Source organism: Nyctereutes procyonoides, unplaced genomic scaffold, assembly GCF_905146905.1.
Source record: "Nyctereutes procyonoides isolate TBG_1078 unplaced genomic scaffold, NYPRO_anot_genome, whole genome shotgun sequence".
Taxonomy (NCBI): domain Eukaryota; kingdom Metazoa; phylum Chordata; class Mammalia; order Carnivora; family Canidae; genus Nyctereutes; species Nyctereutes procyonoides.
In genome coordinates this window covers 926,314-998,402 of record NW_026575143.1, presented here as the reverse complement: position 1 = coordinate 998,402, position 72,089 = coordinate 926,314, and the positions used below count along the sequence as shown (strand labels likewise).

General features: G+C 34.8%; 1 protein-coding gene across 1 annotated transcript; it reads right to left on the bottom strand.

Annotated features, from left to right (window-relative positions):
• Positions 1-39,469: 39,469 nt before the first annotated feature.
• LOC129499056 (NADH dehydrogenase [ubiquinone] 1 alpha subcomplex subunit 5-like) lies at positions 39,470-39,826 on the bottom strand. The gene has a single exon (XM_055308654.1). It carries the CDS (start codon positions 39,824-39,826, stop codon positions 39,470-39,472), a length of 357 nt encoding a protein of 118 aa, XP_055164629.1.
• Between the last annotated feature and the right edge of the window lie 32,263 nt (positions 39,827-72,089).

Sequence of the window (72,089 nt, the reverse complement as noted above, 5' to 3'; positions counted from 1 at the left end):
GCCCCAGGAGGAACAGCCGCAGTGGCGGGGCCAGCTCTGCAGCCCTGGAGTCAGCTCCCGCAGTAACTCCAGAGCTCTCCGTCTACAGGGCCTGGAGGCTCCGGGGCGGGGCCGCTGATCTGCTCAGCTCGGGGCAGGAGCGTCCTCGCTGTCCTGGGCCCTCCCGGCCTCTGCCTGTCCCGGGGGAGGCCGGATCCTGGGCTGTGTCCCGGCGCCCTGTGCTTCGGGGCCTGCGCTGTAGATTCGCGCTCTCGCCCCGCAGCCCCCTCCGCGGAGCCGCCGCCCGAGCCCCTCCGAGCTGCTCCGGCCGCGTCGTGCACGCTGCAGCCCTTAGGGAGCTCGGCGCACTCTCCTGCGCTCGCAGGTGTCTGTTAGTGTCCCCGGGAGCCCGAGGGCATCCCCGCCCTCCTGGGTCCTGCTCTAACTCCCTGCGGGCCCCTTTCCGCCCGGGAAGGTTGGTGCAGCTCCTGCTCCTCCGGGACGGGGCTCTCCTGTCCTGGGGACACTCGCCCCGGCGTCAGCCCGGCTCCTCGCGGGGTCCCTCCCCCTCGGAGGCCTTTTGTGTCTTTATTTCTCTTTCCCCGTCTTCCTACCTGATAGAAGCGCGGACTCTTCTCACTGTAGCGTTTCAGCTGGTCTCTCTTTACATCTCAGGCGGAATTCGTAGATTTTCAGGATGATTTGAAGGTTATCTAGGTAATTTGGTGGGGACAGGTGACTTGGGGACCCTACTCTTCCGCCGTCTTGCCCCTCCTCCCCAAATTTCTTCTTGTGACTGAGTTCCAGTTTCAAAGCATCATGATCTGAAAATATGCAGGGGACAATCCCAATCTTTTGGTATTGGTTAAGACCTGATTTGTGACCCAGTATGTGGATTATTCTGGAGAAAGTTCCATGTTCACTTGAGAAGAATGTGTATTAAGTTGTGTTTGGATGTAAAGTTCTGTAGATATCTGTGAAATCCATCTGGTCCAGTGTATCATGTAAAGCTCTTCTTTTGGGGCATCCCAGGTTGCTCAGCCGTTTAGCACTGCTTTCAGCCCAGGGCCTGATACTGGAGACCCGGGATCGGGTTCCACGTCGGGCTCCCTGCATGGAGCCTGCTTCTCCCTCTGCCTGTGTCTCTGCCTCTCTCTCTCTCTCCCTCTCTGTGTCTCTCATGAATAAATAAATAAAATCTTTTTTTTTAATTTTTTTTTATTTATGATAGTCACAGAGATAGAGAGAGAGGCAGAGACATAGGCAGAGGGAGAAGCAGGTTCCATGCACCGGGAGCCTGACGTGGGATTCGATCCCGGGTCTCCAGGATTGCGCCCTGGGCCAAAGGCAAGCGCCAAACCGCTGCGCCACCCAGGGATCCCCAAATAAATAAAATCTTAAAAAAAAATAAAGCTCTTGTTTCTTTGGAGATGTTGTGCTTAGAATATCTGTCATTTGCAGAAAGCACTGTGTTGAACTCTCCCAGTATTAGTGTTATTATCTAAGTATTTCTTTACTTTTGTTATTAATTTATTTATATACTTGGCAGCTCCCACATTTGGGGCATAAATATTCATGATTGTTACGTCCTCTTGTTGGATAGATCCTTTGTTGGATAGTGTCCCTCTTCATCTCTTACTACAGTCTTTGGGGATAAACTTTAATTTGTGTGATATGATGATAGCTACCCCTTCTTTCTTTTGAGGACCATTTGAATGGTAAATTGTTCTCCACCCTGTAATTTTCAGGCTGTAGGTGTCCTTATGTCTCAAATGAGTCTCTTGTAGACAGCAAATAGATGGGTCTTGCTTTTTGATCCAGTCTGAAACTCTGTGCCTTTTGATGGGTTCATTAAGCCCGTTCACGTCAGAGTTACTATGGAAAGATATGAATTTAGTGTCATAATACCCGTTCAGTCCCTGTTTTTGTGGATTATTTCTTTGGACATCCTCTTTTACAGGGTCCCCCTTAATATTCTTGCAGAGCTGGTTTGTGGTCACATATTCTTTCATTTACTGCCTATCTTGGAAGCTCTTTATCTCTCCTTCTATTCTGAATGAGAGCCTTGCTGGGTAAAGTATTCTTGGTTGCATGTTCTTCTCATTTAGGACCCTGGATATATCCTGCCAGTGCTTTCTGGCCTGCCAGGTCTCTGTGGAGAGGTCTGCTGTTAATCTAATATTTCTCCCCATAAAAGCTAGGGATCTCTTGTCTCTTGCTCCTTTAAGGATTTTCTCTTTATCTTTGGAATTTACAAGTTTCACTATTGTTGAGGTGTTGAATGGTTTTTATTGATTTTTTTTGGGGGGGGCAGGCTTTCTCCTGGATCTGAATGCCTGTTTCACTCCCCATGTTAGGGATGTTCTCAGCTATGATTTGTTCAAATACATTTTCTGGTCCTCTGCCCTTTCTGGCGCCCTCTGGAACCCCAATTAAGCATAGATGTTTCCTTCTGAGGCTGTCAATTTATTTCCCTTAACCTTTCCTCATGGTCTTTTAATTGTTTTACTCCTTTTTCCTCAGCTTCCTTCCTTGCCATCAACTTGTCTTCTATGTCACTCACTCCTTCTACCTCATTAATCCTCATCGTTAGGACCTCCAGTTTGGATTGCATCTCATTTAATTGATTTTTAGTTTTGGCCTGATTAGATCTAAATTCTGCAGTCATGAAGTCTCTTGAATCCTTTATGCTTTTTTCTGTAGCCACCAGTGGCTTTATCATTGTGCTTCTGAATTGGCTTTCTGAGATCGAATTGTAATCTAAATTCTGTAACTCTGTGGCAGAGAGTACTGTTTCTGATTCTTTCTTTCGTGGTGAGTTCTTCTTTCTAGTCATTTTGCTAAGTGCAGAGTGGCTAAAAATGAGTTGTCCTTGTTAGAAGCAGAAACTATTCTCTCTGTAGCTTTCCAGCTGTTCTCTTTTTAAATCTCAGGTCGAATTCATAGGTTTTCGGGATGATTTGAAAGTTATCTAGGTACATTGGTGGGGACAGGTGACTTGGGGACCCTACTCCTCCACCATCTTGCCCCACCCCCCAGATTGTACGTTTAAAGAGAATTTAGAGATGGAAATACATATTTTAAAGTAATACATACATAGGAGATGTTTAAAGACTTGGTTCAGAGCTTACAAAGGAAGAAGAGAAGAGTATGGAGAATAGAACCCTAGTGATCATATACATTTTGGGATGAATCTGGTGGCAGATGGCTTCTCTTGCCACTTATCCAGGATGTGCCCCTTAATTTAAGGCACAATTCCATCAAAAGAAAATATTTATATTTAAGCACAGACAGTGTTTAGTATTCATAAGGGACTGGGTGGGGGTGGGTGGGGGTTATGGCTTCTATTCCTTATCTCTTTTTGTGCCAGATGAATGAAAATTTTTATCAGCATATATATAGGGACTATCAGTCCTTCATTACTAATGAAAGATTTAGTTAACTCTTTTATCCTTCTCAGGGTTGAAATTACAAATACAACCCACTGAAAAGTATACATGGAATTTTTAAATCTAGGAAGTTTAGGGTACATGAACAGAGCAAAGGGAATGTTGTCAGTGTTGAAAGTAAATATACTCTGTATCAAAATGCAGCATGGAGCCAGTGGGGTATGATAAGATAGAGAAGCTTGCTTTGGAATTCTCCTTGTAAGTGCTAGGGTTGAGGGTTTAGTAACATAACAATTCTTTGGGCTTTCTGACAAGGAATGCTTGAAAGCATGCAGCACTGCAGCAGGCTTATCAACTTCCAGGATAAATACAGAAAGAATTTTTCTATATTAATCTTCAGGCAATGCATTTGCCTCAGCTGTCAGTTACATTTGCTGGGAAAAAGTAACCTTAGTGATCTTTGCAACATTCAGTAATTTTAAGAGCACACTGGAATTGAAAGAAACCCATAATTTGAATAAAAAGTATTGAATTAAGTTGGGTCTTTCTGTAATTTTTCGGAGGTCTCTGACTGGCATTGTTAATTAATTTTTTTTGGAAAAAATATGATAAAACAATGGAGAAATATGTACTTGAAATGTACTTGTACATTGTGACTTCTATCCCTGGACTGTAAATATAAATATATATGTCTCTATAAAATTTTAATCCCTTGATAAGAGCATAGATTTGTGGCTGTTCAACTTTAACAGTTGTGTTCACAAAACGCAGCCAAAGTTCATAAGCCTGCTATATTTGAAGATATAGTTCAGACTTAAAAAAAAAAAAAAGGTCCTCATCTTTCTATTTCTCACCCCATCATCATTAGCAGTGTATATTCTTATAAATTCCAAAGCTGGAAGGAGCAATAGCAACCAAATTTTCTGCTCACCTAAATGACATCTCAAATAGAAGTGTTAGTCACCTCTTTATCTTTTGTTTCTGTGATCACAGGTTGGTGGATCGGTAGGTTGGAACCATCTAGAGCAGTGATTCTAATGATAGCAGCATATCGGTATCACTGAGGAGCTTAAAGAGGTACAGATCCCTGGGCCCCACCCAGACATTCTGGTTTAATTGGTTTGAGCTGCAGCTTGGACACAGAGATTTTTAAAACACCCCAGATAGTTATAAAATGCAACCTAGAAGAAAAGTCAGGCAATTCAATTCCCTAAAGTAACTCATAACAAACTTTTTAGAAAACTGCCTGGATTTTCCTCTCATAAATAGAACTTAATCTTTGGGGTTCTATACATAGGTATTGGCTATACTGACTCAAATAAAATTCAGTGTGCTTTTGGGGGTGAGAGTATAAAAAAACACATACTCTATTTTATATGTATTACAAGTGAATTTGCCAGGTTTAACAAATAAGAATCGAGAATGTACAGTTATATTTGAATTTTAGATAAACAACAAATGACTGATAGAAGTATGTTGCATGCAATATTTAGGACATGCTTATACAAAAAATTATTCGTTGTTTATCTGAAATTCAAATGTAGCCAGTGTCCTCCATTTTTATTTGGTAGGCCCAATTATAGGACATGCAGAAAATGTTTAGCCATTCTGTTTTAATCAAAACATTTTTGTTGACTTGTAACCAATCACCCATGAAACCATTTTATATAGGTCCAGTCAGTTAAGTCACACAGAACAAGCAATCTAGCCAATGTGGCTGAGCCATTTAATTCAATTCACTGAACCTCTTGGCCTACTTATTAATTTAAAAAAAATCACTTTCTCTAAGATATTTATAGAAGAGATCAATTTTAATTTCCTTTACCTCTTGAGTACACAGTTTATAATTCCTCCAACAGAGATTTATCAGCTTTCTAATACAGTTCAGAGGTAAAACCTGGGTGCCAAAGGGGTTCACTTCTACTCCACCATAAATTGTCTGAACTGTCTTAATCTATAGACCAATTTTCTCTACAGCCCCCTAAGGAAGGAACTTGTTGATGCTAGCGGTGTTTACCTTTCCTACAAACAAATTCAACATTTTCCAGACCGGCTGGCCCTTAAAAATCACATGAGAGCTGCGGAAAAACTGCCTTCAGTCTGCTTAGGAATTTCCCCTCCCCCCATATTCTAGGAAAAGCTTTCTGTTCTTCAGCTTCCAGAGCCTGGAAGATAATCTATGGAGTCATGATTATTTAGAATCTGTGGAGAAGGCTGCATAGTTCCCAGTTAAGTTCTTTTTTTATAGCATAGTAGAAGAAACTGTCAGATAAAAAGATGAAATATTCTAGCCTTAATTAATAGTAACTGGGGCTTCTACATGGAGAATAGGGGAAAGGAACTGATTTTTGTTTTTTCCTAAAAGTGAAATGTTTAACAATGTCATTTTAAAGATAGTAACATTTAGCATATCATATGCTTGCATGTAATTTGCTTTCACTTAGCATTGTTATTCATCTATTTAGAAAACTTGAATTGCTAGAATCCTGTTTTTGTATCCCTTTCATTCATTAAGATCACCACCTCCAGCTACCTCTCCCTGACTTTTAGACCAAAATCTATTTAGCATCATGTAGCAGCATTAGTAAACCTTCTAAACTGAAAGAATCTTCCTTTGCAGACACTAAGTGGAGGCTGGTGTCACTATTAATCACGACATCTCAATTTATGTTTTGAAAAAAGAAAGTGTAATGCATTTGCTTATTAGAATTTCATCACTTCTGGGTGTTATACTATATGTTGGCAAATTGAACTTAAATTTTAAAAAAGTAAAAAAAGAAAGAATTTCCTCACATCTGCCTTTTGTTTACAAAAAAAAATCAGATTTAATTGAATATTCTCCAAGTTCTAGGAGTTGATGTGCTAGAAATTGTAATTTTGTTTATCAAAATGGTCTTGATTGGGAAAGTATAACTGGCATTTATACTCACTTGATATATATCAATGTTATCTCTGGTTAATTAAAAAACAATTTATCTATTTAACAAAAAAGTTTTTTTCTTCAACTAATAACATCATTGTTTTCAGTGTTTAGAAACCAAGGAATTAATCTCTTAAGCTTTCAGACATCCTTTCTGGTTCTTGCCACAGCCAGCCTCTCCCACCTTCCTCATAGATCTCTTCCTGGAAGCTTCTATATCGTTGGGGAAACACACATTTGCTCCAATTTGCTTCTTGTCTTTTCTGTATTCTCTCCTTCCATTAAATTATTTTCAAGTTCAGGCCATTCTACCAACTGTCTCTTACAATTTAGTCTAACTTTGGGGTGTGTTAAGATATTTTCCCTTGTTTTCTATTCCTGCTCTTTCTCTCCAATTCTCCACGAAATGATTTTCCTTTCTCTTCCAGGTGTCTCCTTTGTTAGATTACTTCCTTTCCTTTTCAGTCCTTCCTCTTTCCTCAGAAGACCTGTTAACAATGAAATTTACTGTGCTAATTCTTTGGCTTATTTTTGCCATTCAGACCAGGTTCTGGCACTACTTTGCTTCTGTCACCTAGATTAGATTGATTACAGGGGAAGGAAGGTGACTGATTTATAATTCACTACTATAAGCATTCTGAAATGTTGAAACCAAACTTGTAACACTTTGATTTAGTACTTTGAAATGAACTTGAATATTGGCCAAACTCACCAATTATTTGGCTTATATGCATAAACCTGAGCTGCATTTAGGCTGACACTCCTCCTGTCCCATGAGTCCTGGCATAGAATTCTCTTTGCAGGTGAAAGCCAGAGGTCGTTTGTGGTTGGGACTCAGTATAACTACTTTATATGGTTTGTGATAAAAAAAAAAAAAAAACAAGGGCTGGGAATGGGGAAAAGGAGAGGGGTAGATTCTTCTCCTTTCTGCTTTCACAAAATTCATCATTCTGTTTTTCTTTTTAAAAAATGCCTATCCATACTGAAATTTTTGGATATTTGTTTTTAAATTATTCATAGTTGAAGTCAGGTAAGCTCTTTAGTTTGCTCCATATTTTTGACCCTTTTTTGAGACATAGTACTTGATGCAGCTTTGAGCTTTTGTGTTTGTTTGATAAAATATGCTTCAATAGCACATAGATCAAAATGAAAGTAATGTTTCCCTAACAGCTCAAGTAATTGACTCTTGAAAACTTTAGTGGGGACCTCTTCCATATATAATTAGGTAATAATGTAGAATATGGAATCAATATTCAAGCCCATAGCGCTGATATTGTCAAATATTGTCATATTGTTTTCCATAACACTTTTCCACCCATGGAAAATGTACTGTAATGACCCGAATTGTCAAAGTGGTTCAGAAGGCACATATCAGGTTGGTGCAGACTCAATGAGTTGGCCCATTCATTGGTTTATGTCTGAGGCCACAACAACTACTTGCTGCCAAATAAGTCATCAGTGATATTCTGGTAACTTGGATGTGATTTTTCATGTGGGATGATAAGAGCTTCCCAGACACAATCAAATCAGACCAGGAACTATATTAGACAATTCCTTCAAATTTTCATTAAATAAACTAGGTCATCATTCATTCCAACATTATTTTATTTTATTTATTTTATTTTTAAAATATTTTATTTATTTATGAGAGAGAGAGAGAGAGAAAGAGAGAGAGAGAGAGAGAGAGAGAGAGAGAGAGAGACAGGCAGAGGGAGAAGCAGGCTCCATGCAGGGAGCCCGATGTGGGACTTGATCCCAGGACACCAGGATCACGCCCTGAGTCAAAGGCAGACGCTCAACCACTGAGCCACCCAGGCACCCCTCCTCAACATTATTTTAGTAAAACTTGATTTAAATTAAAAGTTTAAGAAAAAAAGTCTTTTCTTCCCTTCCTTCTACCTTTATTGCCTTTGTTCTTAGGAAATGACATTGATTTTAGACCTACCAGGTTAACAAGTTGTTTCTTAGTCAAACTGAAAATATTCCTGAGCTGATTTTACAATCTATTTATTGATTTCCAAAACAAGTTTGACAAAACCCAGGAACTTCCATAGAGAAATCCAACTCCTTTATTTAGATACTTTGAACCATGTACAGAAACTGGCTATTTGTAACAAATAACCTTGTGTTTTGAAGGTTTAAACAATCTGTCTAAATGTGTAAAAAGCTTAAGCATCAATAATAAAAAATGGCTAAAATATTGAACTTATTTTGAAAAATATTTATTTGATTCCAAGGTAAAGAAACATTTGTATATAACATGCGCAATATGCAAAATACTGAAACATTACAAAAGCTATGATTGACACATGTAAGTTTCAAGAATTTTGATTTATTTGTTAGAAAATGCAAGATGAGGAAAATGTTTCTATATCTGTTCTAAGGATGGTAAGGTATAGTTGGTGCAGCCATAGAAGACATGAGAACTAGGCTTAGAAGGAGGAGGTTTATCATAGTCACAGGCCCTAGAAAAAGAGTCGGTGCATGCCACCTAGGGCCACCTGGACAGAAAAGGTGCCAAGCTTGGGTCAGGTGGCAGAAGACAAGAAACAGGAGGAAGTCCAGGGCAGAGCTCTTACTGGGGTTTCTGTGGGAAAAAACAAGGCAAGTTGAGTAAAGAGCTTCAGATTAAATAATTCTTGGGAACTTTGGGCTATAGGGATCTGTGGCTGGTGGTACTTGGTTCAAAGATGACTTAGAAATTGATGTGTAGAGTTAGATAACCAGGTGGTTGGAGTATAGATTTGGATGGGTTGGTTTGTATTTGAAAGGTGTGCTCTAGGAAATAGCCCTTGTAGGGGTTTATCTCTCTGGCTAGGAAGCTTTTTAAGATGTCAAATCATAAAATGCAGAAAATTTTAAAAATAGGTGCTATGAGTATTAAAATATGTAGAAGACTTAGTTTCTGTATTTCACAATCCCATACTATATGGAACAAGGACATTTATAAGAGAAATGATTACATAAGAGAAAAAAGAGAATATCTTATGATGTATTTCTTGATAAAGTAGGAGGAAGTAGGATCCAATGCATGAGAATAAGGGTCTCAAGTCCAACAAAATGCTGCTTCACTGTTGTATATGTTATTCAAATTAATAAAATTACAGATAGTTTTAAAACCTACCTACATCTCCAACCTTAATAAATTCTTACCCCTACTCTCAGAGCTAACTTTGTGTTTATCTTTCCTAGCTTTTTTTTTCACTTTCCAAAGTCTGAATTTTTATTCATTTTTATTTATTTTTTTTTTACATTACAGGTTTCTCATTTAAATTCAATTTGCTAACATAACAGCCAGTGCTCATCCCATCAAATATCCTCCTCAGTAGATGAATAGTTTTTTTAAGACTTTATTTCTTCCCAGAAGTTTTATGCTTAGGCTAATCTACAACAAAATTTATTTATTTATTTTAAAAGATTTTATTTATTTATTCATGACACACACACACACACACACACACACACACACACACACAGAGGCAGAGACACAGGCAGAGGGAGAAGCAGGCTTCATGCAAGGAGCCTGATACGGGACTCAATGCCAGGTCTCCAGGATCACACCCTGGGCTGCAGGCAGCACTAAACCGCTGCACCACCGGTGCTGCCCTTTACAACAAAATTTAAAAGGGACAGAGATTTCAGTTTTGTTGTTTCCTTTACTGTGCAGTCTTTATTCTGATACAGTCCCAATAGTTTTGCTTTTATTTTCCTAGCCTCAGAAGACATATATAGAAAAATGTTGCTTATGGCTGATGTCAGAGACATTATTGCTTGTCCTCTCTTCTAGGATTTTTATGGTTTCAGGTATCACATTTAGGTTTTTCATCTAATTTGGGCTTATTTAGGTTTGGTGTAAGAAAGTGGTCCAGTTTCAATCTTCTGCATGTTGCTAGCCAGTTTTCCCAACACCATTTGTTGAAGAGACTGTCTTTTTCCTATTGGGTATTCTTTCCTTCTTTATTGAAGATTAATTTGCCATATAATTGTAGTTTTATTTCTGGGTATTCTGTTATGTCCACTGATCTGTGTGTCTATTTTTGTGCCAGTACCACACTATCTTGATCAGTACAGCTCTGTACTGTAGCTTAAAATCTGGAATTGTGATGCCTCCTGTTTTGCTTTTCCAAGATTGTTTTGTTATTTGGAGTCTTTTGTGCCTGCATACAAACTTCAGGATTGTTGATTCCAAAAACTAAAAAGCAATCTACTGAATGGGAAAAGATATTTGCAAATTACATATCTAATAAAGGATTAACACCCTAAATATATAAAACATTTATACAAATCAACACACAAAGAACTAATAATCCAATTAAAAATGGGCAAAACACATGAACAGACATTTCTCCAAAGAAGACATCCAGATGACCAAAAGACACATGAAAAGACGCTCAACACCACTATTACCAGGGAAAAGCAAATTAAAACTATAATGAGATATCACCTCATATAATCAAAATGGCTAAAAAAAAAAAGAATACAAAAAAGAAGTCTTAACAAGGATGCAAAGAAAAAGGAACCCTCTTGCACTATTTGTGGGAATGCAAACTGGTAAAGTCACTGTGAAAAAAAGTATGGAGTTTCCTTAGAATGTAAAAATAGAACTACCCTGCAATCCAGTAATTGCATTACTAGATATTTACCCCAAAAAACCACTAATTCAATAAATACACTCATATACTTATAGCAGCATTATTTACAGTAGCCAAATTATGGAAGGAAGCAGCCCAAATTTCCATTGATAAGTGAATGGATAAAAAGCTGTGGTATATATAGAAAGGAACATTATTCAGCCATAAAAAGAATGAAATCTTGCTATTTACAGTGACATAGATGGATCTAGAGAGTATAATCTTAAGTGAAATAAATCAGTCAGAGAAAAGACAAATACTATATGATTTTACTCATATATAAAACTTAATAAATAAACCAGCAAAGGAAAAAAAAAAGAAGAGAGAGACAAGCCAAGAAATAGACTTTTAACCATAGAGAACACACTGCTGGTTACCAGAGGGTTGGTCAAAGGTAGTAGTGGGAGGGGGGTGGGTGGAGAATGAGTAAAACAAGAGTTAGGGATTAAGGAGTGCACTTGTCGTAATGAGCATTGGGTGATGTATGGAATTGTTGAATCACTATCTCATACACCTGAAATTAATGTAACATTGAATATTAACTATACCAGAATTAAACAAAAAAACTAAATTCAAATCACACACAAAAAAGGTACAGAGATTTCCCATATATTCCATGTTCCTACAATTCCTTAGTCTCCTCCATTATCAACATCCTATACTTGACTGGTATAATTATTATAATTAATGAATCAACATTAACACATCATAATTACTCAAAGTCCATAGTTTACCTTTACTCTTGTTGTTGTCTATATTATAGGTTAAGACAAATATATAATGACATATATACATAATTATAGTATTATACAGATTATTTTCATTGTCTTAAAAATCCTCTATGCTCCATTTATCTCTCACCCTGTCCCAACTCCTGGAAATCACTGTTTTTTTAACTGTCTATAGTTTTTTTTCTTTTTGAGAATGTCAGATAGTTGTAATCATGCAGCATATAGCCTTTTCATATTGTCTTCTTTCACTAAATAACACACACTCAATATCCGACCATGTCTTTTCATGGCTTCATAGCTCATTCCTTTTCAGAGCTGAATAATATTCCATTGTGTGGCTATAACTTAGTTATTAATCCATTTACCTGTTGGAAAACATCTTGGTTCCTTCCAACTTTTGGTATTATGAATAAAGCTATTGTAAATATCTATGTGCAGATTTTTGCCCCCTAGGAGGTGTGTAGAGGTATCTCATTGTTTTAATTAATGCTTTCCTGATGACCTATGATGTGGAGGATCTTATATGCTTACTTGCTGTTTGTATGTTCTTTGGTGAGATATCTGTGAAGGTTTTTGGCTCATTTGTAATTTAATTGTTTATTTTTTTTAATCTTTGAGTTTAAAGAGTTCTTTATGTATTTCAGACAATAGTATTTTATCAGATGTATCTTTTGCAAAGATTTTCTCCTATCTGTATGTTATCTTCTCATTCTCTTGATATAATCTTTCACAGAAGTTTTTAGTTTTAATGAAGCCAGCTGGTCAATTATTTTTTTCATGGATCATACCTTTGGTATTGTCTCTAAAAAGACATCACCATACCCAAAGTCATCTAGGTTTTCTCCTATGTTGTCTTCTAGGAGTTTTATAATTTTATACTTTACATTTAGTTATAGATTCATTTTGAATTATTTTTAAGTGATGTATGTAAGTCTGTGCCTAGAGTCAATTTTTTGGTGTTCCAGGACTTTGATGAAAAGACTGCCTGGGTTCCATTGTATTGTCTTTGTTCCTCTGTCAAAAACAGTTGACTATATTTGTGCAGCTTGATTTTGGGGTTCTCAATTCTGTTCTATTGATCCATTTACCTATTTTTTCATCAATATCACAGCGTTTTGATTATTGTCACTTTACAGTAAGTCTTGAAGTCACATACTGTCAGTTTCCTAACTTTGTTCTTCAATATTATGTTGGCATTCTAGATCTTTTGCCCCCCTGTATAATCTTTAGAATAATTTTTTATATATATTCAACAAATAACATTCTAGGATTTTAATTGGGATTGCTCGAATACAAAATTTTCTTTTCTTGTAATGTCTTTTTCTTGTTTGCTCATGGAAAGAGAGTGACTTAACACGTATTCCTCTGTTTTTATCTTCTGAAGAAGATTATAGAGAACTGATATAATTTCTTCCTTAAATGTTTGGTAGCATTCAATAGTGAACCCATCTGGATATGGTGATTTTTTGCTTTGGAAGATTATAAATTATCAATTAAATTAAATTAATTTATTTTATTTAATTATTTAGTTATCTTTTTTATACTTTATTTATTTATTCACAAGAGACAGAGAAAGAGAGAGGCAGAGACATAGGCAGAGGGAGAAGCAGGCTCCAGGTAGGGAGCCCGATGCAGGACTCGATCCCCAGACTCCAGCATCATGCCCTGAGCTTAACGGCTAGTCACCCAGGTGTCTCAGATTATTTAATTATCTATTGGGATGGTCTATTTTTTCTTTTATGAATTTTAGAAGATTGTGTGTTTTAACGACTTAGTCCATTCTATGTTGGTCATCAGATTGGTGAGCATTGGGTTATTAATAATATTCGTTTATAATCATTTTAATATCTAAAGAATCACTATGGATGTCCCCTCTTTTATTTCTGGTATTGGCAACTTGTGTTGTATATCTTTTTTCTTTTATTGATTTTATTGTTATTACTGATATTTTCAAAGAACCAGCTTTTGGTTTCATTGATTTTCTTGACTGATTTCTTGTATGCAAGTTCATTGATTTCTGCTTTAATTCTTATTTTTCCCTTTTTCTGCCTACTTTGGATTTAATTTGTTTTGAGATTTTTTCTAGTTTAATTTTTATATGCAATTTATTTTATTTTTATTTATGATTGAAGTATAATTGACATATGTTATATTAGTTTCAGATGTATGACATTGATTTGACAATTCTATACATTCCTCAATGCTCATCACAATAAGCATTGCTACTGTCACCGTAGAACATTATTACATTATTACAATATATTGAAAATATTTCCTATGCTTTTCATTTCTGTGACTTGACTCATTTATTGTATAACTAGAAGTTGGTGTCTCTTACTCCCCTTCATCTATTTTCTCCACTCATGACCCCTCTGGGAACCAGCACTTTGTTTTTTGTATTTAAGAGTCTGTTTTTCTGTTTCTCCCCTAGTTTCTCAAGGTGGAAGATTGGATGATTTATTTTAGATATTTCTTCTTTTCTAACATAGGCATTGAATGGTTTAAATTTCCTTTTTACTGAATCAAATTTGAAAAGTTGTATTTTCATATTCATTTAGTCAAAAATACTTTGTAATTTCTCTTGATATTTCTTCCTTGACCTATATGTTATTTAGAAGTGTGTTGTTCGATATCCAAGGTTTTTTGGATTTTTCAGCTTTTTTAAAATTGATTTCTAATTTAATTTCACTATATTCTGAGAGCAGGCATTGCATGATCTCTATTTTTCAATTTGTTAAGGTGTGTTTTCTGGCTTAGCAGTGGTCTATCTTGGTGAATATTCCATATGGTCTTGAGAATGTGTATTCTGCTGTTGTTGGATCAAGTAGGTTATAGATGTCAATTAAATGTAGTTATTGGTAATGTTGTTTGGGTCAGTTATGCCTTACAGATTTTATACCTGCTGTATGTGTCCATTTCTGATATAGGGGTCTTTAGTCTCCAATTATAATAGTGGATTTGTCTATTTCTCTTTGCATTTCTATCCATTTTTGCCTTCTGCATTCATTTAAAGGAAAAGTAATTTCACCATTATCTGTGTTATTGTTATTGCCAATGTTATTGCCAATTGTTATTGTCAACCAAACACTAAAAGATAAAAAAAAAAAAATCCTAAAAGATACAAGATAGTAGGTCCCTAACCATTTGCCTTGAAAATCTGGGGCATAGAGCAGATATGGTACCTAGAGATCAAATAATTTGTGCATTTGTGTATGTGTGTGTATGTGCTACACATCAGCACACACACACACACACACACACACACATATATATTCCCAATCAATGGATACTAAAATATATCAGTTATCAATGACAACTTTTGAAAGTAAAAAAAAAAAAAAAAGGCTGAGCTCCACTAGTGTATTTAGATGGTATTTACTGACAAACAAAATATAGAAAAAAAATCCAACAAAAAATAGAATATGAAAGTTTAAAGGAATGGCCAGACCCAAAGAAATAGCCTTTTTAGGAGGTACATTCTTGTGATTTGTCCAATTCTTTTTGGTAGTGTGTTTTGCTGAATATTGCTCTAGAGGAATGGTCCTTAGCATTTTGACCTATGTTGCTAGATATATATATATATATTTGGGATTGTTATGTCTTCTTGGAGAATTGAGCCTTTATTATTACATAATACCTCTCTTTATCTCTGATAATCATCCATGATTAGAAGTCGGCTCTGTCTCAAATTAAAGCTACTCTCACTTTCTTCCATTAGTTTAGCATAGTATATTTCTCCGTTCATTTACTTTAATCTATATGTGTTTATATATTTAAAGTGGATTTCTTATGGACATTACATAGTTGGTTCTTCTTTTTTGATCTATTCTGATAATCCTTGTATTTTAATTTGTGCATTTAGACCATTGATATTCAAAGTGATTATTGATGTAGTTGAATTAACATCGACTGTGTTTATTACTGTTTTCTATTTTTTGCTCTCGTTCTTTGTTTCTATTTTTATTATTTTCTTTTTCTTCCTTTTGTGGCTTTAATTGGGAATTTTACATGACTCCAAGATCTCCTTTTTAGAGGGGTATTAGTTGTACTTTTTGAAAAACGTTTTTACTAGTCACCCTAGAGATTGCAATCGGCATTAACAACTAATCCGAGACCAATTTTAGATAACACTATACCACTTCACAGGTAATGCAAGTACTTTATAATAACAAATTAGTGCTAATTCTTCCTTCCTATTTCTTGGATCATTGTCTTTATTTATTTCACTTATATATAAGTGTACATGAGTAGGTATATACACATAATCATAATAATCAAATATATTGTTGATATTATTTTGAGGAAACTCTTATCTGTTAGATCAGTCAAAAATAAGACTAATTTTTTTTTACCCTCACTTTTTTTGGGTGCTTTTCCTTTCTTCGTGTCCATCTAAATTTCTGACCTATATTACTTTCCTTGTCTTTCAGGAATCTATTTTAATATTTTTTTGGTAGGCAGATCTACTAACTATAACTTCCCTCAGTTTTTGTTTGCCTAGAGAAATTATTTCTCCTTCACTTTAGAAGAATAATTCCACTGGGTACAGAGTGGGTACAGGATTCTTGTTGTGTTTTTTCTTACAACACTTTATTTTTTTTTAAGCTTTTATTTATTTATTCATGAGAAACAGAGAGGGAGAAAGAGGCAGAGACACAGGCAGAGGGAGAAACAGGCTCCATGTGGGACTCAATCCCAAGACTCCAGAATCAAGCCCCGGCCTAAGGCAGGCGCTAAATCACTAAGCCACCCAGGGATTCCCCTTACAACACTTTGAATAGATAACTCTCTTTTTTCACTGGGACACTTTGGTGGTTCAGTGGTTAAGCATCTGCCTTTGGCTCAGGTTATGATCCTAGAGTCTCCACATTGAGTCCTGCCTCAAGGTTCCTATGGGGAGCCTGTTTCTCCCTCTGCCCATGTCTCTGCCTCTCTCTGTGTCTCTCATGAATAAATTTAAAAAAAAAATCTAAAAAACGAAGAAAAACTCTCTTTTTACTTACAAGACTCCTAAGGAATATTTTTAATTCCTACTGTTGCTTCTCTATAGATAAGGTGTTTTTATCCTCTGGCTTCTATTAGGATATTTTCTTTATCTTTGATTTTCTTTAGTTTGAAAATATGCCTAGGTGTAGGGGTTTGTTGTCGTTTTGCATTTGTCCTTGTTGGTGATATCTGAGTTTCCTAGACATGTGGTTTGGTGTCTGACATTAAATTGGGGAAATTCTCAGTCACTATTGTTTCAAATATTTCTCCCGTTCCTTTCTTTCCTTATCAATGTTCTGCAAGTGTCTCCTTATGTTATATGCCATTTTCTTGCTACTCATTAATAAACAGGAATTCTTTGTAATTATAGTCACTAATCCTTTTTCAATAATATGTGCTGCAGTATCTTTCAATTTATGGGTTTTTTTTTTTTTTACTTCATTGGTGTCTTTGACCAACAGACTTAAATATAGTCCAATATATTAAAGTTTTTCTTTTCTTTTTAAATACTTGACCAGTTTATTTACTTTTAACTTTTTATTTTTTAAAGATTTTATTTTATTATTCATGAGAGACACAGAAAGAGAGAGAGAAGCAGAGACACAGGCAGAGGGAGAAGCAGGCTCCATGCAGGGAGCCTGATGCGGGACCCCATCCCGGGACTCCAGGATCACACCCTGGGCAGAAGGCAGATGCTAAACCACTGAGCCACCCAGGGATCCCTTAAAGTTCTTCTTTATGATGTATTCTCTTCTCTATTTAAGAAATCATCTACTTTAAAGTATTAAGGAGTATATTTTCTTTTAGATGTCTTAATAATTTGGCTTTCATACAAAGCCTTAATCCACCTAGAACTGACTTTTATGTAAGTGATATTTATGTTTTGCTTTCCTGTGTATGAGCATATACCCAATATTATTTGTTAAATAATTTATCCTTTCTCCACTGATCTAAAATGCCACAGATATTCTATGTCAACTTTTCTTATATGCATGGATTTGCTTTAAAGCTCTCTCTTCTCTTTCATTGGTCAATTTGTCTATCCCTACACTAATATATTAATTACTGTAGATTAATTCTATTTCTTGATATCTGGTATGCATGACATCTCCAATTTTTCCTCTTTTTTCTTCTTCCCCTCTCTTCCAACTCCTTCTCCCATCCCTTCACCCTTTTCTCCTTCTCTTCCTCCTCTTCCTCCTCCTCCTTTGTCTTTTTTTTCATCCCTCCCTTTTTTTCCCAGTTATCTTGGCTCTTTTTGGCCTTTTATTTTTTTACACATTTTAGAATCTATCTATCATCTATCTATCTATCATCTATCAATCATCTATCTATCTACCATCTATACTTATACATGCAATTTGCCTTTTGGCCTTTTTATTCAATCTAAGAAACAATTTGTAAAGAAGTGGCATCTTTATTATAGTAAACTTTCCCATCATTGTATCTATCTCCTTTTACTGAGATCTTCTGTAGTGTTTTTTAAATTGAAGTTTGAAATTTCTCCATAAAGACTTTACACAATTTTTACTGTATTTATTGATAGGTATTTTATTAAAGTTTCTGTATGACAAAGTACCCCAAAGCTAATGGCTTAAAACAATGATTTGTTATAGTCATTATAATTCTATGGATTGGGAGTATACTGGTTCTTATCTGGGTTCTTTCATACAACATTAGTCAGTTCATTAGATTGTGACTGAGGTGGAGTTGATGTCACTGGAAGGCTTAACTATGCAAAATTGTGGATTGTTTGATGTTTATTAAACATTGTACAAGACTTGAGTAGAGTCTTTTACTGCCTATTTTAAGATTTATTGGCTATATCAGGAGTCATCAAGATAAAGACTGGGGGATGCTAGCAGCCATTTTTCTCACCACCTGGAAAGAGCTTATCTGAGAATACAGTGAGAAGCAGATATGGCAAGATAGGCCCTGACAACATCATTTGAACCCTTGGACCCTAAAGCTATATATCGTATAACCCATTTCAAACTAGGTTAAACAAATGCACAGCAACAAAACAACAACAAAGAAATTCATTGTCTAAAAAATAACAGTTTACTTACATGACTGGCAAATGATCCTAACAGTTGGCTTGATGTTCAACTGGAGACACAAAACAGAGGCTTTATGAATTTCTATTTGGTTTCTCAATGCAAATTGATCTTCTATAGTGATCTTGTTTTGTTCCAAAGATATTGTCCCATAAGCAAATGTAGTTAAGAGCAGATGCTTTTGTTGTTGTTGTTGTTGTTTTGTTTTGTTTTGTCATAAGAACAGATATTCTAAGAGACAAGGTAAAAGCTACACAAATTTTTGCTACCTACTTCTGGAAGACATATTGCACCACTTCTGCTATACTCCATTGACAGAAACAATTATAAGCTCTCTCATGTGATAAAAGGGGTATCAAAGCATTTTGAAGCTATATTGTAATACTACCACACTGGGTGATCTTTTCTGTTTTGTTGCTATAAAGAAGACTAATGGTATATTTAACTACCTGCATTTTCTGTTAAGTGTATAAAAATGAAACTAACTTTGAATATTAATTCTATATTCAAAAATCTTCCTAATATATCTTATTTATTTACATAATTTATCTGCAGATTCTTTGGAATTTTTCAGGTAGGCAATCGTATCATCTGCAATTAAGGAATGTTTTTTCTTTCCTTTGCAATCCTTATATATTCAAGTATTATTATTATTGTTATTTTATTATTTATTATTATTTTATCCTATATTGGAAGTTAAGATATCCAGGATAATGCTGAATTGAAATGGTAATGGTGGGTATTTTAGTCTTGCTCCCAATTTTGAAGGGAATGTTTTCAGAAAGGAAGATTCCTTCTATTTCTAACTTAATGTTTTGTTTTATTGTGACTAAGGTATTATATATCGTTCAGTAGTTATTTTGCATATTGAGGTAATCCCATTTTTTTTACTTTATTTTGATAGTGCATTTAATTAATAGAGTTAAGTTGAACCACTCCTGTGTTTTTGAGGTAAATTCAATGAGGTCATGTGGTCAGTATATTATTTACACTTGTTTTTTTTTATATTTTACTTAGATTTCTATATTTATGTACTTGAATGAAATTGGCCTGTAATTATTTTTTATTCCATTCTTTTTGTCTGGTGTTGGTAACAATATTATATTGACTTCCACAAATAGGGAGGGTTCTGTTTTTCTTTTCCCTTTCTCTGAAAGAATTTTTTTTTCCATGAATGTATAACTGAATACATCTGTAAAAACTAGTGATTTCTATGTAAGGATATCTTAAAATGCAGATACATTTTTAAAATAGATGGAACAGGTGAGGTTTTCTACTTCATTTTGAGGTAGTTTGGGAAATTTACATTATTTTAAGAACTTGTCCTAAGTTTTAACCTAAGATTTTAAATTTATTTGTATCAAGTTGTTCCTAATATTCTCTTATAGACTGTTTCTCCTGCCTGACAGGAAATGTCCTATTTTTAGTTCTTAATACTGTTTGTTCCTTTTTTTCCTCAATCAATATTATCAGGGGTTTTTCAAGTTTATTATTCTTTTTGAAGAACTAATTTTCTTTCCATTTTATTAACTTCTGCTCTTGGTTTATTATTTTCTTACTTGTGCTTGCTTTTTTTGGTGCAATTATTCTGTTTTCTTTTCCTAACTCTTTAAGGAAAATGTTTGGCATATTAATGTTATTTTTCTTTCTTTCTTAGTACAAGAATTTTAGTTTTTAGGGATCCCTGAGTAGCTCAGGGATTTAGCACCTGCCTTCACGCCCAGGGGGTGTGATCCTGGAGTCCCTGGATCAAGTCCTGCATCAGGTTCCTTTCATGGTGCCTGCTTTTCCCTCTGCCTGTGTCTCTGCCTCTCTCTCTCTCTCTCTCTCTCTCTGTGTGTGTCTCTCATGAATAAATAAATAAAATCTTTAATTTTTTTTTTAATTTTTAAAACCACCATTAACTCTTTTAGCAGGGTCCCACAAGTATTTAAATTTAATATTTTTACCATTTAGTTCAGAATGTTAAATTTCTATTCTCTCTATATATTTATATCTGTGCGCTATTCAAAAGTATGTTTTACATATTTCCAATTTATGGAATTTGAAAGTTGTTTTTCTAACTTAATTGTGTTAGAATTAGAGAACAGGGCGGCCCTGGTGGCTTAGCATTTAGCAGCCTAGTGTGCGATACTGGAGACCCAGGATCGAGTCCCACATCAAGCTCTCTGCATGGAGCCTGCTTCTCCCTCGCTGTGTCTCTGCCTCTCTCTCTCTCTGTCTCTCATGAATAAATAAATAAAATATTAAAATTAAAAAAAAGGATTAGAGAACATGTTCTTCCTGATACATGATTCTTTGAAATTTTTTAAACTTGCCTAATGGCATGGTATGTCTTTAAATGTTTCTAAATTTTCAAGGATTTTGAAAAAATATTCTTCAATCATTCCCTATAATATCTTATTACTGCCTAAGTTTCTGAATTGTGTTGCTCAAGTTTTCCAACATCTACTAAATTATGACTCTTGGAAAATATTAAAACATTCCACTATGCTGATATTTCCCATTATATTTTTTTTTTCAATTTTTGCTCTATGTATTATAAAGTTTAGTTTAGTATTATCTTCCTGGTCGACTGAATTTTTCACTGTTATCTATAGACTATACATTTGTCTCTAGTTATAGTTGTTGCTTTAAGTATGGTAATATGCCTCACCAGCAACACTTTTGGAGGGAATATTATTACCTTTTGTACTTTTTGTGTAATTTCCTTTCAACATTTTGAAACTCAGTTTTTTATAAAGAGATAACTTTTGTATTTTAAATGGAGATTATTTATATTTAGTATTATTATTTGAATATTTAGATTTACTTATACCATATAATTTTATTTCTATTTGTCTCACTTTTTTAGGTTTCACTTCTCCTATTTAAAATTACTTGTTTTTTTTGTCATTCTATTTTTCTCTACTCTATTTTTACATTTTAATTATTACCTGAAAAAGTTAAACATTGTAAAATTAAACATAACTTAATAATGTCCAAACTAATTAGTATCTTTATTCTCTTTCTGAAAACTTCAGGATCTTATCATGTTTTCATTGTGATCACTTTCTTTCCACTTTGTACACTTTAATGCAATATTTTAAACTCTGCTTTGTTTTATTAAATTCTATAAAATGTATTATTGCCATGGTTATTTTTGTTTATATGGCCATTGTTTGACTAGGTTTCCCTACATAATACCTGTCCTGTCTTTCTAGAGAATAGCCTTTAGTGAAAGTCTGTGTTTTAGAAATTCTCTTAGTATTTGTCTAAAGATTTTTATTATTTTCTCTTTGAAAGTTTCCTTTTTCCTTAATTGTAAAATTATTTGTCTTAGCTTTTGGTTTATTCATTTGAATCTTTTTTGTAAAAGGTTATTTATTTTAGAGAGAGAGTGAGAGTGTCCACAAGCAAGTGTGAGTAGGGAAGGAGCAGAGAGAGAGAGAAAGAGAGAGAGAATCTCAAGCATGTTGCATGCCCAATGTGGAGCCTCCATGGGGCTGAAATGAGCTGAAACCAAGAGTCTGATGCTTAACTGACTGAGCCACCCAGGCACCCCTCATAACTACCTTTAGACAGGTATTCTCCCTTACCTCCTCAGACTCACTAATTTATGTTGCCTTGGGAGCATTTGAGTTTTGTGCTTCTTAATGTTTCAGGAGATTGCTGAGGAAAATCATTAATTGTATCTCTTAAGTCACTTTGTTACAGCCAAATACCAAGGTCTCTACTGTTTGGTACATTGATCAGATTCTATTACTGTGACTGCAAAATGCTCAATCACAGTCTTTTCATTAATGAAGGATGATTTTAGATTTTTATTTTCACACAGATACTTTGACATGCATCAAATCAAGAGTCTCCAATGATTCATAATCTCCAAGGTCAAATTTCTTCATCCAGTTTACCTTTCTTCTAGCAATCTTAATAGGCAATTGAACATGTAGCTTTGTCTTGAAAGTTTATTCAGTCTTAAAAATATATCTGGTAAACAAGCCAACTTTAGGTCAACAAATACATTATTCAAGATTTTATACTTCTAAAAATTTCATTATCTATCTACATTTCACAAATAAAAATAATAATTAAATATGAGTGTAAGAATTCAGTCCACCAGCTCCCCTGATTATACCAAAATAGATCTATGCAGTACAGCAAGTTTCCAAAGTTCATTTCCATTTTAATTCAGATTTTCTAAAGAATAAATATTCAAACCAGTACTTTTATTGTTTTAAAAACATTTAGCATTTTTTACCACCTCAATGAATAAATAATATCATAAATAAAACTATTTGAGATGAATGTTCTCTCTGAGTGGTGCAGGAGTTACTGGAAAAAATGATGTTTTGATAGCCTTAATATAAGTGATGACTCATGTAGTTTTAACCACTTAGAGATTTCTCCGTATCCATATAGATATCTGTGTATTCTTCAAGTAACTAGTGCTAGATTGACAAATAACTTACATAAAAGCTTTCTTGTTAAAAATTTAAATTAAAAAATCAGAAAAGAAAAAAATATAGACAATTTCAATAAACATATCTTTATAGATAAAAAATATACAATGAAAAAATATATAATGTGAAATATACTAAAATATGATGTTAATTAATTGCTCAAGAACTATAAGTCTCTCAACCAATTCAATTTTTATTTTGGGGCACTTGAAAGTGTGTTATTAGGCAATATTGTGTCAATAAATATTTTTTCTTTAGCTCTGCTGTCTCTTTTTATCAAAAAACAGATATTGTTTTTCATATGTTTTCATATCTGAAGAATAGAAATTTACTTATTTTTCTTATTTCTTAAGCATCATCTTTCAAAGTGATTCTGAAATTGGCCATCAAACAAAATTGAAGCATTTAAAATTTTTTACTTTTTCCTGTGCTTTTTTAAAAAATTGATTCTAGCCAAGATCTCTCTCTTGTTTAGCTGTTCTGTTATCCTTCAAAACGTGCATGATTTGTTTTTAATTTACTGTAAGAATAACAATTTGATAGAGTTATTACTCAGGGTAGTTTATTTTTTTTTCTTGTTTGCATAAGAGACATCAAGGTTTCTATTCAGTTTCATCCTTACAGTAATATTAATTGTATTTTATATAAGCTTGGATGTATAGCTTATGCCTTGCTTTTTTGATTGCCATTGTGGCCTGAGTCATAGCCCTACCTTCCCAGCTGCAAGAGTATTGTGATGCTTCAGCAACCACACCATCTGTCTCACTTGGGCCCATTCAGATTGTCTGGTCTTTCTTGGTATCAATAATATACTTCGGGGTGCCTGGGTGGCACAGTGGTTAAAGGCATCTACCTTTGGCTCAGGGTGTGATCTCAGAGTCCCAGGATCGAGTCCTGAATCAGGATCCTTGTATGGAGCCTGTTTCTCCCTCTGCTTGTGTCTCTGCCTCTCTCTCTCTCTCTCTGTCATAAATAAATAAAATCTTAAAAAAAAATAATATACTTAAAACTTGTTATTTTATCTGCCGATCCTGTCCTCATTTAAAACATATAGCTTAAAAATTTTATCACTTTAAAGATATCAAATGAAGAATGACACAAAAATCAGAAATCTTGGAATTTCAGTACTTTTCAGTTATCAAGGATAATCCTGTGATGAGAAGTGAAACTAAACATAGTCAATACATACTTTGTTGATAAATTATGAAGTTGACTGGGCTGTGTAAAGCAATGTTATTTTCTGAAATTTAAAAAAAATAATTAAAGGTAAGACTTATTTTAAAGTCCAGTTTGTGATCTTCCACCCACTTTTCAAGAAATCAGAAGTGTCAACATGTCCACTTTGGAATTAGTTATGGAAGTTAGTTACCAACTTTTCAAAACCCCTCCTACATATGTTTTTTTCTTTTTCAGTTTTCAAAAAGACAACTACATATTCTATTGTCCAGAACTAAGAAGTGGCGATTCTGTGAAAGTATATTCAACATAATATTTCTAAAGTTTCAAACACTTAAATTACTGTTTCTCTATGTCTACAGTAAAATGTTGGGAAGCTGCATCATCTGCAGCCAATCGTTAAAAAGCACTCCAGTCCCTGAACAAATGCCTCTGGAAAATGTTGAGAGAGAATGAGCATTAGGGAAGAATCTGATCCTTTTCTTAATTTTTAAAAAGATTTTATTTATTTATTCATGACAGACACAGAGATAGAGAGACATAGGCAGAGGGAGAAGCAGGCTCCCTGCAGGGAGTCCAAAATGCCAGGATCATGACCTGAGCCAAATGCAGATGTTCAACCACTGAGCCACCCAGAAGACCTGAGAATGTGACCTTTAGAATCAAGCAAGGAAAGTTTGAATTCTGGCCATGCCACTTCCTTATGTGAAGGTAGCTTATGTGTAAGCTTATGTGTAGGTAGCTTTCTGAGCCTAATGTTCATCTTTTTAAAAAATGACTGAATGAGACAACATATATGGCATACAAAGCAATTTCTCCGACATAGAGTGGGTGCTCCTTAAATGTAAAAATCTATCAGTAACCAATTCATATATTGTGGAAGAATCCTCTTTTTAGTACCTTGCTGGTCATTCAATACATTTTTATTGTTTATTCTTTATTTTAAAAAATTTCTTTGAAAAAAAATAAAAAAAATAAAAATTTCTTTGAGGGAAAGAGAGAGAGAGAGAGAGGTAGAGTGAGCGGGTGAGAGGGAGAGAGGTTCCTAAAGCAGACTCCCCAGTGAGTGGAGAGCCTGACCCTGGATTTGATCCCATGACCCTGAGCCAAAATCAAAAATTGGATGCTTTTCCAACTGAGCCATGCAGGCACTCCATATTGTTTACTCTTTATATAAGCAAATTATTTGGAATTGGTCATACTTTGAAAAATAAATTTAGTTGTTATGTTCTAGCAGAATCCTTCAAATGCTAGGTAGGTGTAACTAGTTGGAAACCAATTATGTCAGGTTTGGAATTATTATGGTGGCTTCCTTTTTCTGGGATTCCAACAGTTTCTAAGTTATACGTACCCATTCACAGAGCATTTACCCATTCGTGGGGAAGTAGAATCATTCTCTTGCAAGAAGTTGAGTTTTGCAGCCTGTGAAATTCCCCAGTAAGAACTGCTGACAGCTTGAGTGGGCAAAGAAAACCCTGTCTGAAAAGGTGGCTGTTTGATTTGACCATGGCATCTTCCCTTCTGGAAGTGTCACCAATGACAAATGATGGTACATTTGCTCTCAGTTTTTGTTGTATTCTGTCTTACAACTGACATAAAATGACATCTTTAATCCTTGTGCACTTTGGGTTATAACCCCATATGTCAAAATAAAAGCCAGCAGGGGAAGCTAGGAAGTCTTACTAAACATTGTCTCTCTATATACACCTTCCCTTTAGACTGGCCAGTCCATGCCTGTGGCAGCTACATTCTGAGAGGTGAGAGAGCAGCTGGTTACCAGCACATGTAAGCCCAGCTTAGGCTTGTATGGATTGTTAATGAGCTGTCAAGACGTACAAGAGCATTTCAGGAAAAAAGAAATACATGTGAATGCCATATATTTCATGAACCTTAATACTATAGTAACATATTGAAATTTTTGTGATTTTCATTAATGATTAGGAGAAAAATGTTTTCTAGTGTTATTATTCATACAATCAAAGGGAGCAACATGGAGATAATTCAGAAGAATGAATACTAGTGTTATTTTCATTTGGCTCTGGAATGCTGTTTATGATTTTCTTTGGGCTACAGATTTTTTTCAGATGAGATTTTTTTTTCTTAATGTTTACATTTTCTGAGCTTGGCAACTGCCCTAGGTTGGAAGTATCACAGCAGCAAACCAGTCTGCTCAAAAAACTTTTGTAGGCTAATCTGCATGTAAATCACCAACTGGTAAAGATAGTGATAATGCTGATAATATCAACAGCCAAATTTATTGATTACTCATTATGTGCCTGACACTTTTATAAGGGCCTCAGTTCTGTCATCTGTAAAATGAGAAATAGTATTTACCTAAACGGTCTGCTGGAGAAATTAAATTAGTATACATAGAGCACTTGGAATAGTGTGGACACATAAAAACATGTTAGGTATTATTATTGTGCATGAGATCATTTAATCATCATCACAACTTTTTTAAAAAAGATTTATTTATTTGAGAAATATGGGCAGCCTGGGTGGCTCAGCGGTTTAGCGCCTGCCTTCGGCCCAGGGCATGATCCTGGAGTCCCGGGTTCAAGTCCCACCTCAGGCTCCCTGCATGGAGCCTGCTTCTCCCTCTGCCTGTGTCTCTGCTTCTCTCTGTCTCTGTATGTGTGTGTGTCTCTTATGAATAAATAAATAAAATCTTTAAAAAATAAAATAAATAAAAGATTTATTTATTTGAGAAATAAAGTGGGGGAGAGGCACTGACAGAGGCTCTGTCTCAGGAGCCTGAGATCACAACCTGAGCTGAAACCAAGAGTCATATTTCAGCTTATCTATTTTACTGGAAAGACTTATAAGTAAAGGGATTAATGACTTAGAATTATTTATATTGCATATGATTAAAGCTCATGGGAGCCTGCGATTAACTGTGTGAATTTGGTCAAGTAACTATATCCCTACATTTTAACCCCTAGATGAAAAATAAAGGAGATGACTAAATGATCTCTCAGGATCCTCCCAACACTACGAACAGTCTATAAACCTATGAAGTTTATACTTCAATTCACCTGGTTTCACTTGACCTCCAGACAGGGAAATTGGCTAAAATTGTACCAGAAGGATTTTTTAAAGAATATTTTCCTGGTAATACGGTAGTAAAACACTGAAAAGAGAAGCTTTTAAAATTTCTTACCTAAAGCTCTGTAAGAATAATGTTGGCACTACTACTTGGAATTGTCAGTGGGCTCTTATTGCCTAGAGGCTGAGTACAAACTAGGTTATAGAGTTCTTGCAGCTAAATGGTTCTGTTTTTTCAATGGTGTTAACTCCACAGTAACTGTTAAGATTTATGGTCCTAGTCAAATAATTAGCTGTCGCATCAAGCTGTGAGATTACTGTTGGTAGAGGGAAGCAGGCAAAGGCCGCACTCACATCCTCTACTTGCCTGAGAAGAATCAGGTGTATAAATTAAAAGGGTGCTCTGGGGCTGCAAGAAGGATGGACATTAGTGGGATGAGCTTTGCCCCAAGACTAAATTGTGAAGTAGGCTGGGTTTTCTTTGGTACCTTTCAGCCACATTGCTTATTACTTTGCTCTTCCCTTCAGGAACTTGATATATCATGATTTAAGAATTCTTCCAACAGCACCCAATGTTAGTTTTTCCTTCCTTCCTTCCTTCCTTCCTTCCTTCCTTCCTTCCTTCCTTCCTTCCTTCCTTCCCATATCCATTCCCTTAGGTCCAATACTTAGGCAAGAAAGGGCCCATGATGGTTTAATGTGTAATACCTTTCAGGTAATTTTAGTGTTTTCATAGTTGCCTTAAATATTCAGTCTGAAATTTAATGTTCACAGAGAGTTTTAAGCAAAAGAAGCAAGATCTTTGTATGTGAAATGTCTTCGCCCTATCTAAGAGGGGAGATGGCTTTTCACCCTACTTAGGAGCAAGGATAGCCTTACCTGGAATGAGAAGGATTAGAATTACAAAGTGAAGATCTATTTTTAAAACGTGGGAATGTGAATCAACAAAGCAGATAGAAATTTTGAATATATTTGGTTGTTGAAATTTTTCTAATAAATTATTAAGATACTGTGAGTTATTTTCCATGGTTTCTACAAGTTATTTAAATTAATCATTGTAGTGGCAGTGGTAGAATAAAACAAAAGGGAGTAACATATGAATAATAAAATTTTAGTTGTAGTGATTAAAACCTAGAGAGTTCTATTATAGTAAGCATGCTCATTAACATACTAACTACTAAGATAATGTGACATTTCCATTTAAAATAATAAAATAAAATATAACCAAATATTTGCATTTTCAATTTTTTTGAAAAATAAGCCTACATATGTATATCATTTCTCCTGCTTATTTCAGTTATTTATGGTTACATAAATCCTTGTTATTACAAAGCTGAATTTTCTCTTATTTAAAAGATCTTCTGTTTAAACACATGGAAGCTTTCAATTAATTTCTAAGAAATTATTTTCTTAGAGTTCTATGAATATTTTGAGTAAACTCATAAAAGTCTTTTTTGACATTTAAATATAGCTTGCTTCCCCAATTTTAAAATATCCATCCCCAGTATATAAAGACATAATGGTGGGACATTCTTGATTATCTGTTATTTCTTAGGCAGTATGTCATACATTATCCTATTTATTCTTTACTGCAAGTTAAGTATCATCATATCTGCTTTTTAGATGAGGAAATTGTAGCTCAAGAAATGGAATGAGTAAACTCAAGATGCCATAGTTTGCAAATGATTGGAAGGGACCAAGACAAGCACACCCAACTTTAATCTGTGAGAAAAATGCACTTTAAATCTCTCTTCTTTCCATTCTACTTAGTTTCTGAGTTTAGCAGGACCAACTCTTTTGTTTATGAGTCAGAACTATTGATAAGCAAGAGTTCAACTATGTCCTATAGACTAAACACTTTCTCTTTTGGCTAGATAATAAAAGAAGACACATTTATTTAAATCTGTTTTCTAAGAATCTTTTATAATTACCATGCAAATGTTTACAATTGACGTTGGATGTGACATTTAGCTCCATGTTAAGTATTAAGATTCATTAGGGGTAAAGAAGTCTGAGTGAATTATATTTCACCCACTGAAACCTATGCTATATTTCCAAACTATTCTATAGTTATTTTGAGATCCCCTTAGCTTCTGGCATGAATATCTGAATGATATGAATATTTTGGGTCCATTTAATTCTGGAACCAAATTCCTGAATGTTTTTCTCAGAGCAGATATAATCTTTAGAGGCGGCCTAGGATTATTCCAGTCCCTTAGATGTTCTCCCAGCCTTCACAGTACCTGGTTTCTTGAGTCTCTTGGTATTGTTAGGATGTATAGCTAACTTCCTCCATATCCCCCTCCACCTTCTGTTCCCAGATACTAGCTTGTCTCCCGTAAGCTGAGCCAGAACTCAGGGGCTCCTTAATATAAGCTATACTTTTGTGGGCCATTTACATTTCTAAATTGTTTTGATGAAGATGCTATAACAATTACTTATGAACTAATTTATTTGTCCTCCAAAATACTATCAATACCATTACTACAAATCTTATCAACTTATATTGAGTTGACAAATCTAGATACTTTTATAGCAGTTGAATATATTGTTACTAAATGCCAAATATATGTAATCATCTAAAGCTTAAGACTTTATGGTGTCATGTACAGATATTTTGATGATACCATGTTTTTTTATTATTATTTCATGAAAGTCATGGTATCCTTGCTTACTGATTCTGAAATGGTTTATTTGGGTAGTTGTTAGAGTGGATATTAAATCATATGGTTGCTGTTGTTTTAGTTGTGGCTATGTCATTAATATTTTATGTATTACTCATTCCCAGAAAAACCCCACAAAATTTCCATATTTACCTCTCCAAAGATACCCATGTCCTTCTGAAGTATGTAGTAAGGATCACAGGAGAGAGGAGTGTTGAGAATGACATCTATGGCAATAAAACAATCCAACAAACAAAAACACAAAACATTAAAGATTTAATCCAGGAATTTTTTTCAGTTGCAATAGCTGATGTATAATAAATAAGCCCTAACAAGTGATCTGTGGCAAACTCATGAGAATGCCACCCTCCCCGCTATGACTGGTCTTTGATTTTTAGGCAAGATAGCAAGTCTTCAACTTCCTGTTTCCATGGAATAGATGGCAAGAATCCATGATCTGTAGAGTGCCATCCTATCTGAACAGTTTTGCCCACATTATACAGGGGCCACCATGAACAGTCTGTAGAGTTTATTTCTAAAGGCAGTATTTAATACTTAGGAGTTTAAGAACATCTTCTTGTTTTCCTCTACAATATTTTTGTAGCCTTACTTTTATTAATTTCTTGATCCATTTTTCAGTTCTTTCTAACCTCAAATCCATAACTGATGTGTATTTATCCACAGACTTTAGCTATGGAAAGTAAATTTAATACAGTTGGATTCAAAACCATGATATTTTCATTGAAAAGTTCATATGTCTAATGAGTTTTTAGTAAAGCTAGTAGCAGCTACTAGTGGACTAGTGGAGCTAATAGCCTAATGAGGCTAATAGTAGAGTTGTATGTCGCCTAGGTACACATAGAAAACACATAAGGTACATTATGAAAATAATAGTGCTGTCTTTGCCCTCTTTGTGGTTACTCACAGGCATTTACTTCCCTGACCAGCACTGGTTCTAGAAATATGCCTTGTCTACATGAACTGTTCAGTAAATAGGAAAAATTTAAGAAACATGAAAAAATAATTTTCTTTCCTTATGAGGGAAGCAAAAGAAAAAAGTAGCAACCCCCCCTTTATTCATTATTATGTCCCCATTTTTTTTAAACCAATTGCTGCTTATTGCTCTGAGTCCTTTTGCTCAAAGATCTTCCCAAGGTCAAGACCATGAGATTGCCCAGGCAACCAACCTTTAGAAAAGAGAAATTCAAAAGAGAGTTTGCTAATGGAGCAAAAACTGGTGATGGTTACAGGAGGAAAAGCAGAAAGTGAGTCATAGCCCCTGATTCACCGGATAGGTAAAAATGAAGAGAAAATTAATTAGCAGTAAGTCTAGCAGGAGATTGAGCTGGGTACTGGAGTAATTAGCCTTTTACTCTAAACCCACTCTCCCTGCCTCATAGTGGCTGTGTTGCATTGCCTAGCTAATGAATTCTCCTGACCTCCTGCCAGATTTCTGTTTCATTCCCAGCAGACTAAGGAGCACCTTAGTTTGCAGAGTTTCCAGGCCTCTTGGGTTTTCCTGAGCCTCTGTGACTTTGACCTATCTGGGCAAACAGACAAGGAGGACTGAGGCACAGATTTTAGTGTTAATAGCTAAGCTTTTTCAGATATCCTCCAAAGAGGACTGCTCCAAATCTGAGGGTGCATGACGTGGTAACAAGTCCCAGGAGAAAATCATAAAAGATATGTAGGCTTATTTCCTACCCATTCTGGAATCATTATAATTTATATTTGTTTAAAAATTATTTTTAGTGTCCTAAAAGTACTGATTATATAATTTAATAAATTCCATGATTTGGATTTGATTTGAGATAAATAGACACTCTGAGGTGATTCCGTGATTTGATTTGAGATAGACACTCCGTGTCTATTCTGTGATTTGATTTGAGATAAATAGACACTCTGAGGTGTCCATAAGAAAATGGCAATCTATCTGCATTGGAGAAAAGAACAAAAGAAGAAGAAGAAGAAAAAAAAAACCCCGTGATTCTAAGATCAATCAGTCACTTTTAGAACAAATTTCTTTATACTTGAAATAGTTTATATTGAGAAATGATTGCTTTAGTAATGCATATAGTTAGAAAAAAACTGAAGCCTTTAGACAATGATCCTAAAAAGAGTATTTCATTGTGATTATGGTTTTTCAATAATCACTTAGAAATCTTTCCAGTTACCTAAAAAATTTTTACTAAAAAGTAAGATTTATCTTAGATATAAAGCAGAGCCATGTCCAATAAATTTGTTCAGAAATCTCTGACTCATTAATTCATTAAGAAGTCTCTAAATTCTTAACCATTTATGGAGGACAGGAAAAGTGGGTCCTTTGATTTGGAGGACCCCAAATCTAAAGCTGATTAGAGACAAAGGATAAAGTTCACTTATGCCAGACAGTTTTACCACTTCATTCCTCTTTGTTCTCCAGGAAGATTTCAATAAAATACATTGGCTTAAATGAACCTGTTTAGTTTAGTTTGTTCTGGAAGTTGGCTTGGATACTAACAATGAGTATATTTTCATCAAGAAGGTTGCAGGCTGAGGAAAAGGGATGCAGAAGCACTGGTTGCCATGCACATGGCTGTAGGTAATTGTGTTTTGCCATTTGTGGTCAATGGACTCACAGACCATACTGATGATAACGCTTAGAGTCAAATGTAGTCAAATGTAGTATCATCTAGTGTTGGCTCAGATCTCATAGCTATTAATTTTCTAGAACTTTGGTTGGGTCTGAATATCAATTTTTTTTGAAATAAAGGAATATAAGCCATTGTGATTACATAGGAATTAGAGGAAAATTGCAGAACTATTATACTACTGTGTAAAATCTGGGAGGTTTTTTTTTTTTAAAATAGAAATGGTCTTGCTTAGAGTTTATTATCATGTTGAAAAAGTAATTTGATTTATTATAAATATATTCTTATGTACCAGATGATAGGTAAAAAATATACATGATCTTTCCTATAAATCTAGGATTGGCAAACTACGTTCTGCATGCTTAATTTGGCCAACCAATTGTTTTTTTAAAGTTTTATAGTAACACATTCATTTATTAACATGCCTTCTATGGTAGATTTTGTGCTGCAATGATGGAGTATGTGTGGTAGAGTCCATACAGCCCACAAAACCAGGCAAAAATATTTGCATCTGGCCCTTTACAGAACAAGTTTGGTGACACCTGATTGTTAGTGATTTGATGGAAATAAATTAGGTTTATTAGCTTCTCAGAAAATATAAAGATCAGGGTTATTTATTAATTGAATCCAAATGTCTTTAAAAATCTTAAACAATAGGAGTAAGAATTATGACTTTCTGAAAATAAAAAATCTAAAGTTATGTAGTTTTCTTCAGAATTTGATGTTTTATGGACTTTTCCCCTCTATGTATGCTAAAATCCTCTTTATTGCTTATTTTTATGACAGAATATCACATTGATAATTTAATGCCTGTGTGATGGGAATGATTTCAGTAGCATTTTGTATTTTACTTTCATTTGGTTGATGAGTAAACACAAAACTAGAGTTAGTTGATCAGAAGTAGATTCTGCAGCTTTTAACTATGGAATTCCCTGATGGTATGACATATCTCTAGATGTTCTGTGGAGAGAGATTGCCATTTGAACGGCAAACTTGATCATATACTATCACTAGATTTAAGAAGTTACTGATAAATTAAGTCCATAAAGTAGTTGGTGAGCACTTACAGAATACCAGTCAAGCCTTTCCTGACCTGTCAGGTTCCTAGGTCAATAGAGTGTGGCATCTGGCTGGTCAGGCTTTTTTCCTATTACCCTGGCAAGGCATCAGGTAGATAGAGCAGGTCTCTCAAACCTGAATGTCTGGGTTCCAGTGACCTCCTAGGTAGGCCTTGATCACATTTCTTAGCCTCCTGTGCCTCACTTTCCTTGTCTGTACACACCTCGTAGGGTGACTTAAATATAAATAACTTAGCACAGTGTCTCAATGTGAAATGTTACCAGCATTAACCTCTAACTGGAATGCCAGAAACAGGAAAGTAGTAAAATAAGTATGTAAAAAAATTTTTTTCACATTCTATAGGGATTATAATGGATTCATCAGAATATTCTTAGAGAAACTACTCAAATATATCACCTCTTCTTTTGATGGTAGAACGTTTCTCTCTTGCTTGCTGTCTCTCTCATTTTTCAGTGTTTAGGAAATTTAAAAAAAGGTCACATATGTAGTTTGGGTTTTATGTACAGTTTTGTGTTAGGCAACTCCTGACACATTTTCCCCACGTCCACAAAAAAGATTGATTTCCTGACAGAAACAAGAAGTCTAGCAGTCAAAACATTGCCTTAATGGCTTGGTTAAGGTTATCCTGTTGTTAGACATGCACATCTTTACCTGAATCACCTTTCCGAAAATATGTGAGGTAATGCATTTAACCATGGTTTTGGATAGCAGAAGTAAAATAACATCTCAGCCAAACAGATGAAAAGAACAGCTACTGCAGTGTACAGTGTGAGCCAATTTTTAAAAAAAAATGTTTTATCTTACCTAGTATAAGACACAACATTTTTACCGTGAAAACAGAAAGGCAAGTGTTAAAAGGGCCAATGTGCAGCACTTAGAATGAAATATGTCTAACATAACAAGTCATCCTGTCTGGGCTTGCACAAAGCCACACCTTTACACATCAGTCAGAAGCTGGCCTCTCAACGGGTTTTATTTCCCCAAAGAATGGTTTTGATCTGCTAATGTAAATTCTGCAGGAAGCATCAAAAACTTAAGGCTGCAGTATAACTTTAAATTGACCCAAAATTTAAATGTACAATGATGAAACTCCTAGCCAGGAAAATGAATAGTAGAATGAAAAACCAGTTCAAAGATTAATTTTGAAGGAAATGCCAAAAATGTTTTTAAAGATACTTCCTGCAGCTTTTGTCTTTCCTTTATATTACAGAGAAATTCTTTTCTCACAGTGGGATTTTAAATTAATTTATAATTATACACACTTGCAGGGGATGAGAGAGAAATGACCTAATTATAGACCAAATGGATACCCTCTGGCTATCCTGCAATTAGAGCTACTAGGGTAATAGATGCACTTTATCCTGCATTGAGTGGACTCAGTGGTTAACCTGGCAGTGAGTGTTGAAAGTGGTTCACTTAGTCCACAGTAAAATGTCAAAATGCGTGCAAATTATTGGAAGAAAAAACAAACAGATAAAACTAAATTTGAAATGTAATTGTGAAACTGAAACTTCTCCTGCCCTGAACAGATACAAGCGCAAACTGTGACCATCTAGGGAGAAAAAATAAGCAAAGGTTTTTAATGCTGTCTCTGTATCTAACTAGATTCTAATTAGTTACAATTATGTTGCCAGGGAATAACAGCTACAGTGACACTGAAGAAGAAAATTCCCAGTTCTAACATAATTCCCACCATTTCTTTAGATTTCTCTTTTTTGGTGAGATTTAGTTAGAAATGGCAGAGGAAGCAAAAGGTCTTAACAGGTAGCTAACAGGGTCACTGAAGCAGCAAATTCCTTTTTAGTAATTCTTTGGCCTTCTTATTTTTCTCTCTGTATACTCTACAGCAAAGAGAATAATTGCTTTTACAATGTGTACTCAATTCTTTTCCCTTCTTCCAGCCAAGAGGGCATTTCTCTGCCTGTTCTTTCTGTACCAACCCCCAAACAGGATACCTAACCTGCATTTTGAAGAGTCACGTTCTTTGTCTAGTTAGCAAAAATATTCTGACTATGGAGACCCTAAAATCCATATGAAACACTTAGCAAATGATTAAATGACATGTTACTGAGAAGGAGAAAAAGAGCCAACAATGTACTTTTTATGTGTTGGGAGAAAAATCAACAGAACAAAATACTGTCATGGTGTGTGCAAGTGTACAAAGTGTGTACAACAGCTACACTGAGTGTATCGATGAGATGAGGATATCGGGACCCAGTCTGTGCGCACTGAGGTGGATTGTGAGAGTGTGTGACCATTGATTGCAAAGGCGATTCTTGCAATTTCAAGTGATTAATTATTTGGTACCCTATACTGTTTTCTTATATATAAAATGGGATTATCTAAAGCTGTGGGATAGTAAATACTTAAGGGATAAATATTTTATAGCATTATTGATACACTTACGTGATTGTGTTAAACAAAATTATGTAACATTCTTTTAATGAAGTACACATTTTTTTGAAAGCCATTGGTTAAAAAATAGTTTGTCTAGATTTTCTAGCTATAATTCATGCAGTACTGCTTATTTTTGAATAATAACAAAACATTTCAAGTATTTTTTTTTTACATTTCAAGTATTTACCCAAATCCTGTAAAGTGTAATCTTGAGATATTCTATTCTCAGATCCCTATACAACAGATGTAGTCTAAAAAGAAGAACCATTCAAGCAAATCAGATTATAAAAGTCTAAGCAAAATTCATAATTATTTATTGTGTGCCAGGTATGGTGGAAAAGACAGAGCATGAGTTTAGAGTGTACAGGGTGAGCTGGACCTAGACTTGTAGGAAAAAAGATAGTGGTGGAAATTTTAAGAGAATAAACACAATTTTTTCCACTTTCATGTTGCTAAAGGTAAGTGCGAATATGCTTAAGGATGAGATAGCCATCGGAATAAAAAAAGAAAACCGAACTTTTAAATCAGAGAACTCTGGGATCAGACTATCCAATTCCATTTCCCAACTCCACCACTTATGGAACTACTCACTTTGAGTGGTCTCTGAATATTTTTTCTTCACTTCTTTCCTCTTCAAAATGGGTATGATAATGATACCAACTTACTGTTGTGTTAAATCTGTTAATATATGTAGAAATTTGAGGACTGTACCTATTTTATGGAAATCCTTTGATAAATGTTGGCTATCATTGTTACGGTTATCATTAGGGGAGGGACAAATTGACTGGACAATGGTGTTTGACACATAGGTCCTTAATAAATATTTTGAATGACCAAATGAATTAATATGGAAAAATGCAAAAAGTTAATAAGGTATTTTAATAAAGAAAAACATGAGAAGACAAAAAAGCACAATTATCAAAATAAAGGTAGGTAAAATATATTACTCTATTGAAAAATGAGGACTTTTGTATTAATAGAAAAAAAGTTCATATATGTTCTGTCTCTCAAACATCACTCTTCAAACAAAAATGAAAGAGTGATGTTGAAAATGTAGGGTAGATCGTGCTATAGCATGCAAATGAAAACCAATAGAAAGCAGGTGAGCAATATCAGATAAAGAACTCAAAGTAGACACACATTAAATGTGAGAGAAGAATGTTATCTTAAGATAGAAGATATGATATAGAATGAAGATTAGCAAAAATGTACCACTCTGAATATAAGGTTTTATACCATATTGAAAGGAATAACTCATATAAATATAAAGAGAAACTATAAGATCTCAGAGTAAGAAGGTACAACGTATTTGTCTTATACTTTACCAATTAAGTAGCCAAAATGATTGAGTAGTGATCCTGATGTTCTTATGCCCCTTTTTGATAAATATACAAATTTCACATCTTTACATGTTATTTGAAATTTCAAAATAAATTGTATTATTAGTACAATAAAATTAATGGTAAATATAATTTTTTGAAATTATAGACACTGTATATAATATGATATACCAAGCAGGAATTTATGGAGAGGAGTTGAAAAACCACTGTAATACAAAATCTGAATAATATAGTTAATTCATAAACATACCAGATAATCTTCACAAAGAAAACACATGTTATTTTAGAATATTTATGAGGTATTTACAAATATTGGTAATAAGGAAAACATGAATACATTCGCCAATGCATAGTTTGAAACATACAAAACTGCTCTCTCACAAGCCACAAAGCAACCTCACAAAGACAAACCTAATCACAATTGCACAGTCTGTTCACCTATTGCAACAGTATTTGTAAATTCATAACTAAAGGTTAAAATGCATTTTCCCTCGGAAAATAATTTTTTGAACACCCTTTAAATGTATATTGATAGGGACAACGAGAACAAAAACCAACACTTCATGCTATTTAAAAATTCACAGCAATGCGAAGAGCATATACTATAATCTTTAGCATTTGTTATCACCCTCTGTTGTCTGTGTGAGTCCAGGTCTCCATTTTGTTTATACCAGCACACCCCTACCTTTTTTGTTCTCTTGAATTGAAGTTTTTGGTAACGATTTGTTTGAATAAAAGGTCTCACTACTGAGGACTAACTCCAGAACAAAGAGAGAAGAACTTGTTAACTTGAAAAGGAATAAAACAATAAATACAGGAAAAAATAATAAATTAAAAAGAAGACTTTAATAGAATTGATGGCTAAACTCCAAAGCTAGAAAATCTAGTAAGAAAGCCAAATGAAAATTCATGCTCTGACATTAGGAATTAGACTAAATAGATAAAAAGCAAATATAATTTAAATTTGGGGCTAATGTATGTGTGTGTGTGTGTGTGTGTGTGTGTGTGTGTGTAGTATGTGTGAAATATGCATCAATAGAAGTGAAGCAATAAAGATTAAAAAAGGAAACCCCCAAACAAAACAAATGATAATGAAGTAAAGCACTCCTCAGTAGAATAAAAAGTATAAAGAGTGAGACAACTCATAAAAGAATTTATTCCCAAACTCTTGGTTTTAAAAATGAGCTCTGTCAAGCATTCAAGGAATAGATATAGATAATATTGAAATGATATTAGGATAATATTTCCATTTCCTGAGGCTTGATACTTCTAAACATCACTAAGATAGCATAAGAAAGAACACTATATATTCCCATATGAATATAAATAAAACATTTCTAAAAAAAATTATTATCATGTTCAACCAGATACTGTGTTTGAAGAGTGTAGTACATAATGCAATTCAAGATAGTGGTTGATTTGGTAGGACACAGACAAGGGACTGACATACATAGAAAGACATAAGATATAACAAATGCTTTTTTTAAAAAAGATTTTAGTTATTTATTCATGAGAGACACAAAGAGAGAGGGGGACAGAGACACAGGCAGAGGGAGAAGCAGGATCTATGCAGGGAGCCTGATGTGGACTTGATCCCGGTTCTCCAGGATCTCGCCCAGGGCTGCCCCAGAAATGCTCTAATTCCTAGCCTGGGTTGAGATTTATTGAGAGTGTTTTTTAAACTTATGTTTTATTACTTACACATATGTTGCTTAAGTTCTTTGACATCTACTATCTACCATCTATTAAAAATAACAGAAGAAAAAAGAAAATAAGATTATACATAGTAGATTTTACTTAAGTCCAAGAATGTAAGGTTTGTTAAACACTGGCAAATATTGTGATGTGACTTCTCATATTAGTGAGAAAAATGTATCACCATGTAAATGATTAAAAAACAAACAGCTGTAATTCAGCAAAAATTACTTTTTAATATAACAGAATATTTATTTTTTTAATGTAACAGGACATTTAATTACATTAGTTTCCCATCAACACATTGATCATTTAATGGTGATTATATTACCCATTTCCATTGGTTCTACTAAAGGCTCCCATGGTTTCCCCTGTACTATTTTTCTTGCCAGACCTACTTCATTTTCAGACTGAAGAGTTACCTCTAAATAGCCACCCTGAAGTTGGTCTTCTAATTTCTTATCATCTGGTTCCACCTTAACTATGCTCAGCTTTTCTTTTGTAATCTGTTCTGTATACTTTCTATATGCTGCATTTTTAGGAACTTGCTCAAGAACATCAAGAATCTTTGTGTACAATATTCTTAGCCACTTGTGTGGATTTTTACAACTAGCCAATCCTACAAAGCCAGTGGTGGTCTTCAGTAGATCTGTCATGACAGCCATTCAGCATTCATTCTTATAAAATTTTTTAAAAGACCAAGTCCATGGTAAACGAGGTGTAGCTATGAAATAAGATGTTCTGTGAACCAAGAGCAGATATTATGGTGAATAGAGGTGCACTCTATGTTCTTTTAATAACAAGAAGAAAATACCAACGCCTGCTTTTACCTCTACAATGAACAGTGTTCTAACAGTGTTCTGATATGTAAAACATAAGATAATCAATTGCAAAATTGATTTGAATGAATAAAAATTTAAAGAGGTGGCCATTTATTTAGTAAATATACCAAAACATATATACCCTATATATTTCCCTATTACCAATTAGAAAATGCAATAGAAAAATAAGCATTATATTCACAATATCAAATAATTTATAAATTATTTAAGAATAAACCTAATAAAAGACATAGAAGACATATGTAATTATGAAACTATACTGAATGTCATAGAATAAGAGCTGAATAAAAGAAAAGACATGTTATTTTCCTGAACCGTAAGAATAAATAATTTAAATGTATAAATTTTTAAAAATTAATCTATAGATGTAATTCTAATAAAAAACTCTTGGTGTAGTTTACTTTTTGAATAAAATCATTCTTAATCTTGAAGAATAAATATGGAAGAATATGGTTAGGAAATTTTGAAAACAAAATCATTTATCCTATCACATATTAAATCAGGTATGAAGGTATAACAAATAGCATCTTTCTAGAAGTAGATTAGAGTAGAAACACCTACGTGGTTCAGTCAGTTGAGGGTCTGACTCTTATTTTGAGCTCAGGTCATAAACTCACAGGTCGTGAGATCAAGTGCCACATTGGGTTCTGCACTCAGCAAAGTGTCTGGTATAAGATTCTCTTCCTCTGTCTCAACTCTCACTCAAGTGTGTGCTTGCTCTCTTTCTCTCTCTCTCTCTCTCTCAAATAAACAAACAAATAAACAAACAAATCTTCAAAAAGAAAAAAAAAGTAGATTAGAAATAGACTATAATGGTAAAATAAATTAAGACAAGTATAGGTAAGTATTATGTTATTAAAATAAGCCATAATATTATGGCCCATCAAACCATTAAGTAAAAAGCGAACTGTTTTATTTAATGGTACTACAAAACAAGTTAACCGTATTTTATGGACAATATTACATTGTTATCTCATACTTCATCTTTAACTAAATTAAAAACTACCAGAAAATCCATAAAATATTTTATGCAAATTGGTGAATATACGAACAATTGTCCTGTGGGGTCAGGCCTTTCTATGCATGGCCAATTGCAAAACCATAGGGAAATGTTCATAGATTGGCAGATACCGTAACAACAAAAGCCATTAATGAAAACAGAACGAGATAAAACAAGAATTTCAGAATGGTAGAAAATCACTATAAATGGTACTAGAAAGCAGACCACAAATCTGAAAAAAAATTCTACTGTCTATAGGCAAATGACCAATTCTGATATGGAACCATTTCTTTCCAGTTGATAAGCAAAAAATGAACATCTTAATGGAATATTGAGCAAAGATATAGCAAGGGATTAAAAATTAATAAATTAAAATAGACAATAAATGAACAAAATGAATAAAAATATGTTTAAATTCAATAGCAAACAAAGAAATGCAAAAAAAAAACAAAACCAAGATAGTATTTTCCATCTATCATATTTTCAAAGAATAAAATAAATACTAATAGTATATTAAGATGTTGGAAAGTAGCCAAACTTCTCTTGTAACTTAATAAAAACTTTCTAAAGAGCTATTTAAAAAAAGTATCATGTGCATACCTCTAATCCAACAATTCCATTTTTAGTCATTTCTCCTAAGGAATAATAAACTCAAAATTCCAAATAATAGTAGATTTATTATAGAGTTTAGATTGTTAGATAATTTAGATATATAGATAAGTGTTGAATAATAGCAACTTAGTAAATAAATCACAGTTATACAATGACCCATTTAGTCATGCTAATTATATATGATTAAATATATCAATGGAGAGAGATGAACAAGCACATTATAAATTAGGGTGCCTACTATGGTCTCATTTTTACATGAAAATAGAAACCTCCCCACTCTCTGTATGTATACACATATGTATGTATGTTATAGGCTGAACTGTGTCCCCTCAAAATTCATATTTTGAAGTTCTAGCCCCCAGAACCTCAGAATGTGAATATATTTGGGGATAGGACCCTAAAAGAGATGATCACATTAAAATAAGGCTATTAGGGTAATCCAGTCTGACTGGATTGGATCTTATAAGAAGAGGGAATTTGGATAGAGAAAGCATCACAAGGGATGCAGACATGCACAGAAAAGGCCACCTGAGGACACAGTAAGAAGGCAGTCTCCTGCAAGCCAAAAGAGAGGTCTCAGAAAGCACAGACCTGCCTATACCTTATTATTGGATTTCTAGTCTCCAGAATTTAGGGAAAATAAATTTCCGTTGTTTAAGTCACTCATTTGTAATACTTTGTTACGCTAGCTCTAGCAAACTAATGCTATATGTTTGTGTGTGTGCATGCATCTGTTTATGTGTGTGTATAAATATTACATATAAACTATATTACACATATGATATATATATATATATATGTTTATGTGGATACATATATAATGTTTTCATATATATAGATAGATATTTAAAAGCCTATAATATATCCCATAATGTCAATAGTGGTTATTTCTAGATATTACTTATGGTTTGGGGCATATTTTTCTAGATGTTTATAATAATATTTTTTTATAAGAACAAAATAAAGGCATTTTAATTCACAAAAAAAAAAGAAGCTCAGTACCCAACAGATTCTTGGTTTTTACATCTAGTATAATGCCTTATGTATAGAACAGGCACAATAAAAATTATAATGATTAAAATAAGGACTAGATTGTATGAATTGACAGGTTTTCTTAAAAGCACAAAAAAGCTTCGTGGAGACACAGTATCTCAGCTTCTATCATATTCAGTTCTATGTTTTCATGGTAGTGAAAACATTCTACCCAGGAGGAAGATGCATAGGATTCATATATTTGATTCTTAAGTATGTTTACTTCTATTTTTCTTTTGAGAAGTTTCTTTAAATTATAGATTTTATTTTTAGGCTTGATTGGCATCATCTTAACTTTTTCCCTGACATTTGATTTGTGTTTTTTTCTGACATTTGGTTTGTTGTTTTTGTTGGTTTGTTTCCCTGACATTGCATTTTGGTTAGTCTATGTATAGACTTGGTGAAATGGCTCCCTGACTATCAGGTTTCTCTTCATGTGGCCCATCATCTCCCTGTTTCCAGCTCTGAAGCTACCATGGCATATTGATAAGTGAGAATGGATAGAGAGCCCCAGTGTCTGACATAGATAAAGCTATGAAAAAACACCCGGCAGGGGCAAGCCCCAGGTCCAAATAGGTCTTGTTAGATCTGTATAGATACTTTAGAGTTCCTCTTTCTGAACATTATGTTTAATCATTGTACAGATGCAAGCCATTTTCCCTTTGCCCCTAAACTCTGGATCCTGAGATCACAAATCTGTACCTCCTGCAGGCATGTATCTTTTATTAATGGAAACATCAAAATTCCGGTGTAGCTTTGGCAACTCAGTTTGCAGAGAATTTTTAAGCTATTTTGAGTGCTCCAGAAAAGTAAGATGCATATCTGGTATTAAAAAATGTCATGCAGCAATGGAAATCTAATCAATTATGTTACAGATGAAGGAATAAATGACCTTGGTTATTAGTGAAACTAGTTAATAGAAGCAAGTAAGGTTTATGTGTGACAGAGACATTATCAATTAATAGCTCCTGGGTTTTCAGTACCTTGTAAATAGAGTAAATTAAAATAAAATAAAATATCCTTCTCTTCAGACCTAGAATCTTAAGAGTCATCAGAAATTTATCTCCTCCCTTTGGCTCAATCATTTAAGCTTTTTCAAAGATACATTAGATACTTTAATGAAAGCAAGGCTGGTCATGGAAAGGGGGAAATCTTAAGTTTCTGTGACAGTGTAAAATAGAAAGCATACAACTAATGTCATTTATCTAATAATAACCACCACTGAAATTTGTGTGTTCAGGGGTGCTACAACTGGAAAATTGAAATAGAAAGACCTCATGTTGGGAGTGTGTGTTGCTTCTCAGAGTCAAGCTTCTCAGGAGTTTGAGCTCAGCATTTCATCAAAGGAGGGAAGCTTTGCATGTATTCTTCTGAAAATTCCCACAATACGATGTTAATTTAATTTTCCACAGCTTCTCTGGGGAATAGCTTTGCTGAGGCTTCCATTTCTGTGGCTTCATGGCACAGCGTTTATGAGGTTTGGGTTCAATGACTTTGCTTATGTGGATCCTGATGCACTAACCTTGCCTCCATGTTGGCCAAAGTAAGGAAAGATAGGTATTTTCAACTTCCTGTTTGTAAGGAAGTTAGATGATGGAGGTTAAAAACCAAACTACTTTTATAGAGAACCTGAGAGATATGAAATGGAAAGTTTCAATTTGAAGTATAGAGCGGTTTTCTAAATGAACAATATTGATGAAAAAAATTCTGTTAGAGAAATATCCTAAAGAGGCACCTGGGTGCCTCAGCCCATTAAGCATCTGCATTCAGCTCAGGTCATGATCTCAGGGTCCTGGGATCGAGCCCTGAGTCAAGCTCCCTGCTCCTCTGGTTGCCTGCTTCTCCCTCTCCCTCTGCCTGCCACTGCCCCAACTTGTATTCTCTCTCTAACAAATAAATAAGATTTTTAAAGAAAAGAAAAAAAAGTCCCAGGAAAGATATACTTAAGAACTGTAAATTAGATCCTTTCATTAAATCTAGTTAATATTGAATTTTTAACAGTAAAACCCTTGTAGTAGGTAACACTAAATGCTTATTATGTGCCGGAGACTAATTACCTGATGTCACTCAGTTAATTAAGTGATAGAACCAGGTTTAAACTCATTTAGCTGAACTCAGAGTCTTGTTAACTACTAAGTTGTATGATTCTCTTTTATTATGAAGTGGTGAGAGATCGAAAGCTACCCAAGACAGTGAATCATGAAAATACCTCTGGTGTACTAGAATCTCCATTAGACCTAAGATTGTCATATAAAATAATATTTTGGTCAAATACATCAATAGATATATAATTATCACAGTCTGGTGTTGATAGTGCAGAAATTAGTCAAGAGGAACAATTTTAAAACTTTTAAAAAGGTAACTATAATCTCTACCCTCCTTCCCTCCTCCTTCCTTCCTTCTTTCCCTTATATTTGATATTTGTTCACTTGCTATACAACATTGAATTGTCCATTTCATCCAGTGTCTCTAATTTTCTTTTTTAAAATTTTTAGACTTTATTTGTTTAAGATAGTATTATGTTTACAAAAAATTAAGCAAAAAGTACAGCACGTTTCCATATAACCTCTCCCCTTTCTCTGAGTTCCCCTATATTGAACATCTTGCACTGACATTGGTACATTTGTTATCTCTGAGCCAATAGTGATATATTATTATTAGCTAAAGTACATTATCTCACTTCCCCTTGGTTGTGGACTGGATGTAGTCGTTCACTTCTAAAGAGTAGAATTAATTGTATGTGGTTTCCAAGGATGGGTTATAAAAGGTGTTATATCTTCTTCCTCCATGCTCATTCTCTTCCTCTGGTGGAAACGAATGGCCAATGTCACAAGAACACCATGTCAAGCAGCCCTCTGGAGAGATTCACGTGTCAAGGAACTGAGGCTATCTACCAGTAGCCATGTGAATGAGCTATCTTGGAAGTAGACCCTCCAGCCATGATAAGTCTTCTGCAAGGCTGCAATTATGCAGCCCTGGCCAACATTTTGATAGCAATCTTATTAGAAAAAGCAAAAGCAAACCAGGCCACTCAGCTAAGCTGTTCCCAAACTCATGATTTACAGAAGCTATGTAACATAATAAATGCCATTGTTATGTAAGCTTTTGGTTTCAGCATAATTTGTCTCACTGTAATAGATAACTGATACCCAAGAAGAGATGATTTGTCCAAAAAGTGTCTCCGAACTACTGATGTATAGAAAAGGAAGAAAGATTGGAAGAAAACAAGGAAATAAGATCTATAGCATATTGAAACGTAGAAAGGAATGGACCAATGGAAACAAAAACCTTGGGCTCAAATTGAAATCATGTCAAAAGATCTTAAGAAATAGCAACATTGATATTCTAGGAAAAATATTGTCATTTTAGGATATGATATTTTAAAACTTTAAGAGTCATTTTCCTTGCAAACACTTTTGGTGTTTAGATTACCTAGTGAATTCACTCATCCATCAAATTTCCCAAGCCAGAAACCTGGACTCTAGTAGATTCTATTGTTTAACTTACTCTCTTTTGATAACTGGAAATCAAGTGCTATTGATTTAAAAACTTCATTAATTTTAAAAATCTGCCTCCTCTTTCCTTAATTCTGCAATTGCTTTACTTCCATAACTCTTAGTTATAGCTTGTAATTCTGTAGTCACTTCCTGTCTACCTCAATGTATTTTTCATAGTGATAGCAAAGTAATTTTTCTAGAATGCAAATATAATCTTGTCATCTGTCCTGATTAAGTTCAAACTCATTAACTCAGCATAGAGACTCCATAACTTGGCTTCAGACTATCTCTTAAATTTCATTTCCTGACCTTCTCATATTCTTTTTTTCTTAAAGATTTATTTATTTCAGAGAGAGAGAGAGAGAGAGAGAGAGAGAGAGAGAGAGAAGCGAGCATGAGCAGGAGAGGCAGAGAGGGAGAGAGAATCTCAAGCAAACTCTGAGCTGAGCAAGAGGCTGGATGCAGAGCTAAATCTCATCACCATGAGATCACAACATGAGTTGAAACCGAGTTGGACCCTTAACTGACTGTGCCACTCAGGTGTCCCTCACATTCTCTCTTAATACAATGTTGTTTTATAACTCTCTACCTCCCTATAGGTGCAAATCTGAGGTCTGCTACTTATTTGTGTGGGAATGTGGACTTATTCCTTCTTTCTCTAAGTCTCAGAACCTCTATAAAAGAAGAGCAATCTTGGATATGATCAATAGAGTTGTTTTGATGATTATGATATAAAATATAAAGTATTTGGGTGGGTGTCTGAATGTAATAAATACTTAATAAATGCCTAATACGTCCATAAGGTCTTCCCTCTGCTTCCGACCCCCTTCTTTTTTTTTAAGATTTATTTTTTTGAGAGAGAGAGAAAGAGAGCACAGGGTGGAGGGGCAGGGGAAAGAGTCCCAAGCAGCTTGGGGCTTGAGTTCATGACTGCAGCTGAAACCAAGAGTCAGGCACTCAAACAACTATGCCACGCAGGCTCTTACATCCTCCCTTCTTGACTTGACTGACTCCTTCTCTCTTTTCAGATTTAATTAAGATCTTAATACCTTGGGAAATTTTCATTCAGCCAGGTTGATTTTGATGCTTTCCTTTTATGTTTCTACTGATCCATTGCCATGGTAATAATCTATTTTGGTTTTATTGTTGCTTTATTGATCAAACTCAATATTTCTAAACTTAATTCTTCATTATATATTTACTACCTAAACTCTGCCCAAGATAAATTAAAGGAAAAGATTTATTAAATAAATAAATGTATTCAAGATAACCAAACAAAACTTGAAACTGTCTACATCTATAGCTTACTTTAATTGTACATTTGTACTTTTGTGTTCTCAAAGTGGATGAACATCAGTGAATACTCATTAAAATTATACAAAACTTCTAATGTAGTACAAGACTTGACAGTAACTATTATTAATTCACCCTGAATGAGATAGCTCATTAAATAAATCCATTAAACAAATAAACAGACAAACCAGGATACTAGGAGTTCAAATTTGAAAGAAATTAACTAATAGACAAGTTTTTTTTTTTCTGGTGTATATGCACCATAATGTTAGACAGTATGTTATGTTCACTTACCCATAATAGAAATGACATTATCATGTATAAGATGTATCAAAACTATGGATAAAAACTTAGAGTTTAATCTTAGTATGATTATACTTGTTATTTTTTTTGTAATAATGTATTTCAAGTTGACAAAGTTAAATGATTTTCCACAACCAATCTATTACATATAAATCCCTATTATATAAATTTATATGTAACTCAAATCTACCTACTCCATAAAATGCTCATACCTGCTAGTATCCAAATATCTTGTAGTGATATAGTGATGTGCCACCCTGACCACCTTCAGCACTAAAACACTCATTCCCTTGGCTATCAGATCTCTCTGGGAATTGCCCTTGACAGAAAAAAAGACCACCTTTCTCAAGGTCATGCCTGATGTAGGAAATATGTTAAGGTTGAAGCCCATGGCCAAGAAAGAATTCCTGAGATGTCTTTGGTGCAAAAAGTGGCTTCATTAAAGTACAAGGACAGGACCTGTGGGCAAACAGAGCTGCTCTGGGGTCATGAGGAGCAGCCTATTATATACTTCCAACTTGGGAGGGGTCAGGGATAGCATTAAGTCTCTAAGGAATTTTGGAAGCAAGGTTTCTAGGACCTTGAGGGGGCTAGCCATTATTAGGAAAAGGTCATTTATTACTGTCTAATAGAACCTTAGTTGTGAGACCCTTCATATGTATATTGATGGGCTGTGTGCTTGGGGATGATTGCCACATACAAACCACAAACAGATACACACAAACACAAACATACAGGTGTTCATGTATAGTTTCTCAACTTTCCTGAAGGCTTGATAATTTTCAAATAAACAGCTGGGAAAATAATACTGTATATGTAAAATTCACACATAAATACACACATAGAAATTTACAGAACAGGTGTCAGCAGCTTGAATTCCTGGAGACAAGAATGGAACCCTCCCAAGAAATATTGCATCATCAGTGCTCTTTGTGATCTGGAGATTGATAGTGTGCAGAGTTGCGGACTTTAAAACTTCCTAGTCAGACTAGGAAGTAAAGAAATTTTAGGAATACTTTCACCAACTTACTTTCTTTATATTTTCACTTTTATGTATGCTTCAGTGTTCTATGATAAACATGATGTCTAAATAATCCTAGAAGAGTTTTTAATAAAATACAAGTAAAAGAGCAAAATAAAATAAATTATAAAGGGATGAGAGAGCATTTTCAGTAGTTTAATTGGCAGAGTTCTTCTTTCTTTGTGATGCATAAAATAATGGTGTATCTTATAGTTAGTTGATGACATTTTAAATTGGATAAAATATGCTCAAGGATTTGCAATATATAATTATTCTCAAATAACATTGGTAAATGATATAGTGGCCTCATGAATGTCAAAATAACAAAATATTTTGGAGAATAAACTGGTGATGTTAGTCTAAATAATAACATCAACACATCAACTGACAAATTTTGATTAAGTTTTATGCCAGGTATTATTTATAAAGAATGGAAATTGTGATTCTTTGAATGAGGAGAAACAATTACTAAAAGCAAAACAATGAAACAGAGAGAAAGTCATAACAACCATAGCCTGCCATTTTCTGTATTTAACATCTTAGTGTGAACATTGTAAAACATGCACACTTGTAGAAAGAATAGAACAATTAAACCCCAAGTTCATCATCCAGCTTTGATAATCACTAAGATTTGTCCAATGTCTACTATCTCTTTGAAATGACGCAAGAAAATTATTTATTTATGGATAGGGTTCAAAGACTTCTCAAAGTTTCTTCCGGATCTATGATTTTTAAATTTGTTGCCTTAATGGACACTAAATGAATATACATTCACTATATATATATGTATGTATATATATATATAAATATATATGTCTATTTGTATATGTGCCTATGTAGATATGTAGGTAAAAAAGCATACATTCTAATGCATATATATGTATATTCTCGATTATGTTCTGTGGGTCCAATTTTATTGTGAGGAGCTGAAGAATGGGGTGATTTTTGTCTAGGGAATAAAATTGATTTAAGCTACATTTAGGATTATGACCATTCTATACTTTCATCCTTGAACTTCCTGAAATAAAAAGCAAGGAAAATGATTCACAGAAAAATCTTATAGTAAATAAGAAAATGCTTAAAATAAACATATAAAATATGGAAGCTTCTGTCAAGAAATAGTTAGAAAATCTGAAATAAACACAGGTTATCATTCTTTGCTCGAGAATTTAAAATCCTGTTGAATAAAGTTACCATATGGCTAAAAAAACATTTTACTCCGAGCTGACTTACCAGGTTTCTCCCATCACCCACAGTCCTAATACTTAACACATTTTCTTCTTACTCCAGTTACAGAAATTCTATAAATTAAATTCTGGTTATCTAGATCTTTAATTTTGCAATGTATATTATTGCCACCTTTGCTTTGTATGCCATGCTCTATTCAGTGAATATGCATTCTGTCTCCAAGCAATTATTGATTGGATATAGCAGGATCTCTCTGAGTCAGTTTGAAAATGCTATTTTTATTCAGATTAAAGAATTTGGAATTCAACAAGTCAATAGTATATGGAGGATGTCAGGCTGATTCACTCTCTAAGTAGTCTTTTCAGATACCCTGGGGTATGGGATAAACTATGTATAGCTTATTCAGATCTGACTGCACAACATTCTATTTTAATTCCATTTTATGTTAATTGCTATGCAGAATGTCTAAGGGCAGCAAATCAATTGAACTACAAGTGATGTATTGAATAATGATTTGAACACAACATAGTGCCGTGCAAGATATAAAATATTGATTAAAACAAACTAAAGTGGTTTTTTTTCTACTTTCTTCATTTAAAGTTGTTTAACATTTTGATTTCACTAGTTAGATGGATATATGCAAAAATTATGAGATATATGTGATACTATTTTGAGACTATTTCAATGCTCATCAGTAAGAACTTATGAGACTTTTATTCATATTCTAAACTGACTTTTTCTAAATATTAAACTTTATACTGATGAGTTGTACAGACATAATTTACCTATTGATATTTATTTGGCTATGAGTCTTGGCACAGAGTGAGGTTCTGTTAAAGTTACACTAAAAACAGTTTTTTAAAAATTCATGTAGAATCATTTATAAATGACAGTTTTCTTGACAGTTTCACAATGTAATGAAAGAGACTGATTATTAACAATCTCACATATTAATGGAGATACACATCTATAAAAATGCAGTTTTAAAATTAAATTGAAACCTTGAAAATAAGCAGACACTATCAAAATAATTCCAAGTGTTCTAGAGAAGTTGAACAAAGTTTAAGTCCCCCAAAACATTTCAGAAATGATAGTTTCTTCTTGGTCCAATTAGGAAACCTAAATGTCATTATGCCGTTGTGGTTCTCAGGAGCCTAATTGCACATAAAATCTCCCTTCAAATCGTAACACATGTGCTATTTCTAAGTTTCTTTCCACCCTAAACAAAAGACGAATTATTAAAATGTGGTGAGATTTCATGCAGAATTGGCAGTCAGTTTAGAGGGCAATAATTTAACACTTGCACCGTGAAATTAAAATTTACCTCCACTCAATATAATTTCGCTGACCAGCAGCAGGCAGTTGTATTTTTATTTTATTTTACTTTTATGAGAGCAGAGAGATTTAATTACTTCAGTTTAAACAGAATGGCCTACCACTGCCTGATGACAGGGCCTCTGTTACAGGCAAATTATGGCAGATAATGTTACTGTTTCAACGAGCTTCCTTAGGGGCCCCTTGTCTCCCTGCTCTGAGCTAGCTAAGTAGATGGTGCTGGAGGCTGTGGCTCAGGGTCCCCTGCCAAAACGTCACCTTTCTGCTAAAAAGTAAGATGCTTTGAGGGTCAGATTAACTGTATAACTTTATAGCCTCTGTAATCTCATGCTTTTTCACTTCTGTAAATTGTTGCTTGTGAAGAAAAAACTTTGTCTCTTTTCTTTGTATGTACAGTGTAACAAATGTATAATTTTCCCTTAATTGAGACATATAGGCATTAAATATACATTTTTTGTTTTTGTTTTTTGTTATAGGAAACAATGGATAGCTTAGCTTTATTTAGGGTACATATGGCCAAACTCCCTCCTCCTAAACAAAAAACAATCAAACAGATTTATTACAGTGTATTTTAAATAACCTTTCACTCCCAGTGGCTATTCCTGGAGTAGTGAATATTGCCTAATTCCTGGCTAAACAATGAGTTCAGATTTTATTCTTGTTAAATTAATATAAAATTAATGTAAAATTTGTCTGAGCAAAAAAATATAGAAATATAGGAAGAATTATACTGACTGCATTTACTACACAACCACACATTTTTTCAAAAGACTTGAGGGGCACCCAGGTGGCTTAGTGGTTGAGCATCTGCCTTCAGCTTGGGTCATGATCCCAGAGTCCTGGGATCAAGTCCCACATTGGGCTCCCTGCTGGGAGCCTGCTTCACCCTCTGCCTATGTCTCTACCTCTTTCTCTATGTCTCTCACAAATAAATAAAAAATCTTTTAAAAAACAAATTTTTAAAAGCTTAAAAATGTATAGATTGCATGTCATTATGTATTTACAATCTAAAAGCATGATATTGTTATAGAAAAATACAGATGAGGGATGTTGGATCCCTCTGAGGTAATGACATCTTGTCACTTCTTCACTAGTCAACTGTTTAAAAGGTAGCCTGGGCTGGCTTCCTGGCTCTGTGACCTATGCAGTTACCAGGGACCAGAACGTTAGGAGGCCCTCACACTTGGTTTAATGCCCTGCTGTCCCCGTCTTGAAATTCTTAACAATTTTTGAACAAGGCGTCCTTCCTTGTGCAGTGAGGCCTACAAACTCCTACAGATTGGGCCTAGATATCCCTAATTGTAAATAAGCTAATGCTGGTACTTCACAGGCTTAATTTTTCCCTTCTCCTCCTTCCAAGTGTGTTGTATGGTTCTTGTCTGGGTTATGGGGTTTAGCCTATTTTTACACTTCTGCATTGCTTCTTATGTTCCATTTCATGGTGTTTAGATTATAGCAGACACGAACTTCCTGTGTCTCAGTGCCGGCCATGAATCAGGCTGGGAGCTGGAAGTGCAAGGCTGTCAGGAGAGCTGCCTGGTTCCAGCTTTAAAATAACAAGTGCTTGACAGCTTAGTTTACATAACTGCAAAATTGTGCTATATTCTAAAACGAAGTTACATGTGACATAATAACTAGGGACTGAATTTATTTAGACTTTTTTCTCACAATATAATTTCCAATAAATAAACCTCCCAGGGGCAGGAAGACATGGCATTTCACAATGCTCACATTTTCCTCCCTGAGTTTGGACCTGCTTTCCTCTCTGGGTAGTTAAAAAAAAACAAACACTACACCTCATAATTTTACGTTTACTCTACTTGCAACAGCTATGTGCAGAGCTTATGAGAATGTATGGAGTATTCATGGACTATGTAAGAATAAGTTTCATTTCATTTTTGATGTGGGTTTTTTTTTCATTTTTTCCAATATTTTTTTCTAAGTATCCAAAACAGCATTGATGATAATCTGCCAGAGTGTAATAAAAATTAGGATTTTTCTTTAAGGTACTATAACAATGTGTAGAAAATAAGGTTTCATTTATACATGCATGTTTTCCAGTTCTTTTTAAAAAGATAAAGGTTTCAGTTAAAATTTTTAAATAGAAAGTGACGAAGGTGAAAGTAAATACTGGAAAACATCCCCTTCCCTCCAGAGGAAAGAACAGTCATTGTCTTGTTATTATTTAATATTTATATAAGGGTAGAGACATCTAGGGCCAAGCACAATGGATGAAATTGTGCCAAAGATGAACACAATCCCTATCTTGAGGTGCTTTCTGCCCGGGGCTGGGTCACTAGTGCATTTAAAGGAAGGAAGTGAGCTGAAGAATCTAGAATTCCACTGAGTGGTGAGTGCCAAGGCACCTGTGGGCTTTGAACAATGGCTTTGAATGGGAAATGTTGGAGAGTTTCTTCTGAAATGTAGAAAAGATCATAGTAAGACTTGAAGGTTAACAACTCTTATAAGTGTCTATGCCTATGAACAAGTGGACATGGATGAATTTATTATTAATGTTTGACAAGTGCTGATTGATGTGGGAAACAAAGGCAGAAGAGAAATTGTTAAATTCCCTCACTAGCTATGGCCCATTGACAAGTCCTTGAAACATCTTCTAGGGACTCAACTGCTTCGATGTTAATGCTTTGCTAAGGGCAGAAGGCAATCTTAGCCTGACCCCCAGGAACCTGCAAGTTTACTTTAATATATAAAATTTCCTTTAGAAATTTCCTTTATCTCAAAACCCTCTGAGATATGCACTGGCAATCATCCCCCAAGTATACATCTGAAGGGTCTCATGACTAAGGTTTTATTAGATGGTAATAATTTCCCAATAACACCCAGGCTCCTCAAGGTCCTGGAAACCTTGCTTCCAAAATTCCTTAGAAACTTAGGCTATCCCTAACGCCTCCCAAGTTGGAAGTATATAATGGGCCACTCCTCATGACCCCAGGGCAGTTCTTCTTGCCCACAGATCCTGTCCCTGTGCTTTAATAAAACCACCTTTTTCTAATTTCAGTAATTCTTCCTTGGCCATGAGCTTCAATCCCAAGAGTCTTTTCCTACATTACTGATTATTAAGGTAGGAAGTTCTTAGGACATTGAAAGAAAAATTCTGTGGATAATCATTAAGATCTTGAACAAAAACCTAAACTGGCTGGCTTCAATCCATCAGACTGCATGCAGTTCCCAGTCAGAGTATACATCAATGAATTTATTCAGGGTCATAATTTCTCTATGAAAGGGAATTCTGAAGAGTTCAGTCTTATTCTCAAATTATAGCCTTGAAGATTCTATGTGAAATGAGTTGTGTTAGACTGATCAAAATTTGTTCCTTATTATCTCCATTTATAACTGCTTAACTTAAATAGTGAATGAAAATTTTGGCGATGGAAAGAGGAAAAGGCATATAAAGATAGTGTAAATTTTTTGTGCAGCTTCTCCCGTGTGTATCTTGTTTTCATTAGAGATACTCATAATCAATATTGATGCCTTATAATGCAGAACTATTTAGTAAGTAAATGGTAGAAAGAAGTAAGAATAATTTTTGGATGGATAATTGTCTATGAAAGAACATTAAAAAGTAATATAGGAATCTACCATTTCTAGTCCATAAAGTATCCACAAATTCTATTTTGAGTGTTCTGCTCTGGAAAGTGTGACACCTTCTCACAACTTCACTAAGTTTGCATCTTTTCAAAGTTTTATTCCATCTTTTCTCCTCCACTTGATTTTCTCTTTTGCAGAGTACATAGAACCAGTATATGTAGGTTCTGGGTATATAAGAAATAGTTTAAAAAAAGATACAGGTAGACTAGAAATCTCAGAAAAATCATCACATATATGGTCAAGTAATTTTCAATGAGGATGCCATGACCATTTGATGAGGAAAGGCCAGTCTTTTCAATAAATGGTACTAGAAAAATGATAGAGACATACAAAAGAATAAAGTTGGGCTGTTACATTACATAGAAAATAACTCAAAATGAATTTAAAATTTTAACTATAATAACAAAAAATTATAAAACTCTTAGAAGAAATCATAGGAGAAAATCTTCATAACATTGGGTTTGGCAGTGGTTTCTTGGATCTGACATCAAAAAATAGGAACTAAAAGAAAAAGTAATTAAGTTGGACTGTGTCAAAATTTTAAAAATCTGTGTATTAAAGGCCACTATCAATAGGGTGGAAAGTTATCCCACAGCATGAGGAAAATATTTGTAAATCACATGTCTGATATGGTATAAATATCTAGAATATAGAAAATACTCCTACAGCTCAATAATAAGAAAAAAACCCAACTAATAAATTAGGATAAGATCTGAATAGTTTTCTAAAGAAGAAATACAAATGGTCAATAAGTACATGAAATGATACTCAAGCCACTAGCCAGAAAGAAAATGCAAATCAAAGCCAGAATGAGACTGCTTCATACCCATAAAAATCACTATTATATATATATATATATATATATATATATATATATATATATATATATGAGAATGGGAAATAAAAAAGTGTTAGCAAGGATGTGGTGAAATTGGGATATCTGTGCATTGATGTAGGAATGTAAAATGGTGCAGCCACTATAGAAAAGAGTATGGCATTTCCTCAAAAAATTAAACATAGAATTACTATAAGACTAGCAATCCTACTCCTAGGTATATATGCAAAATAATTGAAAACAGAAACTCTAACATAACCTTGGTGTATGCAACATTCATAACAGTTTTATTTACAATAGTCAAAAGGTAGAAACAACCCAAGTGTCCAACCACAGATGAATAAACAAAATGTGGTGTATGCATACAATAGAATATTATTCAGCCCTAAAGAGGAATAAATTTTGATTCATGCTACAACATGGATGAACCTTCAACACATATGCTAAGTGAAATAAGCCAGACACAAAAGGACAAATACTGTGTGATCTGACTTACCTGAAATGCCTAAAATAGGCAAATCTATAGGAATAAACTAGAGTGGTGGTTTCTAGGAGCTAGAGGAATGGAAACATTGTTTAATGAGTAGAGTTTCGGTTTGGGATGATGAAAAACCTCTGGTAAAGGATAGTGATGATGATCACACAACATTGTGAATATACTTAATGTCACCAGATTGCATACTTAAAAGTGTTTAAAATGGTATAAAAAAGCTTTAAAAAATGAAAAGAATACATAGGAAATTTCCTTGGAGACATACTTCTTTTTTCTTGCTCTGGCAGGTAATGCTTATCCATTTTTTATTATTGTGAGTAGGAAATTGGAGCTGCATTGTTGACCATGAGACTGCGGTACCTGCTGTAACCATATTGACTTTATTGAGTAACTTACCAATCAATAACCTACATTAAAAATCAAGTGAGTTCAGTTAAATAATTAATTTGTACATTTAGACAGTGTGCAGATCTTGACTGCTATTTTAGGACCAATTAAGTCTAAATATCTCCTAAAACATAATAGTATGTTACCATTCTCTCCTTACCAAAATTGGTGAAACAATAATATCTTAGGCAATATACTGTATAGACATAGTGAAGAGAGATGTATATATAAAGTGATTTGATTTTACATATACACGTGTCATATCTCCCCAGTTAGGCTGGAACAGTCCTGAGGGGGCATCTGGAAGCTTTCTGCACAAAGCGCAAAGCTTTGAATTATCGAATATCCCATTTATCTCCCCACTACTTACCAAATAATTTTTCTGTTTAAGATGTTGGTGAGGGCTAGGGAAACAAAATGAAATGAAAATGAAACAAAACAAAAATGAAAAAGCAAAAAACAAAACAAACAGAAACCAAAATCCGTTGTTTTACTGGCAGATACACAGTCCTACTGGTGATAGATAAAGCAAAGGGTGCTACAGGAGGGCCCAGTTCAGTCCAGAATATTTTGGTAGTAGTTTTCTTTGGGGATATAATACCCAAACAAGGACAGTGAGAGTAGCCAGACAAGTGAGCATAATGAAAGGGAGCCACAGAGAAGCTATGGTTCCAGGTCCACGGGAGAAGACAGTTTGAGAGCTGGAGATCTTGCCTTCAGATTTCTTGTTTTCACTATTGAGGATTCATCAAAAGTATATTTTGGATAATACACTTTTTATAGAGATGGAAAAGAATGATGAGTCTTGAAGAGTCATTCATCTTGATAGGCCTTTCTCTACTTTTTCTAATCCATAAAGTAACCACTGACCCTATTCTGGGTACTCTATCTACTTTACTAGGTCTCATCTAGTGATGAAACATAACTGATAAACACATATTACATATAAAAGGTGTTACAAAACTTACCTCCAAAAGTCACTAATTAAACCTGACAGCAGAGTATGTCCTTTACCTCCCCCCTGGCATATTTAATTCCTACTTTATATGTGTGGGTTTTTTTTTTTTTTTTATGTTTTACAGTTCCAGCTGGGAAGAAGGGATGTAAAGGCAAACAACTGAGGATGAACTGACAAGTCAGAAGATTGGTGAATTGTATGTGATTTGTAATTATGACCTATTTTCCCCCAGAGCTTTAATGATTTAGGCTAATGTTTTTTCTTCACTAATTCTTTTATCACTAAATATTTACCAAGTGACTTTTTCTCTGGAGAGGAAAAAGCTAGTTGTTTGCCTGGACATGAGTGAAGACTTCATTTAACAACATACAGATACATTAACAGATTGTTCCATAATTTTGGGTATTATAGCATAAATCTTTTAAGTAACTTTAAAGCAATGTAAGGTATGGTTGGACTCTGATGAAAGTTTTAGATAGAGTTTGATGTATTTATAAATGTAGGATTTCAAGATGGATGTGGAATTTAGATGTCATTAGTCTGAAGAAGCTATTTGGTTTGAAAAGAAATAGAACTGAACTGACAAAAGTGATATCCCATATGAATAGAATAAAGACACCAAATATGGTTTTTGAGCTTCTGGCATAAAACATTATGGGTCTGGGGTGTCTGGGTGGCTCAGTTGGTTAAAATTCTGACTCTTGGTTTCAACTCAGGTCATGATCTCAGAGTTGTGAGATTGAGCCCTGCAGAGGACTCCTCGAGCTGGATGTAGAATATGTTTATGTCCTTCTCCTTCTGCCCCTCCCCTTGCTTGCACTCCCTTTCTTTCTATCTCAAATAAATAAAAAGATCTTAAAAAAAAGAAAAACATAATGGGTCTTTCATTTTTATCCATTTATTTAATAAATATTAATTGAGTACTATGCTATTGGTAAGGTCACAAATGTGAATGAGAAACACTCTGGATTCTTATAGTATAGTTTAGAGTGAGCCACTGATACAAACATGTATATTACAGGGGTACCTAGGGGGCTTAGTAGGTTAACCATATGCCTTTGCTCAGGGCATGGTCTCAGGGTCCTGGGATCAAACCCCACATTGGGCTCACTGCTCAGTGGGGAGCCAGCTTCTCCCTCTCCCTCTGATGCTCCTTCTGCTTGTGCTTGCTTGTTTTTTTTCTCTGTCAAATAAATAAATAGAATCTTTTAGAAACCCAACAAATATGTATATTACAATATGGTTTAGTGAAATGAACAAAGTACTTAAGAGAAGACAAAGCTTATTTGGCAAGTAACCCAAAGATTTCTCCAAGGTTGTGACATTGAAGGTGGGTCTTGAAATATTTCTAAGAGAAAAAGATAAAGGACACTACATTGCAGTTATGAATGAAGTGGATCTTAGTGTCACCATTAGAAACTGTGGCCATTTATGCTTGAATAACAGTGATGATGATAATTACAGTTGTTAATGTTTACTGATTATTTCCTGTATGGTAGCACAACTCAAAACATCTTATGCGTATTATCTTTTTGAATCCTCACAATACTTCGTAAGTAGATACTTCACAATACCTCACAAACTGACATAGATATCAGTTTTCTGTTGTGTTCTACCCCAAAACTTGGTGCCTTAAAACAACTATTTGTTTAGCTCATGATTCTCTGTGGGTTGGCAATTTAAGCTTGAAGTCATTGGGTGATTATCCTGGTGTTGCCAAATTCTTTTGCGAATCTGTGGTCAGCTGCTGGGTTATTGGGGGTTGGCTGGTCTAGAATGAACTGTATTGTTTTTTCAGCCCCTTATGGTATTGTGCTTTTCGGCATTCTGCCTTGAGCTTCTTCACATAGCAGTGGGACACGTTTCTATGAGAAACAGTAGACACACATAAGATTCCTAGAGTCTAAGTTCCAAACAAGCACACTATGATGTCTGCTGCTTTTCAATTGCCCAAAGCAAGTCACAAGTCACAAGGTCCATCCTAATTCAAGTGGAGGAAATTGATTCTACCTCTTATTGGGAAGAGTTATAATGGGGCATAGCTCCAGGAGTAATATTGTGGCTGTTTTTACAAATAATCTTCCATAGTACTATTACTGTTTCCACTTTACAGATGAGGAAATGAAAGCTTAGCCTGAGAAACTATAAAGAAGGTGAGTCATGATTGATGCTTTGAGTTGCCTAATGTCAGAAACTGGGCCTTTTTATGAAATGAATAAAAAAACCAATATGGGTTGATGGATTAGCAAAGGGGCTAATGAATGGATTGATATATGATAAATCAAATACTGTAATTATACAGTAATTATAAGTTATATTTTATATTATATAAATAAGTTAATTTCAGAACCCCGGTGGATAGTATCTCCTCTAAAATTCTTTCACTTTTTTATATGTTAGATTTTTCCAAGTAAAATTGGGTTTTAAAAATAGGATTTGAAATTAGTTTCTGGGTTTGAACCTAGACTCTGTTATTTGCTAGTTATATGTCTTGAGAAATATCCAGAATGTTCAGAAAACCTGTTTCCCCATTGTAAACTGGGGGAGATGTTGATATCTAATCCATAAAAATTGTAGATTACATAAAAATAAGGATTCAATAAACATGAATATACAAAGAATTTTGCACATCCTGTAACAAATATAGGGCTAAGCACCTCACATGTAAGCACTATAATAAATAATGTCTTCAATAAATAATGACTATCATGTAATAACATAAATTATGCTTGAAATCCTTTCAGTTGTATATTTTCTCCCAGAATATCTATACTAGTTTTTATTTGATTCATTCCTTCAAAAAAATCTGTGTTGAATAGTCATGTATATTTTTACTGAACATTCAGTTCTTTGTTGATTGATTTCAAAGGAGATGGTATCTTACTTGATATATTATTTTTTATAGAAGGAATTAGCAAGATACAGAAAAATTTAGAATGCTAAAAATTTAAAATCAATATTTTTTTAAATCAATATTTTTTGAAGAGCAACTAAATACAAAGATGAAAAGATGCTTATTAGAATTTCATTCTAAGCCATTTGAAAAAGAGACATAAAAAAGAATTAAAATCTAGATGCTTAAAAAGTTTTTTATTCATCCATTAAAAGGAATAAAATATTGATACATGCCATAGCAAGGATAAACCTTGAAAACATTAAGCTGAGTGCAGGAAACAAGTCATAAAAAAAAACACATATTACCTGACTCTACTTAGGTGAAATGTCCAGAATAGGCAAATCTATAGAGAAAGAATGTATGTTAGTGGTTGCCTAGGACTGGGGATGGAAGTAGGGGGTAGGAGACAAGGAGGCTGTAGCTAAAGGTATGGACTTTCTTTTTCAAGGTAACTAAAATATTGTAAATTTGGCTGTGATGATGTCTATCTGTGCCTATGTGCACATATAATAAAAACTGTTGAATTGCACAGTTTTAAATGGTTCAACTGTGTGCTATGTGCCATGTCTCAACAAAGCTGTTACTAAAAATCCTTGATCAAGACTATACAGTAGTGAGCAATGTAACATGTAAATGCTCATAATTATTTTAGTTCACGTTTTTTTCTCAAAAATATATTTTTAAAAATGCAGTATTTCTCTGTGAAACTCACATTTAAAATTAAATTAAAAAAGACAATCCTCCAAATCATAATTTTATTTATTTATTTATTTATTTATTTATTTTTTATTTATTTTTATTTATTTATGATAGAGAGAGAGAGAGAGAGAGAGAGGCAGAGACATAGGCAGAGGGAGAAGCGGCCTCCATGCACTGGGAGCCTGATGTGGGATTCGATCCCGGGTCTCCAGGATCGCACCCTGGGCCAAAGGCAGGCGCCAAACCGCTGCGCCACCCAGGGATCCCCAACCATAATTTTAAATATAAAAAAATACATTTTTAAAAAATATTTTATTTATTTATTCACGAGAGACACCGAGAGAGAGAGGCAGAGACATAGGCAGAGGGAGGAGGGAGAAGCAGGCTCCACTCAGGGAGCCTGATGTGGGACTCGATCCCTGGTCCCCAGGATCATGCCTGGGCTGAAGGCGGCACTAAGCCGCTGGGCCACCGGGGCTGCCCAAAAAATACATTTTTATGTATAAGCTTGTCAATTGTGCTGACTATATATTTTTACTTTTAAAATAAAATAAACCTAATATTTAGTTTCTTTGCTTTTCCACATAATAAAAAATATTTATTTTAACAAAGATAACAAAACTCTGGGAAGGTAGAAAACTGGAGCAAAGATAAAACAAATATGGTTAAATTATTAACTTATTCCTAAACAGACTAGAAATGTAAGAAAGAAGGGGAGAATGAAGATTTCTGCAAAATTCATTAGCATTAAGCGAGTCTACAAATATCACAGGATCACTAACCCAGACGGTCAGCTTGGCCTCCAGTTTTTCCCCTGGTAAAACTTTTCCAAGGTTTGCTGAGTGATGTCAATGCAAAGTTTTCCCAAACTTCCTGGAAATTTTACAAGCAATTCACTGGAGATACAAAAAAATATCTGGGGCCTTAGCCAACAACATTCCTCTATGAATACTGGCTCTCAATTTGCTTTTTTATTTTTCTTAATTGGGGTTATGCAGTCTTAAAGATTTACAGTTGAGGAGAGAAGCAAAATATAAAACTTAAAGACGTAACAAATTAATATTCCTTTTTTAACCCTATTGTGGACATGATTTTTTAGTTCTTATAAAGAAACAGGCTGGAATTTTCTACAGAAGTATCCTTTTAATTAGCTGTACGGTATAATAAATTCCCCGATTAAATCTTATTGGATGCTTTTAAAATGAATGTTTTAATCCAATGGCTTAGTTAATAAAGTGCAATTGGTGTCATTTAAGGAAAAAGGTGCATTTCCTCAATTGGAAGGAAAAAAAGGCAAAAGAAAAATGTCATGTCTTATTTTTCTCCAAAATTCAGTTTGTTTTTATTTTGTTTTATTTTGCTTTTATCACTAGCATTTTGTTCATTAGTTTTCCTTCTTATGTCCTCTAATTCCATCGTCTGGACATGTCTCAGTGTGAGTACTAAATATGAGATCGACTAGGCACCTCAGACAAAATCTTATTCTGGTTTATTAGACAGCCTCTGATGATGCCGACTTCTTCTCACGGGGTTAGCAGGCACAGTCTCCGGGAGAGGCTTTTTTTGGGGAAAGATCGCTCAGGAAAAATGCGTGTCCTTGACTAGTCGTTCCAGGTTGGGTGTCCCTGAAAGTATATGGGGGTGGTGTCCCTTTAAGCACAAGGAAAGGGCAGGTCCCGCTGTTATCCTTGACCCTCTGACAAAATAGTCAGGCGCTGTTTGTAAAAGAGCCAAGTAATTAAAAGTATCCCAGGGTTATGGTGAAATAGGGCAAGTAAAATACGCTCCTGGATACCGGCTCTCTTTCAGGACCAGCTCTTTTGTATTTTCTCTCTATTTTGTTTTCTTCTTTATTTCAATTTTTCATGGCACAGTTTCCTCTCGCCTACATTGTTCTTCCCTGCCTGTCAGTTGGTAAAATGATAAGTACCATTATTACTGCTTATCTAGCTTGAGTTCTTTCTGGAACTATTTGCTTCCAACCCCCGACTCACCCCCAAACTCTTGAACTGTATTTTTTCCTCTGAATTTCAGAACAAATTATTAATTATTAGGTCTAATAGGGAAGGGTACAGAAATAGAGTGATTCAGTTACACAGGAAAGGATAAGACAATTCTTATCATTTCATTTGTGTTTTTATGATGAGGCCTTTAACCAAGACAGAGAGACCCAGGGCATGTACTTTGGCTATGTTTAGGTTGACCATATATCCCTATTAACAGAACATTTGGGTATATGCCTATTGTGACAGCTTAATTATTAATCATGTCTTTTCACTCTCAAAAGTGTTCTGCATTAAATGGTAAATGGTGTAGTCATCCTAGTCATCTTGCTTGTTGAACTGTTGGATAACTGATACATAGAGAAATTAGTTTTATTTTTTTTTAGAAAAAGTTATTCTGGGATAATCACCCTTAGTTTTGTTCTTAAATAGCTATTGGTGTTGTTAGACGTTGAAATGGAAGCAATTTGTTATTGTTCGGGTATTTCCTGTATTTCCAAATGGTATTAGGAAGCAGTAGAAGTTGCAGCAGGTAAGGTTGGGTATAAATTGGTTGTGTCACTCAATAGCTATATAACCTTAAGCAGGTCATTTAACCCCTCTGAGGTGAATCTTTGTTTTCTGTAATATGCACATAAAAATTTTGGCTCTGGATTGTCATGAGGATTAAATAATATATAGTTATAGTTGCATAATTATATAAGGTCATATATCTACCCATCCAGCTATCATCCATCCATCCATCCATCCATCCATCCAGATGTTTTATCATTATATAAGCACAATGCCTGGTATTACAACTCAAAGGGATTTAAAACAGTAAGAATGCATTATGTTGCTAGATAAAACTCTGAATTTAAATAATACAAGATTCATTCATTTCCTAACTTGATTTCATTCTAAGACTGGTTTCTAAGGATTACAATCTGGCTTCAACAATTGCAGACATCTCATCCGCAGCTAACAACATCCAAAGGCAGAAGAAAGTGTTGCCTCTATCTTGGGTCCCTGTCTTTTGAGAAAACTGTACCCAAAAGCCCCTCATCACACCTTTTCTCCCTCCTTCTTGACCTGAGTTATAATGCATGCTAATATACTTGTTTATTATTGGCAAGGGATATATGATCCTCAAAGTGAGTCAGCTAAGAAGGCTCTTCCTGGTTGGAGAAAATTTAAATCATGGATCTGTGTGCTAGCATGGGGGTGTACATGTGCCTAGGGTGGATGTAACATAGTCATTAGGTTATCTGAAATCAGGAAATCTGAATTTTAGCCAAGAATTTTAGCCAAGAATGTGACAGCTGCTAACTTGCAAGTCAATTTTCTATGCAGGTTTCCATTTATCTGTGCATAAAACGTGGTGTTGACTTTCAAGTAGTAAAAGGTCCCTTCAGCCATTAATGCTCTATTTGGTCTACTTAAAAACAACAATCCTAAATTCACATGGACACCATTCCTAAAACATAAAATCTTTCAGATTCACCACACAATTTTCAGATACTGAGGGACTGATAAGGATACTAGAATAAGAGTTAGAAGACCTGGTTTAAAGCCAGGTTCACAGCTTAATAATGCTATGACTGCAATTCATGAAAGAAAAAGCTTTCAGGGTGCATTTGACAAACTGCTATGATTATTGAAAAAAACACTTTCTTTCTTAAAAATTTAGGGTCCCTTTTTGAACTTAGTTTGCATAACTAGTTTGGAGATGGTAGAAAAATCAAGAGTGTAGTTTGAACTGTTTCCACATCTGCTTTCTGTTTCTTCTGCAGAGGGGGTGTATGTTTTAAAAATGGGGCTTTTGCCTAATCTGGTATTCCCAACACATTTATTGTTCAAAAATTATTTTAATATATCATCTTTAAGTTTAGAACATGAAGATGTTTGTGTGACTTATATAAGGCTATAAAATTAATAAGTAGTACTGACACAACCTGCTGTCGCCAAGTACCATGCTCTTTCTACCACTACTTTGTCATTGTCGTTTAATGCCCAAGTTTAATGTCATTTAATGCATGGCCTTTATGAAGTGACAAATAGTACATTTTCTTGGGACACTTTCTGTGGCCTGTGCAGTTGTTTCTGTGAAATAAGAATGAAGTGAAAGCAAAGAGTGTGAAGTTGTGCAGCACTATGTGTCTTCCCTAGTATAACTCTTTTGAGTGATGAAGCTACATGCCAAAGAGCTCCTATAATTACCTTTCTTTGGAGATGTAAATGGTGGAATGAACACCGAGGGACCAGTGCACTGAGGCAAAGTGCTTTATATCTTTGAGACCTTGGCTTTTTTCATGAAAAAAAAAGTGTGTGTGTGTGTGTTGAGTGTTGACAGGGGTGAGGTAGAGAGATATGAGAAACAAAACAATCTCTAGCTTTTTTCCAGGACCAGCATTCTAAAACTCTAGGTTCTTTGATGGAGGCACTCTGTAGAGGTGATGTGGAGAGGATTGTATTGTACAGAAATATGGCTTCAGAATGTTGGTGACCAAATGACAGGGTAAAGGGCAGGGGCTTGGAAAGCTGGTAACTGCTATCAATGGGTGACACCACATAACAGCAACATGGTGACAGCTGTACCAACTGCAGGGAGGCTTCATTGGTGACCACACATCCACGGATAGGTGCTACTGGGTACCACTGACAGAAACTTCCTGTGAGACTGTAACTGTGATCGTCACAGAAGGCAACAGATTAAGCTCATGCCAGAGAAAGCTTATAATTTAGAGGTTTTTAATCTTTTACTATCTGTTGTCTTTCTAGGAAGCCCTAGATTTTTCTTTATGCTTCATCTTTCCTTCTTCTGATTTTGAATGATGGAAACCATTTTAATAAATGATCATGTTTTATCTTTTTCTCCTATTCTGGTGGGTGAGGGTCTTAAAGAATAAACCTTGTTAAAAAATTAAACCACATATATTTATTCAAGAAGCTCCCTGAAAAGGTCAACAAGTGGCAATCAGTTAGTTCTCAACTGTCACATTCTTTGTTATCATCCTAGTTCTTTGTTTTTATCCTCTTCCCTGTCTTCTGGTCATTTTTCTGCTCATTAGCTACTTGAGCTTAGGATGGGCAAGAAATGAGATGGAATTTTATACCTGTCAAGTTGAAGTCTGGTTAACAGCCATGCGGAGGTGCAATGGGCAGAGAGGAAATGAATTCTATTATTTTGTAAGAAAAGTAGCTGTGGTAGAAAATTAGTCTTAACTTACTTTTCTTACCCTGGTATTTGTGGCTGACTGTGACAAAGTCTTCAACATCATCTATGGGTGAGCCTTTTCAAAATATAATTTTAAATAATTAAAGGTATAATAACTCTAAGAGGGCATTCTTATCTATCACACCTCTTGATTTATAGATGTGGAAATTATCATCCAAAGATATAAGGAGAATTATACTTAGTGAATAAAATAGTCATCATTTATTGAAGTTTGAGGATTGAGGGCAGGGTCCAAAGCCCTAATTTGACAGTTTTTCCACCATACTACCCTGATTTTCCAAGGATCATAGTGCTTACGACAATCCAGCACCCAGTTGGAGTATGTGTTTTCTTTTTTTTTTTTTAAGATTTATTTATTTATTATTTGAGAGAGAGAGACAGACAGACAGAGAGAGAGAGAGAGAGAGAGAGGGAGAGAGAGTTTGAGAGACAGGCAGGGGAGGGCCATAGGGAGGGAGAGAATTCCAAGAAGATTCCTGGCTGATTGGAGAGTTAGACTCCAGGTTGGATCTCATGACCCTGAGATCATGACCTGAGCTGAAATCAAGAGTCAGATGCTTAACTGGCTGAGCCACTCAGGTGCGTTTATTAAAGACCATTGAACACGTTTATTAAAGACCATTGAAAGCAAAATTGTTGTGAAGACTTTTGTAAATTATAATTCTCCTCAGGGTAAAACAGGTATCTTAATCTCTGTATTTCCAAGGCCAACCATAGTTTCTCATATGAAGTAGATTTTCATTAACTATTTGGATAATTAACTGTCTTATATTTCCTTGAGTTAAAGATTTTATTTTTTTTAAATATTTTTTTAAATTGTTATTTATTTATGATAGTGAGAGAGAGGCAGAGACACAGGCAGAGGGAGAAGCAGGCTCCATGCACCGGGAGCCCCAGGTGGGATTCGATCCCGGGTCTCCAGGATCGTGCCCTGGGCCAAAGGCAGGTGCTAAACCACTGTGCCACCCAGGGATCCCGAGTTAAAGATTTTAAAACTATGTAAACAAAATTTCACAATTAAGTACACATACAAGTATAAATATTTATATTTTTGATATTCAAAAAATCAAGCTATTGATTTGTCCTTTTTGATTACGTAATTTTGTTATTATGTATGAGGCTGTGTGTTCTTGGTCCTTCTTAATTTATTGTGGTAGCACCAACACTGCTTAATGCAGTGCTTTCCCTACACAAAAGCAGAGTCACAACAAACATTATTAATTTTTAAAGTTTTATTTACTTTCTTTTACTTTTATATCCAATATTGAAAAGATAGTTATTGTACATATGGCTGCCCATGACCCTAACAACAAGCTTTTTTCTTTGGATTATATCACCACCATGATTTTAGTATTTAAATGGCATTACAACTCAATGAAATAGTAACCTTAATTTTTTGACATTATTTTGTGGCATCATAATAAGCTTGAAATTGCACAGACTTTGAACTCAAAACACACCTGGCTTCACATTTCTGTTCTGTCACATAATGGCTGTATGGCTGGAAAAGCCTCAGGTTAAAATGTGGGCTAGAATCATCTTTGCCTTAGGACAAGAATATAGTGTTATTTTTTGAGGATTAAATAAAATAAACCCATACCATGAGGCACATTAACCTAGCACATAGCAAATGCCTAATAAATTTCTGATGAATAAATAACTGATGCTTGATAATGCCATTTCTCTCAATTTGGCGTCTGCAGAACATGCCAGATGAAATACCATCTTATTTCTTTCTGTTTTTCCCCTCTGCCTCTATCCAGGCACATGAATGATCTCTCCCCTGTCAGAAACACCGGGAGGGAATACAAATGGGAAACACATTCTTCATTTAGCTCTCAGCCTATCTGAGCTGGGTTGGGTGAAAATGTAGTCCTGCTTCTGGGATTTTTGCTCTTTTTTCATACCCTTGAGGGAAGAGATGAGTTTTACATCTGTTGCTAAATATGGTAATATTCGGCTAAAGAGGTACATCTCCACTGGAAGACATTTAGACCTTCTGGCTCTCAATCAAAACAGCTCTTCCTCTGGATGCTCAGTTTCACCCCAGAGACTCCCAGTTGAGATGTTGGTTATTGCAGATGTGAGAGGAAAAGCAGTTGATAGAAGCAGGATGCAGAAACTCAAGACCTCACATCCCCAAACACACTCTAATTGTGTGATTAGAACAAAAAAAGGTGGCTGAGATTAATTGATGTAATATGTAACTCCTCAGTGCCTGCCTGACAGGGGCTCTCTCACCAGCTGGGCAGCACCAGGCACAGAAAAGCCCAGAAACTGGTTTATGCTTCAAGCAAAAACAAGCAACAACAACCCCCCTGGAAGCAACCCCAAAGCCTGTGTGGATTTTTAATGGGGATCTCTTGGGATTCTAATCAAATGTAGTCAGAGTGGCTGAACATCTAATCTGCCTTTCAGAAAGAGTATCCTGCACATAATGGAAGGAAGAAAAGTGAAAATAAAGCCACCTGAATCTAAATACAAAGGCTCGCATAGCAGGGGTTTTCAGTGGGTTTCCAGGTTTGAAGTATGAGCCAGAGGACTGAGCTGAGCACTGCCTGGGGCAGCAGAGAGGTAATTTGAAGAGGCAGCCTTGGCTGTTGTTGACATTACCTTCTGTTGTATAAATCCGAGCCCCTGCTGAAGGGGTCCAGCTAAACAGAGAGAAATAAGGATGAGAATTGTTCGTGAAAAGCCTGGGCAGTGGGTGTTTGGCCTTCTGTGGAACTGCTCCACTGATACTGACAGCTCCAACGTTTCCAGTCTGTTGTTGTTGGATTAGACATTCTTCTTAAAGCCAAGATTGCTTCTAACAGCTGGCGTAGGAGCCCCTCCCCACCTCCCCACCTCTGTTCCATTTCTTTCTTGAGACCATCTGAAAGGGGAGTTTAAAATTACCAAATGTCTTTTGGGTAAAGAGGTTTTATTTTCCAGACTGAACTGCCAAAGAACTTACAGAAATTAAAGAAAGGAAAAAAAAAAGTGAGCTATGTCTGGTAAATGGCATTTCTCTAATTTGGTGGCTATGTGGTTATTAAGGTAGAGTTGTTGGATATTCTGAACCGTTACTTATTTACTTTGGCACCCAGACTTAGAATGCTAAATAGTAGAGTGGAAATATGGTGACAGGATAAGGGTAATGAGAGGAAGCAAATCCATTGTGAGATAGCTGGGTTCTGAAAATCTTACAGAATTTGGTTCCCCAAAGGAGAGAAACAGGAATATTATCTCATTGCAAAACAGTTATTAAAATATAATTGAGTGATTCACATATGACAACAGCTCATAGTTTACAATGTCTAATTTCACTTTCAGTGAATATTAAAATCAAAATCAATACCCTGATACAAAGCAATAACATGAATTAAAGAACAATACCAGAAGGGGTTTCAGGAGATTTAGAATATACTTTAGTTAAAAGAAAAAAGAAAGAAAGAAAGAATCCTGACTGTTGTTCTTCAGAGCATGTTCTTGGGAAAATATATCTAGAAGGGGGCTTGTTAAACAGAAGGCCGTGGAGATATGTGGATGCAGTAGAATATCTGTGAGATACAAATTCTGGCTCTCTGTCCCTCCTTCATTCAGATTTCATATCCCATCAGCTGTATTGAACTAGAGTAACTGGGAAGCAGCATTACTCCACCTCATCCACCCTACATGCCCTCATTTCACACCTTTTCAAATGTATATCAAAGAAAAAGATACTAAAAAATAAAAAAAATACTTTTTAGTAAATATTTTTTTTAGCATATATTATGTTCAGAGTTAAGTTTACTGTATATACTGTGGGATTTGAATGGATTGACAAAGTAATTATTCTACCAGCCACAGATGATTAGCTAACTTGAGGCTATTCTATATTTAGTTTTCTGTGATCCCACCCCATATTTTCTGACTAAATGGGTCATCCTTCAGTTATTCATTGAATCATTTGGTGAACATTTATCAAATGCCAGCAACGTGCTCAGTTCTGTGCTAGAGGAAAAGCAGTCCCTGTCGTACAGGGTTTCTGTACATAATGGGGATAGGAAGTATCACATTATGCAGGATATAATGAAAGAAGTGTGGGCAGGACCATATAGACGGACAAAAAGGGACATTTACTTTGCAAGTTTTGGGGACCTAGACGACAAACATGGCAGGAGATAAGGCCTTGGACCCAACTGGGTTGAATTAACATTGCCACATAAAGCTAGGACCTCTGAAGGGTTAAAACATCTGTTAAAGGATGCATGAGAAAAATTCTCCCAGGGATACAAGGTAAAAGGAGAAAAAAAAAAGAAAAGAAAAGAAAGAAGCTCATCTTATTCTGTGTAGTAAGTGAGGAGAAAAAAACCTCTTTCTGAGAGTTTCTGTCTTTGCCTCCCATGGCTTTTAGTTCCATTTTATATATCCCTCACTGTCTTGGAAGCTCAAAGCTGAGAAAAAATTCAAACATGGTCCCAAGCCAGTGACAACCCTAAAGCTAAAGTAAACCTCACTTCTTCAAGTTGGGTCAAATAAGAATTACACAGATGAAATGTCACTGAAGATGAATTTACAATGAGAAAGCTGTGAAAAATATGAGTAAGTAATATACCATGAATAAGAGTCAGCAAATATGATAAACAGCTGAATTGCACCTCCAAGAACTTCAAATAATAAAGCTATGTAGAAGCTATAAATAAACATGTTTAAATGATTGAAGACATCAAAGAAGGAATAGGAATGTGACAAAAGAACAGTAACAATGTAGTTAAAATAGATATGTTTAAAAAATAACCAAATATAATATATACAAAAATAAAAAATATAATCATTGAATTTGAAAAAAATAATTTGTAGCTACATAAAATAACAGATTAGACATAATCAAAGAGAGAATTATTGCAATAGAAGACCAAGTTAAAGAGAATAAGAAATCGGAAACAGAGAATGCAGACTGAATGTTTATATTTTTTGTGTCTGGGAGAAACATTAGTTAAGAGAGACTGAAGATACATAAATGGAAGATACCTAGTGGGACAGAGACCCAAAAGGGGCTGGAAAGATTAAACTGGGTCAGAAGAATAACACTGTCTAGTTATGGAAGAATAAAGGAATTATGAATAAGCATGATTCAGGCACTTTACAGGCAGTAATTTAGGAATTTTATCATAAGCTTTCACTTTTATCTGTGAAGTAATAATTTATTAAGCATACACTATGTACCAAGCAATTTTGTAGGTGCTTATTATATATTTTCACATTTATTCTTCATTCCTAATAACAGAGATAGGTATTGGTATTATTTCCATTTTATAAAATGAGGAAACTAAAACTTGGCCAGGTAAAGTAAGTTGCTTAAGGTCCCACTGCATAGTGAAAATAAAAGTGAAAAAAAGATTCAAATTTAGTCAGTATATTATGTGGAAAAAATGTGCTAGGCTATATTCTGAGTGAGGAGAGAAGTGACAGGATAGAAAAGAGAGGGGGATCCCTGGGTGGCGCAGCGGTTTGACGCCTGCCTTTGGCCCGGGGCACGATCCTGGAGGCCCAGGATCGAATCCCACATCGGGCTCCCGGTGCATGGAGCCTGTTTCTCCATCTGCCTATGTCTCTGCCTCTCTCTCTCTCTCTCTGTGTATGACTATCATAAATAAATAAAAATTAAAAAAAAAAAAAGAAAAGAGAGGGTTAAAGTACAAAAAAAAAATCTAAAGGGATGCAGGAGAGAAATGGTTAAACTT

Excerpts from the sequence above, each read along its gene's own strand:
- LOC129499056 (XM_055308654.1), bottom strand. The coding sequence starts at position 39,826 with ATGGCTGTCATGACAGATCTACTGAAGACCACCACTGGCTTTGTAGGA.